Source organism: Heterodontus francisci, unplaced genomic scaffold (genome assembly GCF_036365525.1).
Source record: "Heterodontus francisci isolate sHetFra1 unplaced genomic scaffold, sHetFra1.hap1 HAP1_SCAFFOLD_632, whole genome shotgun sequence".
Taxonomy (NCBI): domain Eukaryota; kingdom Metazoa; phylum Chordata; class Chondrichthyes; order Heterodontiformes; family Heterodontidae; genus Heterodontus; species Heterodontus francisci.
In genome coordinates this window covers 54,282-126,370 of record NW_027141616.1, presented here as the reverse complement: position 1 = coordinate 126,370, position 72,089 = coordinate 54,282, and the positions used below count along the sequence as shown (strand labels likewise).

The window sequence follows — 72,089 nt, the reverse complement described above, 5'->3', positions numbered from 1 at the left end:
TCTCTGGTACGGTTTTTGTGTGTTGGATTCAGTCTGTATCTCTCAGTCTCTGCGATGGTTTATGCCTGTTGGATTCAGTCTTTATCTGTGAGTCTCTGGTACGGTTTATGCATGTTGGATTCAGACTGTATCTCTCAGTCTCTGGTTAGGTTTATGCATGTTGGATTCAGTCTGTATCTCTCAGTCTCTGGTACGGATTATGCGTGTTGGATTCAGTCTGTATCTCTCAGTCTCTGGTACGGTTTATGCGTGTTGGATTCAGTCTTTATCTCTCAGTCTCTGGTACGGTTTATGCATGTCGTATTCAGTCTGTATCTCTCAGTCTCTGGTATGGTTTATGTGTGTTGGATTCAGTCTTTATGTCTCAGTCTCTGGTATGGTTTATGTGTGTTGGATTCACTCTTTATCTCTCAGTCTCTGGTACAGTTTATGTGTGTTGGATTCAGTCTTTATGTCTCAGTCTCTGGTATGGTTTATGTGTGTTGGATTCACTCTTTATCTCTCAGTCTCTGGTACAGTTTATGTGTGTTGGATTCAGTCTGTATCTCTCAGTCTCTGGTACGGTTTATGTGTGTTAGATTCAGTCTTTATCTCTCAGTCTCTGGTACGGTTTATGTGTGTTGGATTCAGTCTTTATGTCTCAGTCTCTGGTATGGTTTATGTGTGTTGGATTCAGTCTGTATCTCTCAGTCTCTGGTACAGTTTATGCGTGTTGGATTCAGTCTTTATCTCTCAGTCTCTGGTACGGTTTATGCATGTTGTATTCAGACTGTATCTCTCAGTCTCTGGTACAGTTTATGCGTGTTGGATTCAGTCTGTATCTCTCAGTCACTGGTACGATTTATGCATGTTGGATTCAGTCTGTATCTGTCAGTCTCTGGTACAGTTTATGCGTGTTGGATTCAGTCTGTATCTGTCAGTATCTGGTACAGTTTATGCATGTTGGATTCAGTCTGTATCTCTCAGTCTCTGGTACAGTTTATGCCTGTTGGATTCAGTCTGTATCTCTCAGTCTCTGGTACAGTTTATGCATGTTGGATTCAGTCTGTATCTCTCAGTCTCTGGTACGGTTTATGTGTGTTGGATTCAGTCTGTATCTCTCAGTCTCTGGTACAGTTTATGCGTGTTGGATTCAGTCTTTATCTCTCAGTCTCTGGTACGGTTTATGCATGTCGTATTCAGTCTGTATCTCTCAGTCTCTGGTACAGTTTATGCATGTTGTATTCAGACTGTATCTCTCAGTCTCTGGTACAGTTTATGCATGTTGTATTCAGACTGTATCTCTCAGTCTCTGGTACAGTTTATGCGTGTTGGATTCAGTCTGTATCTCTCAGTCACTGGTACGATTTATGCATGTTGGATTCAGTCTGTATCTCTCAGTCTCTGGTACGGTTTATGTGTGTTGGATTCAGTCTGTATCTCTCAGTCTCTGGTACGGTTTATGTGTGTTGGATTCAGTCTTTATCACTCAGTCTCTGGTACAGTTTATGTGTGTTGGTTTCAGTCTGTATCTCTCAGTCTCTGGTACGGTTTTTGTGTGTTGTATTCAGTCTGTATCTCTCAGTCTCTGCGATGGTTTATGTGTGTTGGATTCAGTCTGTATCTCTCAGTCTCTGGTACAGTTTATACGTGTTGGATTCAGTCTGTATCTGTCAGTATCTGGTACAGTTTATGCATGTTGGATTCAGTCTGTATCTCTCAGTCTCTGGTACAGTTTATGCCTGTTGGATTCAGTCTGTATCTCTCAGTCTCTGGTACAGTTTATGCATGTTGGATTCAGTCTGTATCTCTCAGTCTCTGGTACGGTTTATGTGTGTTGGATTCAGTCTGTATCTCTCAGTCTCTGGTACAGTTTATGCGTGTTGGATTCAGTCTTTATCTCTCAGTCTCTGGTACGGTTTATGCATGTGGTATTCAGACTGTATCTCTCAGTCTCTGGTACAGTTTATGCATGTTGTATTCAGACTGTATCTCTCAGTCTCTGGTACAGTTTATGCGTGTTGGATTCAGTCTGTATCTCTCAGTCACTGGTACGATTTATGCATGTTGGATTCAGTCTGTATCTCTCAGTCTCTGGTACAGTTTATGCGTGTTGGATTCAGTCTGTATCTGTCAGTATCTGGTACAGTTTATGCATGTTGGATTCAGTCTGTATCTCTCAGTCTCTGGTACAGTTTATGCCTGTTGGATTCAGTCTGTATCTCTCAGTCTCTGGTACAGTTTATGCATGTTGGATTCAGTCTGTATCTCTCAGTCTCTGGTTCGGTTTATGTGTGTTGGATTCAGTCTGTGTCTCTCAGTCTCTGGTACAGTTTATGCGTGTTGGATTCAGTCTTTATCTCTCAGTCTCTGGTACGGTTTATGCATGTCGTATTCAGTCTGTATCTCTCAGTCTCTGGTACAGTTTATGCATGTTGTATTCAGACTGTATCTCTCAGTCTCTGGTACAGTTTATGCATGTTGTATTCAGACTGTATCTCTCAGTCTCTGGTACAGTTTATGCGTGTTGGATTCAGTCTGTATCTCTCAGTCACTGGTACGATTTATGCATGTTGGATTCAGTCTGTATCTCTCAGTCTCTGGTACGGTTTATGCATGTCGTATTCAGTCTGTATCTCTCAGTCTCTGGTATGGTTTATGTGTGTTGGATTCAGTCTTTATGTCTCAGTCTCTGGTATGGTTTATGTGTGTTGGATTCACTCTTTATCTCTCAGTCTCTGGTACAGTTTATGTGTGTTGGATTCAGTCTTTATGTCTCAGTCTCTGGTATGGTTTATGTGTGTTGGATTCACTCTTTATCTCTCAGTCTCTGGTACAGTTTATGTGTGTTGGATTCAGTCTGTATCTCTCAGTCTCTGGTACGGTTTATGTGTGTTAGATTCAGTCTTTATCTCTCAGTCTCTGGTACGGTTTATGTGTGTTGGATTCAGTCTTTATGTCTCAGTCTCTGGTATGGTTTATGTGTGTTGGATTCAGTCTGTATCTCTCAGTCTCTGGTACAGTTTATGCGTGTTGGATTCAGTCTTTATCTCTCAGTCTCTGGTACGGTTTATGCATGTTGTATTCAGACTGTATCTCTCAGTCTCTGGTACAGTTTATGCATGTTGTATTCAGACTGTATCTCTCAGTCTCTGGTACAGTTTATGCGTGTTGGATTCAGTCTGTATCTCTCAGTCACTGGTACGATTTATGCATGTTGGATTCAGTCTGTATCTCTCAGTCTCTGGTACAGTTTATGCGTGTTGGATTCAGTCTGTATCTGTCAGTATCTGGTACAGTTTATGCATGTTGGATTCAGTCTGTATCTCTCAGTCTCTGGTACAGTTTATGCCTGTTGGATTCAGTCTGTATCTCTCAGTCTCTGGTACAGTTTATGCATGTTGGATTCAGTCTGTATCTCTCAGTCTCTGGTACGGTTTATGTGTGTTGGATTCAGTCTGTATCTCTCAGTCTCTGGTACAGTTTATGCGTGTTGGATTCAGTCTTTATCTCTCAGTCTCTGGTACGGTTTATGCATGTCGTATTCAGTCTGTATCTCTCAGTCTCTGGTACAGTTTATGCATGTTGTATTCAGACTGTATCTCTCAGTCTCTGGTACAGTTTATGCATGTTGTATTCAGACTGTATCTCTCAGTCTCTGGTACAGTTTATGCGTGTTGGATTCAGTCTGTATCTCTCAGTCACTGGTACGATTTATGCATGTTGGATTCAGTCTGTATCTCTCAGTCTCTGGTACGGTTTATGTGTGTTGGATTCAGTCTGTATCTCTCAGTCTCTGGTACGGTTTATGTGTGTTGGATTCAGTCTTTATCACTCAGTCTCTGGTACAGTTTATGTGTGTTGGTTTCAGTCTGTATCTCTCAGTCTCTGGTACGGTTTTTGTGTGTTGTATTCAGTCTGTATCTCTCAGTCTCTGCGATGGTTTATGTGTGTTGGATTCAGTCTGTATCTCTCAGTCTCTGGTACAGTTTATACGTGTTGGATTCAGTCTGTATCTGTCAGTATCTGGTACAGTTTATGCATGTTGGATTCAGTCTGTATCTCTCAGTCTCTGGTACAGTTTATGCCTGTTGGATTCAGTCTGTATCTCTCAGTCTCTGGTACAGTTTATGCATGTTGGATTCAGTCTGTATCTCTCAGTCTCTGGTACGGTTTATGTGTGTTGGATTCAGTCTGTATCTCTCAGTCTCTGGTACAGTTTATGCGTGTTGGATTCAGTCTTTATCTCTCAGTCTCTGGTACGGTTTATGCATGTGGTATTCAGACTGTATCTCTCAGTCTCTGGTACAGTTTATGCATGTTGTATTCAGACTGTATCTCTCAGTCTCTGGTACAGTTTATGCGTGTTGGATTCAGTCTGTATCTCTCAGTCACTGGTACGATTTATGCATGTTGGATTCAGTCTGTATCTCTCAGTCTCTGGTACAGTTTATGCGTGTTGGATTCAGTCTGTATCTGTCAGTATCTGGTACAGTTTATGCATGTTGGATTCAGTCTGTATCTCTCAGTCTCTGGTACAGTTTATGCCTGTTGGATTCAGTCTGTATCTCTCAGTCTCTGGTACAGTTTATGCATGTTGGATTCAGTCTGTATCTCTCAGTCTCTGGTACGGTTTATGTGTGTTGGATTCAGTCTGTATCTCTCAGTCTCTGGTACAGTTTATGCGTGTTGGATTCAGTCTTTATCTCTCAGTCTCTGGTACGGTTTATGCATGTCGTATTCAGTCTGTATCTCTCAGTCTCTGGTACAGTTTATGCATGTTGTATTCAGACTGTATCTCTCAGTCTCTGGTACAGTTTATGCATGTTGTATTCAGACTGTATCTCTCAGTCTCTGGTACAGTTTATGCGTGTTGGATTCAGTCTGTATCTCTCAGTCACTGGTACGATTTATGCATGTTGGATTCAGTCTGTATCTCTCAGTCTCTGGTACAGTTTATGCGTGTTGGATTCAGTCTGTATCTGTCAGTATCTGGTACAGTTTATGCATGTTGGATTCAGTCTGTATCTCTCAGTCTCTGGTACAAATTATGCATGTTGGATTCAGTCTGTATCTCTCAGTCTCTGGTACGGTTTATGCCTGTTGGATTCAGTCTGTATCTCTCAGTCTCTGGTACAGTTTATGCATGTTGGATTCAGTCTGTATCTCTCAGTCTCTGGTACAGTTTATGCGTGTTGGATTCAGTCTTTATGTCTCAGTCTCTGGTACAGTTTATGTGTGTTGGATTCAGTCTGTATCTCTCAGTCTCTGGTACGGTTTCTGTGTGTTGGATTCAGTCTGTATCTCTCAGTCTCTGGTACGGTTTATGTGTGTTGGATTCAGTCTGTATCTCTCAGTCTCTGGTACGGTTTTTGTGTGTTGGATTCAGTCTGTATCTCTCAGTCTCTGGTACGGTTTTTGTGCGTTGGTTTCAGTCTGTATCTCTCAGTCTCTGGTACGGTTTTTGTGTGTTGGATTCAGTCTGTATCTCTCAGTCTCTGCGATGGTTTATGCCTGTTGGATTCAGTCTTTATCTGTGAGTCTCTGGTACAGTTTATGCGTGTTGGATTCAGTCTGTATCTCTCAGTCTCTGGTACGGTTTATGCATGTTGGATTCAGTCTGTATCTCTCAGTCTCTGGTACGGTTTATGCATGTTGGATTCAGTCTGTATCTCTCAGTCTCTGGTACAGTTTATGCATGTTGGATTCAGTCTGTATCTCTCAGTCTCTGGTACAAATTATGTATGTTGGATTCAGTCTGTATCTCTCAGTCTCTGGTACAGTTTATGCATGTTGGATTCAGTCTGTATCTCTCAGTCTCTGGTACAAATTATGCATGTTGGATTCAGTCTGTATCTCTCAGTCTCTGGTACAGTTTATGCATGTTGGATTCAGTCTGTATCTCTCAGTCTCTGGTACAAATTATGCATGTTGGATTCAGTCTGTATCTCTCAGTCTCTGGTACAGTTTATGCATGTTGGATTCAGTCTGTATCTCTCAGTCTCTGGTACGGTTTATGCATGTTGGATTCAGTCTGTATCTCTCAGTCTCTGGTACAAATTATGCATGTTGGATTCAGTCTGTATCTCTCAGTCTCTGGTACAGTTTATGCATGTTGGATTCAGTCTGTATCTCTCAGTCTCTGGTACAAATTATGCATGTTGGATTCAGTCTGTATCTCTCAGTCTCTGGTACGGTTTATGCCTGTTGGATTCAGTCTGTATCTCTCAGTCTCTGGTACAGTTTATGCATGTTGGATTCAGTCTGTATCTCTCAGTCTCTGGTACGGTTTATGTGTGTTGGATTCAGTCTGTATCTCTCAGTCTCTGGTACAGTTTATGCTTGTTGGATTCAGTCTGTATCTCTCAGTCTCTGGTACAGTTTATGCGTGTTGGATTCAGTCTTTATGTCTCAGTCTCTGGTACAGTTTATGTGTGTTGGATTCAGTCTGTATCTCTCAGTCTCTGGTACGGTTTCTGTGTGTTGGATTCAGTCTGTATCTCTCAGTCTCTGGTACGGTTTATGTGTGTTGGATTCAGTCTGTATCTCTCAGTCTCTGGTACAGTTTATGTGTGTTGGTTTCAGTCTGTATCTCTCAGTCTCTGGTACGGTTTTTGTGTGTTGGATTCAGTCTGTATCTCTCAGTCTCTGCGATGGTTTATGCCTGTTGGATTCAGTCGTTATCTGTGAGTCTCTGGTACGGTTTATGCATGTTGGATTCAGACTGTATCTCTCAGTCTCTGGTTAGGTTTATGCATGTTGGATTCAGTCTGTATCTCTCAGTCTCTGGTACGGATTATGCGTGTTGGATTCAGTCTGTATCTCTCAGTCTCTGGTACGGTTTATGCGTGTTGGATTCAGTCTTTATCTCTCAGTCTCTGGTACGGTTTATGCATGTCGTATTCAGTCTGTATCTCTCAGTCTCTGGTATGGTTTATGTGTGTTGGATTCAGTCTTTATGTCTCAGTCTCTGGTATGGTTTATGTGTGTTGGATTCACTCTTTATCTCTCAGTCTCTGGTACAGTTTATGCATGTTGGATTCAGTCTGTATCTCTCAGTCTCTGGTACAAATTATGCATGTTGGATTCAGTCTGTATCTCTCAGTCTCTGGTACAGTTTATGCATGTTGGATTCAGTCTGTATCTCTCAGTCTCTGGTACAAATTATGCATGTTGGATTCAGTCTGTATCTCTCAGTCTCTGGTACAGTTTATGCCTGTTGGATTCAGTCTGTATCTCTCAGTCTCTGGTACAGTTTATGCATGTTGGATTCAGTCTGTATCTCTCAGTCTCTGGTACAGTTTATGCTTGTTGGATTCAGTCTGTATCTCTCAGTCTCTGGTACAGTTTATGCATGTTGGATTCAGTCTTTATGTCTCAGTCTCTGGTACAGTTTATGTGTGTTGGATTCAGTCTGTATCTCTCAGTCTCTGGTACGGTTTCTGTGTGTTGGATTCAGTCTGTATCTCTCAGTCTCTGGTACGGTTTATGTGTGTTGGATTCAGTCTGTATCTCTCAGTCTCTGGTACAGTTTATGTGTGTTGGTTTCAGTCTGTATCTCTCAGTCTCTGGTACGGTTTTTGTGTGTTGGATTCAGTCTGTATCTCTCAGTCTCTGCGATGGTTTATGCCTGTTGGATTCAGTCTTTATCTGTGAGTCTCTGGTACGGTTTATGCATGTTGGATTCAGACTGTATCTCTCAGTCTCTGGTTAGGTTTATGCATGTTGGATTCAGTCTGTATCTCTCAGTCTCTGGTACGGATTATGCGTGTTGGATTCAGTCTGTATCTCTCAGTCTCTGGTACGGTTTATGCGTGTTGGATTCAGTCTTTATCTCTCAGTCTCTGGTACGGTTTATGCATGTCGTATTCAGTCTGTATCTCTCAGTCTCTGGTATGGTTTATGTGTGTTGGATTCAGTCTTTATGTCTCAGTCTCTGGTATGGTTTATGTGTGTTGGATTCACTCTTTATCTCTCAGTCTCTGGTACAGTTTATGTGTGTTGGATTCAGTCTTTATGTCTCAGTCTCTGGTATGGTTTATGTGTGTTGGATTCACTCTTTATCTCTCAGTCTCTGGTACAGTTTATGTGTGTTGGATTCAGTCTGTATCTCTCAGTCTCTGGTACGGTTTATGTGTGTTAGATTCAGTCTTTATCTCTCAGTCTCTGGTACGGTTTATGTGTGTTGGATTCAGTCTGTATCTCTCAGTCTCTGGTACGGTTTATGTGTGTTGGATTCAGTCTTTATCACTCAGTCTCTGTTACAGTTTATGTGTGTTGGATTCAGTCTGTATCTCTCAGTCTCTGGTACAAATTATGCATGTTGGATTCAGTCTGTATCTCTCAGTCTCTGGTACAGTTTATGCATGTTGGATTCAGTCTGTATCTCTCAGTCTCTGGTACAAATTATGCATGTTGGATTCAGTCTGTATCTCTCAGTCTCTGGTACGGTTTATGCCTGTTGGATTCAGTCTGTATCTCTCAGTCTCTGGTACAGTTTATGCATGTTGGATTCAGTCTGTATCTCTCAGTCTCTGGTACGGTTTATGTGTGTTGGATTCAGTCTGTATCTCTCAGTCTCTGGTACAGTTTATGCTTGTTGGATTCAGTCTGTATCTCTCAGTCTCTGGTACAGTTTATGCGTGTTGGATTCAGTCTTTATGTCTCAGTCTCTGGTACAGTTTATGTGTGTTGGATTCAGTCTGTATCTCTCAGTCTCTGGTACGGTTTCTGTGTGTTGGATTCAGTCTGTATCTCTCAGTCTCTGGTACGGTTTATGTGTGTTGGATTCAGTCTGTATCTCTCAGTCTCTGGTACAGTTTATGTGTGTTGGTTTCAGTCTGTATCTCTCAGTCTCTGGTACGGTTTTTGTGTGTTGGATTCAGTCTGTATCTCTCAGTCTCTGCGATGGTTTATGCCTGTTGGATTCAGTCGTTATCTGTGAGTCTCTGGTACGGTTTATGCATGTTGGATTCAGACTGTATCTCTCAGTCTCTGGTTAGGTTTATGCATGTTGGATTCAGTCTGTATCTCTCAGTCTCTGGTACGGATTATGCGTGTTGGATTCAGTCTGTATCTCTCAGTCTCTGGTACGGTTTATGCGTGTTGGATTCAGTCTTTATCTCTCAGTCTCTGGTACGGTTTATGCATGTCGTATTCAGTCTGTATCTCTCAGTCTCTGGTATGGTTTATGTGTGTTGGATTCAGTCTTTATGTCTCAGTCTCTGGTATGGTTTATGTGTGTTGGATTCACTCTTTATCTCTCAGTCTCTGGTACAGTTTATGCATGTTGGATTCAGTCTGTATCTCTCAGTCTCTGGTACAAATTATGCATGTTGGATTCAGTCTGTATCTCTCAGTCTCTGGTACAGTTTATGCATGTTGGATTCAGTCTGTATCTCTCAGTCTCTGGTACAAATTATGCATGTTGGATTCAGTCTGTATCTCTCAGTCTCTGGTACAGTTTATGCCTGTTGGATTCAGTCTGTATCTCTCAGTCTCTGGTACAGTTTATGCATGTTGGATTCAGTCTGTATCTCTCAGTCTCTGGTACAGTTTATGCTTGTTGGATTCAGTCTGTATCTCTCAGTCTCTGGTACAGTTTATGCATGTTGGATTCAGTCTTTATGTCTCAGTCTCTGGTACAGTTTATGTGTGTTGGATTCAGTCTGTATCTCTCAGTCTCTGGTACGGTTTCTGTGTGTTGGATTCAGTCTGTATCTCTCAGTCTCTGGTACGGTTTATGTGTGTTGGATTCAGTCTGTATCTCTCAGTCTCTGGTACAGTTTATGTGTGTTGGTTTCAGTCTGTATCTCTCAGTCTCTGGTACGGTTTTTGTGTGTTGGATTCAGTCTGTATCTCTCAGTCTCTGCGATGGTTTATGCCTGTTGGATTCAGTCTTTATCTGTGAGTCTCTGGTACGGTTTATGCATGTTGGATTCAGACTGTATCTCTCAGTCTCTGGTTAGGTTTATGCATGTTGGATTCAGTCTGTATCTCTCAGTCTCTGGTACGGATTATGCGTGTTGGATTCAGTCTGTATCTCTCAGTCTCTGGTACGGTTTATGCGTGTTGGATTCAGTCTTTATCTCTCAGTCTCTGGTACGGTTTATGCATGTCGTATTCAGTCTGTATCTCTCAGTCTCTGGTATGGTTTATGTGTGTTGGATTCAGTCTTTATGTCTCAGTCTCTGGTATGGTTTATGTGTGTTGGATTCACTCTTTATCTCTCAGTCTCTGGTACAGTTTATGTGTGTTGGATTCAGTCTTTATGTCTCAGTCTCTGGTATGGTTTATGTGTGTTGGATTCACTCTTTATCTCTCAGTCTCTGGTACAGTTTATGTGTGTTGGATTCAGTCTGTATCTCTCAGTCTCTGGTACGGTTTATGTGTGTTAGATTCAGTCTTTATCTCTCAGTCTCTGGTACGGTTTATGTGTGTTGGATTCAGTCTGTATCTCTCAGTCTCTGGTACGGTTTATGTGTGTTGGATTCAGTCTTTATCACTCAGTCTCTGTTACAGTTTATGTGTGTTGGTTTCAGTCTGTATCTCTCAGTCTCTGGTACGGTTTTTGTGTGTTGTATTCAGTCTGTTTCTCTCAGTCTCTGCGATGGTTTATGTGTGTTGGATTCAGTCTGTATCTCTCAGTCTCTGGTACAGTTTATGCATGTTGTATTCAGACTGTATCTCTCAGTCTCTGCGATGGTTTATGTGTATTGGATTCAGTCTGTATCTCTCAGTCTCTGGTACAGTTTATGCATGTTGTATTCAGACTGTATCTCTCAGTCTCTGGTACAGTTTATGCGTGTTGGATTCAGTCTGTATCTCTCAGTCTCTGGGACAGTTTATGCGTGTTGGATTCAGTCTGTATCTCTCAGTCTCTGGTACGGTTTATGCATGTCGTATTCAGTCTGTATCTCTCAGTCTCTGGTACAGTTTATGCATGTTGTATTCAGACTGTATCTCTCAGTCTCTGGTACGGTTTATGCGTGTTGGATTCAGTCTTTATCTCTCAGTCTCTGGTACGGTTTATGCATGTCATATTCAGTCTGTATCTCTCAGTCTCTGGTACAGTTTATGCATGTTGTATTCAGACTGTATCTCTCAGTCACTGGTACGATTTATGCATGTTGGATTCAGTCTGTATCTCTCAGTCTCTGGTACAGTTTATGCGTGTTGGATTCAGTCTGTATCTGTCAGTATCTGGTACAGTTTATGCATGTTGGATTCAGTCTGTATCTCTCAGTCTCTGGTACAGTTTATGCCTGTTGGATTCAGTCTGTATCTCTCAGTCTCTGGTACAGTTTATGCATGTTGGATTCAGTCTGTATCTCTCAGTCTCTGGTACGGTTTATGTGTGTTGGATTCAGTCTGTATCTCTCAGTCTCTGGTACAGTTTATGCGTGTTGGATTCAGTCTTTATCTCTCAGTCTCTGGTACGGTTTATGCATGTTGTATTCAGACTGTATCTCTCAGTCTCTGGTACAGTTTATGCATGTTGTATTCAGACTGTATCTCTCAGTCTCTGGTACAGTTTATGCGTGTTGGATTCAGTCTGTATCTCTCAGTCACTGGTACGATTTATGCATGTTGGATTCAGTCTGTATCTCTCAGTCTCTGGTACAGTTTATGCGTGTTGGATTCAGTCTGTATCTGTCAGTATCTGGTACAGTTTATGCATGTTGGATTCAGTCTGTATCTCTCAGTCTCTGGTACAGTTTATGCCTGTTGGATTCAGTCTGTATCTCTCAGTCTCTGGTACGGTTTATGTGTGTTGGATTCAGTCTGTATCTCTCAGTCTCTGGTACAGTTTATGCGTGTTGGATTCAGTCTTTATCTCTCAGTCTCTGGTACGGTTTATGCATGTCGTATTCAGTCTGTATCTCTCAGTCTCTGGTACAGTTTATGCATGTTGTATTCAGACTGTATCTCTTAGTCTCTGGTACAGTTTATGCATGTTGTATTCAGACTGTATCTCTCAGTCTTTGGTACAGTTTATGCGTGTTGGATTCAGTCTGTATCTCTCAGTCACTGGTACGATTTATGCATGTTGGATTCAGTCTGTATCTCTCAGTCTCTGGTACAGTTTATGCGTGTTGGATTCAGTCTGTATCTGTCAGTATCTGGTACAGTTTATGCATGTTGGATTCAGTCTGTATCTCTCCGTCTCTGGTACGGTTTATGTGTGTTGGATTCAGTCTGTATCTCTCAGTCTCTGGTACAGTTTATGCGTGTTGGATTCAGTCTGTATCTCTCAGTCTCTGGTACAGTTTATGCATGTTGGATTCAGTCTTTATGTCTCAGTCTCTGGTGCAGTTTATGTGTGTTGGATTCAGTCTGTATCTCTCAGTCTCTGGTACGGATTCTGTGTGTTGGATTCAGTCTGTAGCTCTCAGTCTCTGGTACGGTTTATGTGTGTTGGATTCAGTCTGTATCTCTCAGTCTCTGGTACAGTTTATGTGTGTTGGTTTCAGTCTGTATCTCTCAGTGTCTGGTACAGTTTATGCGTGTTCGATTCAGTCTGTATATGTCAGTCTCTGGTACAGTTTATGCGTGTTGGATTCAGTCTGTATATGTCAGTCTCTGGTACAATTTATGCATGTTGGATTCAGTCTGTATATCTCAGTCTCTTGTACAGTTTTTGTGTGTTGGATTCAGTCTGTATCTGTCAGTCTCTGGTACTGTTTATGCATGTTGGATTCAGTCTGTATCTCTCAGTCTCTGGTACAGTTTATGTGTGTTGGATTCAGTCTGTATCTCTCAGTCTCTGGTACAGTTTATGTGTGTGGTATTAAGTCTGTATCTGTCACTATCAGATACTGTATGAGAGTTTGGGTCACATTCTGATTTTGTCAGTAGTACTTTACATTGCCTGTTGCCAGTGTTGTAGTTATACTGGAACAATTTGCTAGGGGTTCGGCTAGTTCTGGAACACAAGTCTTCACTACTACAGCCAGAATGTTGTCAGGGCCTATAACCTTTTCGGTATCCAGTGCTTTCAGTTGTTTCTTCATGTCACAATTGGCTGAAGACTGGCATTTGTGACTCCTGGGGATCTCAGGAGGAGGATCATCCACTCAGCACCTCTGGCTAAAGATGGTGTAAATGAGCAGCCTTGCCTTTTGCACTGATGTGCTTGACTCCCACATCATTGTGGATGGGAATGGTTGTGGAGCCTCCTCCTACGGTTGCTTGTTTCATTGTCCACCACCATTCACAACTGTCTGTTGCAGGACTGAAGAGCTTCGATCTGATCCATTGGCTGTGGGATGGCTTAGCTCTGTCTAACACATTTTGCTTCTGCTACTTAGCATGTCTGTAGCCCTGTGTTGTAGCTTCATCAGGCTGGCACCTCATTTTTATGTAGGCCTGATGCTGCTCCCGGCATGCTCTCCTGCACTCTTCATTGAACCAGGGTTGATTCCATGTCTTGATGGTAATGGTAGAGAGAGGAATATTCCTGGCCAGAGGTTACAGATTGTGTTTGAATACCAATTTGCTGCTGCTGATGGTCCACAGTTCCTCATGGATGTCCAGTTTTGAGCTGCTAGATCTGTTCTGAATCTATCACATGGAGCATGGGTGGCACAGTGGCGCAGTGGTTAGCACCGCAGCCTCACAGCTCCAGGGGCACGGGTTCGATTCTGGGTACTGCCTGTGCGGAGATTGCAAGTTCTCCCTGTGTCTGTGTGGGTTTTCACCGGGTGCTCTGGTTTCCTCCCACATCCAAAAGACTTGCAGGTGATAGGGAAATTGGCCATTGTAAATTGCCCTTAGTGTAGGGAGTTGATCGGGAATATGGGATTACTGTAGGGTTAGTATAAAAAAATGGGCGGTTGTTGGTTGGCACAGACTCGGTGGGCCGAAGGGCCTGTTTCAGTGCTGTATCTCTAAATAAAAAAAAATAAAGTACCACACTACATGATGGAGGGAGTCCGCAGTGTGAAGATGGGACTTTATCTCCACAAGCACTGTGTGGTGGTCATGCTTATCAGTACTGTCATGGACAAATGCATCTGCAACAGGTAGATTGGTGAGGACAAGGTCAAGTAGGACTTTCCCCTCTTGTTGGTTCTCCACCTGCATTGGCCCAGTCTGGAAGATATGTCCTTCAAGTTGCCCACCCAGAGTACATTCTGTGCCCTTGCTACCCTCAGTGCTTCTTCCAATTGGTGTTCAACATGGAGGAGTACTGATTCTCCAGCTGAGGGAGGGTAATTAGCAGGAAATTCTGTTGCCCATGTTTGACCTGACACCATGAGACTTCATTGAGGACTCCCAGGGCGACTCTCTCCTGACTGTATACAATTGTACCGCCAGCTCTGGTGGATCTGTCCTGCTGGAAGCACAAGACATGGTAATGGTTGAGGGCTGCTTTTGCGATTGGAAGCCTGTGACCAGTGGTGTCCCACAGGGATCGGTGCTGGGACCCTTGATCTTTGCAGTGTACATTAATGATTTAGATGTGAATACAGGAGGTACGATCAGTAACTTTGCAGATGACATGAAAATTGGTGGTGTTGTAAATAGTGAGGAGGGAATCCTTAGATTACAGGGAGATATATATGGGCTGGTAAGAAGGGCAGAGCAGTGGCAAATGGAATTTAATCCTGAAAAGTGTGAGGTAATGCATTCTGGGAGGACTAACAAGGCTAAGGAAATGCACAATGGATGGTCGGACCCTAGGAAGTCCAGAAAGTCAGAGGGACCTTGGTGTACTTGTCCATAGATCACTGAAGGCAGCAGCACAGGTAGATAAGGTGGTTAGGAAGGCATATGGGACACTTGCCTTTATTAGCCGAGGCATAGAATATAAGAGCAGGGAAGTTATGATGGAGCTGTATAAAACGCTAGTTGGGCCTCAGCTGGAGTACTGTGTACAGTTCTGGTCACCACACTATTGGAAGGATGTGATTGCACTGGAGAGGATGCAGAGGAGATTCACCAGGATGTTGCCTGGGCTGGAGCATTTCAGCTATGAAGAGAGACTGAAAAGGCTAGGGTTGTTTTCCTCAGAGCAGAGAAGGCTGAGGGGGGACATCATTGAGGTGTACAAGATTATGAGGGGCATTGATAGGTTAGATCGGAGGAAACTTTTTCCCTTAGCGGAGGGGGTCAATAACCAGGGGGCATAGATTTAGGGTAAGGGGCAGGAGGTTTAGGGGGGATTGAGGAAACATTTTTTCACCCAGAGGGTGGTTGGAATCTGGAACGCAATGCCTGAAGAGGTGGTGGAGGCAGGAACCCTCACAATATTTAAGAGGTATTTAGATGACCACTTGAAACGCCATAGCATACAGGGCTGTGGGCCAAGTGCAGGAATATGGGATTAGAATAGTTGGGTGCTGTATGGCCGGCACGGACGCAATGGGCCGAAGGGCCTGTTTCTAGATAACTCTATGACTCTATGACATACCCATGGATGGTGGTGGAAGAGTCTGGAACATTGGCTGCAAGGTATGATTCAATATTCTCTATGAGTGTGGGAATCATAATACATCTCTTAGTCTCTAATAGTGTGTGTGAGTTTGGAATCCATTCTATCTCAGTCAGTCAGTGGTACTGTATGGAGTGTAGAATTCAGTCTGTCTTGTTCTGTCTCCATTGCTTTATGTGAGTGTGGGATTATTTCAATATCTGTCAATCTCTGGCACGATGTGTGAGTATTGGATTCATTCTGTATCTCTCAGTTCTGGTACTGTATATGTATGCAGTATTTCATCTGTATCTGACAGGCTCTGGTACTGTGTGTGTAGGATACAGGCAATACCTGTCAATCTCTGTTAGTGTATTTGAGCATAGTATTCAGTCCGTATCTGTCTGTCTCTGGACCTGTGGATAGGATTGGAGTTAATTTTGAATGTGTCAGTGGTACTGTGTGTAGGTATAGGATTCATTTTGTATCTGGTACTGCATGTGAGTGTGGAATTGATTTTGTTTCTCTCAGTCTCTGGTACAGTTTGTGAGTTTGGAACTCATTCTGAATTGGTCATTGACACTGTATGTGTGCTTACGATTGGTTTTGTATCTGTCTATCTCTAATACTGTATCTGAGTGTGGAAATCATTCTGTATCTCTTATGCTTGGATAATGAATGTGTGTAGGATTCAGGCTGTACCTGTCAATCTCTGATGATATGTGTGCATGCAAGATTCATTCTGTATCGTTGTGTCTCTGGTACATTGTATGGGTGTGGGATTCATTATGTCTCTGGGACATTTTGTGAGTCTGGATTCATTCTAAACAGAACATAAACCACTGACAGGGGCCATTTGTCCCAATTGCTTGAGGGTCCTCCCTCCACCCATTCTACATCAATTCTCACAATCTGCATCTCCCTGAAATCCTTTCTACCTCAGACACTTATCGAGCTTTTCCTTAAACCCCTCTCTGCACTTCACCATAACTGCTCCAGGTGATAGCAGCTTCCAAATGTTAAACGTTCTTAGGGAAAATACGTTCTCCTGTTTATTTTTGATTTATTAATGACTGTTTTATATTTTTGGCCCCTCACTTTGGAAACCTCCACAAGTGTAAACATCTCCATGTCTACCCTATCAATCCACTTCCTAATTCCTCATATTGCCCTGTTTCTGCAACACTGACAGATCCTATGAATTTCTGCCACTCTGTTGCAGGTCTCACTCCCGGCCACTAGATATCACCACACTGCGGTACAACGAAGTTTGCAGATCAAAGAAAAACACAACAGAGAAGAATTGTTCATATTCTGGTGGACGGGTAGGTTTACAAACACTAGGGGCTGGTTTTTGTTCTCATCCTGATGGCGCATTTTGTGGTGGGAGGTGGGGAGGCGAAGAATCAGGGCAGAATCACCCACCACCATGGAACCCGACGTCGGGAATCCTGGTTCAGATTCTCCTGGAGGCGGGATCGTCTGACGACAACCTTCCTACTCAATGGCCTCCCTGCGGGATGGCGGGGGTGGTCCCTCCTTCGTGGATAATGTGTGGCCGACAGAGCAGCCCCACTGGGAACAACTGTATCCCCAGGGACAACACACCCCCAAACCAAACGCCCACCCACCCCCACCCCACCCCTCGCTGGGGCCTTCCGGACTGGGCCCAGCAAACCCGCCTCACTACCACTTTGCCAAGATCCAGTGCTGGGCCTGGGTCTGAGGCCTCTGCAGTACTGGCAATGGCCACTACTCCCAGTGGAGCTGCCGATACTGCTGAACTGCCAGCCCTGTAAACGACCGGCAGCTTTTGGGGATGGGATCCCGGTTCCTATTAAAGTTTTTAAAAGGACACGGATCCCGGCTCCTTAAACTTTGACAACAAAAGATTCAGAATCGCTCTAGGGGCAGGGGTGCTGAAAAAATGCAGAGGCGGGATTCCCCCCACCTTTTAGGCCTGGCGCCAGGAGCCCCGCCTCCTGCAAAAAATCCAGCCCATGAATGAAAATATCTGTGATTACCTTTTGTTATACAAACAATAGCTGTAATGTTGTGCTAAATCTATCAGCCTGTTGTCCTGTAAGTGAGAGTGGGATTCATTATTACCTGCCAGTCTCCAGTACAGTTTGTGAATGTAGGAGTCATTTTGTCTCTGTTACTCATTGTTACTGTGTGAGATACATTCTGAACCTGTCAGTCTCTGGTATTGAATATGAGTGGAGGATACATTCTGTCAGTGGTCTGTATGTAATTGTTGGATTCATTTGGTATTTTTCAGTCACTGGTATTGTATATAAATGTGGGATTCATTCTATATCTGTCAGTCTCTGGTAGTGTGTGTATCTCAATGTCAGCTGCTCTATGTGAGTGTCTGGTACTCTGTGTGAGTGTCTGTTATTCTACGTGAGTGTGTCTGGTGCTCTATGTGAGTGTCTGCTGCTGTATGTGAGTGCCTGGTGCTCTATGCATGTGTCTTGTACTCTATGTGAGTGTCTGCTGCTCTATGTGAGTGTCTGCTGCTCTATGTGAGTGTCTGCTGCTCTATGTGAGTGTCTGCTGCCCTGTGTTGACATTCTGAGTTCTTTTTGCCTTCAGTCTGGTTCAGTAAATATACCGAGTCGGATGTGTAGGTAAAATCAATTACTTTATTTGCGCATTAGCCGGTGGACTTACTATGATACAGCGGCACTGACTCCAACAGAGTCTGTCGGGTCCACCAAAGTAAGTGCCCCACCGTGTTACAGATATCGTTTATACATTTAGGATTCATGCTATACCTCCTTGTTTAACCAATCAGTGCGATACAACTCAGCTTCGTGATATACCCCTTTGTTAAACCAATTATTGAGGTTAACAGCACATTTAGCAGCACATTCTGTTTGTTTTACATACTAATTACTGAGGTTAACAGCCCATCGTGTTCTTAATATCATTGCACAATCTACCTATGTCTAGTCTATTCTAAAGTCTATTTCCAATAAGGGGTGCGATTAACTCGGGCGTGACTACACAATTACAGAAGCTAAATTCTGCTGATCTATTTCCTTATCCTACAAAAGCAAGCTTTTATTCCTAACTTGGCTAAATTTCCCATCAAGCATAGTGCCATGCCTTTCTGCTCACTTCCACAGTGTGAGTGCTGCTCTCTGTGAACGTCTGCTGCTCTCTGTGAGTGTCTGGTACTCTGTGTGAGTGTCTGGAACTCTACGTGAATGTCTGGTACTGTTAAGTTTGGACTCTTTCTGAATCGGTCAGTGGTACTATTAGCATGAGAGATTGAGTATCACTAAGCCTTCGGTACTGTGAGGGAGCATAATAGTCAGTCTGTATCTTTCAGCATCTAGTACTGGACATGTGTTTCAGAATCACGATCTGTCAGTCTTTGCTACTTCATGTTAATGTGGGATTCATTATGTAACCTTCAGTCTCTGGGACTGTCTACAAGTCTGGATTCATTCTACATACAAATTTCAGCACAACAACAGGCCATTGATGGAGTAGGTTTTAAGCAGACAAAGTGTGTAAGATTTTGCCTACTATTAAATATCTGTCACTGTGAACACAATAGTGAAAGATAATGTATCCTTCAATCTGATACAGGATTGGTGTGCAAGGGTTACTCAGGCTGTACTAATCAATTTGATCGGTGCCATTCAGTCTGACTCTGAGTGAGAATCTTGGACTTGCCTGTAATGTAGAGCTGAGTCTGCACGAATGGAACTGCTACAGTATCTTCCAGTCTCATACTGTATGAAGGCTGGAATGTGATCCAAAGCACAGTCAATACAAATTGAATTGCTATTGTATCTTTTAGTTTCACAGTCTGGGGGAGTTTTAAAGTGGAAACTGAGTTTGTATCTTAGGTTTTCGAGTCATAGAGTTATGCAGCACAGAAACAGGCCCTTCAGCCCATCGTGTTTGTGCTGGCCATCAAGCACCTATCTATTCTAATCCCATTTTCCAGCACTTGGCCCATAGCCTTGTATGCTATGACATTTCAAGTGCTCATCTAAAGACTTCTTAAACGTTGTGAGGGTTCCTGCTTCTGCCACCCCTTCAGGCAGTGTGTTCCAGATTCCAAACACCCTCTGGGTGAAAATTTTTTTCCTCAAATTCCCTCTAAACCTCCTTCCCCTTTCCTTAAACCTATGACCCCTGGTTATTGACCCCTCTGCTAAGGAAAAATGTTTCTTCCTATCTATCCTATCAATGCCCCTCATAATTTTGTATACCTCAATCAGGTCCTCCCTCAGCCTTCATGCTCTAAGGAAAACAACCCTAGCCTATCCAGTTTCTCTTCATAGCTGAAATGCTCCAGCCCAGGCAACATCCTGGTGAATCTCCTCTGCACCCTCTCCAGTGCAATCACATCCTACCTACAATGTGGTGCCCAGAACTGTGCACAGTATTCCAGCTGTGGCCTAACTAGCATTTTATACAGCTCCATCATAACCTCCCTGCTCTTACATTTTATGCCTTGGCTAATAAGGCAAGTGTCCCATATGCCTTCCTAACCACCTTATCTAATTGTGCTGCTGCCTACAGTGATCTATGGACAAGTACACCAAGGTCCCTCTGGCCCTCTGTTCTTCCTAGGGTCCTACCATCCATTGTATATTCCCTTGCTTTGTTAGTCCTCCCAAAATGCATCACCTTGCACTTCTCAGGATTAACTTCCATTTGCCACTGCTCTGCCCATCTTACCAACCCATCTATATCACCCTGTAATTGAAGTCTTTCCTTCTCACTATTTACGACACCCACCAATTTTCGTGTCATCTGCGAACTTACTGATCATACCTCTTATATTCACATCGAAATCATTAATGTACACTAAAAACACCAAAGGTACCAGCACCAATCCCTGTGGTACACCACTTGTCACAGGCTTCCACTTGCAAAAACAACCCTTGACCATCACCCTCTGCCTCCTGCCAATTTTGGATCCAATTTGCCAAATTGCCCTGGATCAGATGGGCTCTTACCTTCTTAACCAATCTCCCATGCAGGACCTGATCAAAGCCATACTGAAGTCCATGTGGACTACATCAACTGCTTTACCCTCATCTACACATCTAGTCACCTCCTCGAAAAATTCAATCAAGTTAGTTAGACACGATCTCCCCCTCACAAAGCCATGCTGACTATCCCTGATTAATCCCTGCCTCTCCAAGTGGAGATTAATCCTGTCCCTCAGAACTTTTCCCAATAGTTTCACTACTACTGATGTTAGACTCACCGGCCTGTAATTACCTGGTTTATCCCTGCTACACTTCTTGAATAAAGGTACCACAGTAGCTTTCCTCCAGTCCTCTGGTACCTCTCCTGTGGCCAGAGAGGATTTGAAAATTTGTGTCAGAGCCCCTGCTATCTCCTCCCTTGCCTCACATAACATCTCATCTGGCCCTGGGGATTTATCCACTTTTAAGCCCGCTAAAACAGCTAATACTTCCTCCCTTTCAATGCTAATTTGTTGAAGTATATCACAATCCCCCTCCCTGATCTCTACACCTACATCGCCCTTCTCCATAGTGAACACAGATGAAAAGTAATCATTTAAAACCTCACCTATGTCCTCCAGCTCCACATACAGATTGCCACTTTGGTCCCTCATGGGCCCTACTCTTTCCCTGGTTATCCTCTTGCCCTTAATATACTTATAAATTGCCTTGGGATTTTCCTTTATCTTGCCCGCAGTGTTTTTTCATATCCCCTCTTCGCTCCCTTAATTACTTTTTTAAAGTACCACCCTACACTTTCTATACTCCTCCAGTGCCTCCACTGTTTTCAGCCCTCCGAATCTGCCATAAGCCTCCTTTTTTTCCCTTATCCAATCCTCTATATCCCTTGACATCTGGGAAAGACATTCTATCTTACGGAATCTCTCAATCTGATGCTGCACCTGAAATTTGGACGAGTATCTAATGTATATGTCAGCATACACTATGGGAATTAATACTGCAACTTATAAACCCATAATGTGTTAATATTGGGCGGGTATTAACTTGAATCTCGGAGCACATTATTGAGGCTAATTTTGTAACTTTGAAACGGGAACCATGTGTCAGTTCTCTGTGTGTTTAATTTGTAGCTGAGGTTGCACTATTGTGGGATTGACACACTGATAATTTGATAGTGGGTGAGAATTTGGACTGGGATTTATGAATCTACCTGTCAGTGGTCCTGAGTTGGGGTGACATGGAAACAGCGTCTGTCTCTCCTGCTCTGTTTGATTGATGGATTGAAATGTGTCTCTGGAACTATTTCTGCTGTCTGAGACTGTGGAACTGATGACCTGTCTGTGTCTCTGCGCTCTGTGAGTGATAATGTACGGACTGTGTGTGAGAAGGAGCTGGTGACACTCTTCCTTGTAACTTGGGTGGAGGAAAAATGACATTTACTCTGGTTTCTTCAATTATTTGCTTGTTGGAACAAAAGTATGTTTACAACTCAAATACAGGTGAGGTCGAAGAGACAGAGTTTTAATTAATTTAATCCCTCAAATAATAAACATTATGGATACCTGCAAAAGAACCTCAGCCACACAAATATTGTCATTGTTTCACTCCACTACAATAACAGTTTCTTCCCATTCTGTCTCCCTCCCCTTGTCCACACACAACCCGAGAATAGTCTCTCCCTTCCCCCACTCACTCCATGTTCCGGGACCGGTTTCCGCTCCACTCCGCCTCTTACAAACAGCCCCGCCTCCCCCTGAACTTGCCCCGGACTCGATGCTGATCTCTGAGTCCATCTGCGGACACGCTCCCAAAGCGATGTGCCGCTGGAAGGAGGCTGCTGTTTGCTCCCTTCCCCCAGGACCGGGATCTCTCCGTTTGCGGCTGTTTTAAACCATCTTCTTCCGCTCACAGGTAGTGCTGGGGGAGGGGAGCGCAGGCGCAGATTTCTGCAACAATTCCGCAAACAGATACATGGAAAATTTCCGGGACAGAATGAGGCCATTCGGCCCATCGTGTCCGCGCCAGCGCAAAGAGAGCGATCCAGCCTCATCCCACAGTTTATTGTTATTGGACAGTGAAGTGTGAAAACAGAAACGGACAGTCAGGATGTGGGGAGTTACACAAAGAGAATCTATTATAGGCACCAGGTGAGAAGTGTGAAGGACACATTTTAAACAGCGGCTGTTTGGTTTCGCTTGAACGGTTAGACCATGGGAGCGGGAACTGGAAATCTGACCTGTGTAAAAGTCCCTGCTCCGTCGGTCAGTCCCATTCATGGCCCAGTGGATTGTTTCTGGATGTCATTAAATTGTTGTAAAATGGCCAAAGCCTCTGGTATGCAGTAGCTGGGGGCTGCAGGACTGCAGTGGAATCAGACACTGACTCTGTTTCTGTTGCTGGGTTTCCTTTGTGATTGTTCATAATGATTATTCATTGAAACATTGTTTTGGTCACATTTGTATCTTCTACCACACCTCTTCCTGATTTTTTTTATTCGTTCATGTGATGTGGGAATCGCTGGCTAGGCCAACATTTATTGCCCATCCCTAATTGTCCTTGAGAAGGTGGTGGTGAGCTGCCTTCTTGAACAGCTGCAGTCCATGTGGGTTAGATACTCTTAGAAAGGGAGTTCCAGGATTTTGATTGGGGAGGCAGTGATGCAGTGGTATTGTCACTGGATGAATACCCCAGAAACCCAGGGCCTTGTTCTGGGGACATGGGTTCAAATCCCACCGTGGCAAAATGTTGAATTTATTTACTAAGTCTGGAATTAAATGAAGCTCGTTTTATGATGGCCATGAAACCATTGTTGGTTGTTGTAAAAACCCATCTGGTTCACTATTTTCCTTCTGGGAAGGAAATCTGCTCTCCTTACTTGGTCCGGCCTACATGTGACTCCAGACCCACAGCAATGAATTTGACTCTTAAATGCCCTGTGAAATGGCCTAGCAAGCCTCTCAGTTGTATCTAACTGCAACAAAGTCAATTATAAATACCTTTTCTTCCTACAGGCAAATACCTGAAGGAAGTGGAATAAATCCACACATAGTAAGTACAGTATCACTCACAGAGAGCAGACATCAGTTCCACCAACAACAGAAGTAGTCAGACTGGCACTGATCTCAAGTTCCAGAGACATTCATTCAATCCAACAGTCACACAGAGCAGGAAAGACTGAAGTTGTTTCCATTTCACCCCAACTCAGTCCCACTGACAGGTAGATACATCAATCCCAGTCCAAAATCACACCCACTATCAGATTGCAAGGCACTGTGTCACTCTCATAAGAGAGCAGCCTTAACTGCAAATTCAATGTCCGATAGAACAGACAAACAGTACCTGATTGCAAGGTACAGAATTAATCTCAATAATGTACCCAGACTGCAGACTGAGCTACATGTTACACACCACTCCACAAAACTGACAAAGGGTCAGACTGGAAGACGCAATATTAATTCCATTGCTACGAGTTGAATGAAGCTGACCTCACATACCAGGCCATCAATCAGATTGTAAAATATATTGCCATTCTCAAATTGTGTTCACAGTGATACTGATTGAATACTAGACCAAAACTCTCACACAATATCTGATTAAAACCAACAGCTATTAACTTCAGTTGATCCACCTTTCAATTAGATGCAAGTCAGAATACATTGATGGAACATTAAGGTGTGAAACACATCCTTTCCAACACCATACCTGACCGATACAGAATGCATCCCAAACTCACATGGAACACCAGATACTGAGAGCAACTGAATGAATCCCACATTCATACATGGCTACAGACGGAGTGTAACAAAGGAGTCACTATCACATGATCAGAAACAAAGACTGATGGAGACAGAATGAATTGCACACTTATGCACAGAATCAGGGACTAAGATTTACAGAATGCAATCATACAGAATACCAGAGTCTCACACAGACAAAATGAATCCTACACTCACATATCAACCCTCAGACTGACAGATACAGAATTAATCACACTCTCACACACAGCACCAATGTTATACAAGTATAGAATGAGTCTAAATGAATACAAGAGATGGAGTGATTGTGAGTGTGGGATTTATTCTCATTCAGCCCTCGGCACTGAGAGATGCAGAATAATTTCAGTTGCTTACCATACCTGAGAATGGCAGACAGAGGATGTATCCCAAAGGGTGGCACAGTGTTGCAGCAGTTAGTACCACAGCCTCACAGCTCCAGCAACCTGGGTTCGGTTCTGGGTACTGCCTGTGCGGAATTTGCAAGTTCTCCCTGTGACTGTGGTTTTCCGCCGGGTGCTCCAGTTTCCTCCCACAGCCAACGACTTACAGGTTGATAGGTAAATTGGCCATTGTAAATTGCCCCTCATGTAGGTAGGTAGGTGGTAGGAGAATTGAGGGAAGATGGGGATGTGGGAGGGAATATGGGATTAATGTAGGATTAGTATAAATGGGTGGCTGATGGTTAGCACAGACTCAGTGGGCTGAAGGGCCTGTTTCAGTGCTGTATCTCTCTATGACTCACGCACAGTACCAGAGATTGACAGATACAAACTGAATTTTACACTTTCATTCAACTCCAGGTGTTAACAGGTATGGAATTAATATCATATTCACACACAGTACCAGGCACTGGCACGAATGAGTGAGACCTGCATTCAGATGCAATACCAGAGACTAACTGACATTCAGTAATTACCAGTGACATTTAGTTTCAGTTACTGACTAAAACAGAATTAATCCTATTTAGTTTCAGTGAGTGATGGATAAGGAAGGATATCAACATCTTTATAGAGTGCCCAAGGCAGATGTATGAAACTTATACTCACATAGAGTATCAGAGACTCATATTTTTATTAATCCATCATGGACACACAGGAACAGAGCCTGGCATACAGATGCGCACACTCAGACATAATACCAAAGATTCAAAGATATAGAAGAAATACCACATTCACTGACAGTGTTAGAGACTGACAAACACACTCACATACTGTTCCAGAAATTGACAGCTGCAGAATGAATCCCATACTCACATACAGTGCCAGAGATTGACAGGTAGAGAATGAATTCCACATTCAGACACTACCACAACCTCACAAACACTGAATTAATCCCATACTCAGGCACAATGTCAGAGGAAAACAGAGACTGAATAGATTCCACACTCACACACAGAATGAGAGACCACAGTTACAGAAAGAAAACTCCTCCCCCCACCAAACAAACCAAGTATCAGACACAGAATGAATCCCAGACTCATGTATAGCAGCTCTGACAGATACAAAGTGCTTTCCACACTCAACAAAGAACAAAGAACAGTATAGCACAGGAACAGGCCATTCGGCCCTCCAAGCCTGCGCCGATCTTGATGCCTGCCTAAATTAACACCTTCTGCACTTCCGGGGCCCATAACCCTCTATTCCCTTCCTATTCATATATTTGTCAAGATGTCTCTGAAATGTCGCTATCGTATCTGCTTCCACCACCTCCCCTGGCAGCAAGTTCCAGGCACTCACCACCCTCTGTGTAAAAAACTTGCCTCGCACATCCCCTCTAAACTTTGCCCCTCGCACCTTAAACCTATGTCCCCTAGTAACTGACTCTTCCAGCCTGGGAAAAAGCTTCTGACTATCCACTCTGTCCATGCCGATCATAACTTTGTAAACCTCTATCATGTCGCCCCTCCACCTCCGTCGTTCCAGTGAAAACAATCCGAGTTTTTCCAACCTCTCCTCATAGCTAATGCCCTCCAGACCAGGCAACATCGTGGTAAACCTCCTCTGTACCCTCTCCAAAGCCTCCACGTCCTTCTGGTTGTGTGGCGACCAGAATTGCATGCAATATTCTTTGTGTGGCCTAACTAAGGTTCTGTACAGCTGCAACATGACTTGCCAATTTTTATACTCTATGCCCCGACCGATGAAGGCAAGCATGCCGTATGCCTTCTTGACTACCTTATCCACTTGCGTTGCCACTTTCAGTGACCTGTGGACCTGTACGCCCAGATCTCTCTGCCTGTCAATACTCCTAAGAGTTCTGCCATTTACTGTATACCTCCCACCTGCATTAGACCTTCCAAAATGCATTACCTCACATTTGTCCGGATTAAACTCCATCTGCCATTTCTCCGCCCAAGTCTCCAACCGATCTATATCCTGCTGTATCCTCTGACAATCCTCATCATTATCCGCATCTCCATCAACCTTTGTGTCGTCCGCAAACTTACTAATCAGACCAGCTACATTTTCCTCCAAATCATTTATATATGCTACAAATAGCAAACGTCCCAGCACTGATCCCTGCGGAACACCACTAGTCACATCCCTCCATTCAGAAAAACACCCATCCACTGTTACCCTCTGTCTTCTGTGACTGAGCCAGTTCTGTATCCATCTTGCCAGCTCCCCTCTGATCCTGTGTGACTTCACCTTTTTCACCAGTCTGCCATGCGGGACCTTGTCAAAGGCTTCACTAAAGTCCATATAGACAACATTCACCGCCCTTCCCTCATCAATCATCTTCGTCACTTCCTCAAAAAACTCAATCAAATTAGTAAGACACGACCTCCCCTTCACAAAACCATGCTGTCTCTCGCTAATAAGTTCGTTTGTTTCCAAATGGGAGTAAATCCTGTCCCGAAGAATCCTCTGTAATAATTTCCCTACCACTGACGTACGGCTCATCGGCCTATAATTTCTTGGATTATCCTTACCACCCTTCTTAAACAAAGGAACAACATTGGCTATTCTCCAGTCCTCTGTGACCTCACCTGTAGCCAATGAGGATGCAAAGATTTCGGTCAAGGCCCCAGCAATTTCTTCCCTTGCCTCTCTCAGTATTCTAGGGTAGATCCCATCAGGCCCTGGGGACCTATCTACCTTAATGCTTTGCAAGACACCCAACACCTCCTCCTTTTTGATAATGAGATGACTGAGACTATCTACACTCCCTTCCCTAGGCTCATCATCCACCAAGTCCTTCTCCTTGGTGAATACTGATGCAAAGTACTCATTTAGCTCCCGAAATGCTCCCCCACTGAAACTTCGACCACCTGGCCGGGCTCATTCCCCAATACCAGATCCAGAATGGCCCCATCCCTAGTTGGACTATCTACATACTGTTTCAAGAAGCCCTCCTGGATGCTCCTGACAAATTCCGACCCATCCAAGCCCCTAGCACTAAGTGAGTCCCAGTCAATATTGGGGAAGTTAAAATCACCTACCACTACAACCCTGTTACCTTTACATCTTTCCAAAATCTGTCTACATATCTGCTCCTCTACCTCCCAATGGCCGTTGGGAGGCCTGTAGTAAACCTCCAACATCGTGACTGCACCCTTCCTATTCCTGAGCTCCACCCATATTGCCTCGCTGCATGACCCCTCTGAGGTGTCCTCCCGCAGTACAGCTGTGATATTCTCCTTAACCAGTAATGCAACTCCCCCACCCCTTTTACATCCCCCTCTATGCCGCCTGAAGCTTCTAAAGTCTGGAACATTTAGCTGCCAATCCTGCCATTCCCTCAACCAAGTCTCTGTTATAGCAACAACATCATATTTCCAAGTACTAATCCAAGCTCTAAGTTCATCTGCCTTACCTGTTATACTTCTCGCATTGAAACAAATGCACTTTAGTCCATCAGTCCCGCTGTGCTCAGCAACATCTCCCTGCCTGCTCTTCCATGCATTACACATGTATTGCCAGAAACTGCTCACACATGCATTACCAGAAACTGACAAATACAGTGTTAATCTCACACCCACACACTGTACCAGTGAATGACAGATAGGTAATGAATTTCACTGAGGGTCAGTACCAGAGACTGACAGATAAAAAAATGATTTTCAGTCTCACAGGCAAGACAACAGATTTATGACAACATTAAAACCAATGATTGGTTAAATAAAATGCATTAATAGCTCTTCTCCACTCCTAGTATTTCTAAATCTCACACATTCACGATAATGTGAACAATTATTTCCTGTTGCATCCCTCGCAGATTTGTAAACTTCACTGTATTGGAGTGAGGTGACATCTACTGGCTGGAAGCAAGAATTTCAGTAGAGTGGCAGAAACTCCCAAAGTCTGTCAGGTTTAAAGAAACATTGCAATATGAGGAAATAATGAAGGGGGTTTGATAGGGTAGACAGAGACATGTTTCCACTTGTGGGAAAAAAGGGCCAGAAATTTAAAATTGTCATTAATAAAAGAAATGAGGAATTAATGAAAAATGTGTTTATGTAGTGAGTGCTTAGAATCTGGAACATGCTACCACAGGGAGAGGTTGAGGCGAATAGTATCGGTGCACTTAAGGGGAAGCTTAACAAATGTATGGGGTGAAAGGAATAGAGGAATATACATATAGGGCTTTATTTTTCTGTTATTCATTTATATGAAGCAGGATGGCTGGAAATATGTGTAGAGCACAGAGCAGTTGGGATAATCCCAATGCAGTGTTTTGTCTGGATGGATCTGCCCAGAACACTTGTGATGCAGGAGCTGAGAGCTTCAGTACTTCAGTGGAGGCAGTCACTGATGCTGGTTTTCATTTGCAGGTGTTCTTAATGAATATTAATTGAGAAATTAAATTGATCACTTTGATATTTTGCACCTCACCTGTTCTTGAGTTATAAGATATATTTTTTCTTCATACAGGCAAATACTTGAAGCAATTGTGATGAATGTGATGGTTGCTGCACTCGAGGCACAAGGAACAGTGCAGCCAGCTCCTCTCACACACAGTAGGTACATTATCACTCAGAGTACAGAGGTACAGATAGTTCATCAGTTCCCTTGTCTCAGAATGCAGAAGTAGTCAGACCCGCATTGATCCCGAGTTCCAGAGTCATATTTTCAATCCAACAATCAAACAAAGCGGGAGAGAAATAAATTGTTTGTGTTTCACCCCAACTCAGTACCACTGACAGGCAGATACATCAATCCCAGGTCAAAATCGCACCCACTAGCAGATTGAAATGCAATGTGTCAATCTAAATATAATGCAGACTTAGCTATCAATTAAATATCAGATAGAATTGGCACACAGTATTGACTGAATGGCACAGAATCTGACCTAATGATGTACCCTGAGTTTTTAATTAAATACCATACCCAAAGCTCACGCCTATTGATTATAAAAGATGATTAACCATCCCAATAGTGTACCCTGAGATACAAGTTACATACAAGTTCAACATTCATTACAGTAAAATATTTAAAAGGGCTGAAAAATCGCATAACCTGAGACACAAATTAGATACCAGTTCAAAACTCACCCACACCATGAAAAATTTCTCAATATTACATACCATTCTAAAAACAGATACAATATCAAACTGAAATACAGTATCAGTTCCATTAGTACAGATTGAGCTAAACATTGCCAGTCCAAAAATCACACACAGGGCTGAATTTTATAAGCCCGCTGCCGAAATCGATGGCCGGTGAAAACAATGGTGGTCTGCTCGTGCGGGCCACACGTCGTGGATCCACTGCGATCCTAAGTGTGGCGGCTCATTTAAATAGCCGGGGTGGGCCACCTCCCGCCGATCACGTGTAAGGGGCGAGCTGACCATCCCTGGCAATGGTGTCAGCTGCCTGTGCGCAGGTGCTGATACCATTTTTAAAGGGCTTTGAGCCCTACCTTTAAATTTAAATATTTAAACCACAAGGACATAAAAATAAACAAAGACATTTCTTCTGCCTCTCTCCCACCCCCAATAACAATTAAATTAATGACTTGCCCTCTCTCCCCAAAAACACTTATCTTGTCCACCTGACCTTCCGCCCCTCCCCCCCCCAAAGTGCATAAACTTTAACCTCAAACCCTTCCCACCATCCCCTACACCAATATATTACTTTGACCACGTTCCCCCTCCCTCCTGCACTAAGAAACTTACCTCCTTCCCCCTGCCCATGAGTGTGTGCCTCATTTCCCGGGACAGGGATCCGAAGGCGCAGGAGTGCCAGCCACCAGGCCGAAGATGGGAGCAGGAACTCAGGTGGGTACGTAAATATAATTAGTGCATTAATTTACATATATTTGAATATGCAAATGGAGATCTGGTCGCCGAGCGGCGGGAAGCGGGGTGCCGCCATGAGGACTCGCCACCACCAGCAATATCAGCGGGTCGGATCCTCCCAGCCTCTCCCGGAGGCATTTTCTGCAGCCCCCTCCCCACATGAAAGGCAATGTCGGGTGGGGGTCTGTAAAATCCAGCCCACAGTATCCGATTGTGCAATGATTGTAAACTGTGGTGGAAATTAGATGTCAGTACAGAACTCACCCAAACTGAAGAATTGAAAAATACAGGAGACTGAATTACACATTATTTACCAGCCATAAAAACATATACAGTCTCAGAATGAAATACAGTATCAATTTCATTTGTGTAGACTGAGCTCCACATTACAAACCAGTAAAAAATCTAATCTAACAGAGGTATGGAGGTTTTAGTGGTTGTGGTACAGGATTAATCCAGAAGTCTCGACTAATGATTCAGAGACATGAGTTTAAATTCCACTACAGCAGCTGGGTAATTTAAATTCAGTTAATTAAATAAATCTGGAATAAAAAAAATCTAGTCTCAGCACTGGTGACCCTGGAGCTACTGGATTGCTGTCAAAAAATCCATCAGATTCATGAATGTCCTTGAGAGAAGGAAATCTGCCATTCTGACCCAGTCTGAAGTATAAGTGATTCCAGGCCCACAGCAATGTGATTGAATCTTAACTGTCCTCTGAAATGGCCCAGCAAACCACTCAGCTGTATTGAAAGTGCAATTAGGGATGGTCAATAAATGCTGACCTTGCCAGTGACACTAACGTCCTGTGAATTAATAAACAAGCATTATCAGACTTAGAGATAACATTATCTATTCCATTGGAACCGGCTGAAGTACAGATAACATAGCACTCCAAAAATCTATAGTGTTCGAGTGAAAGATACTGTCTCAATTATTGATTGCAGCCTGAGCTCCACATTACATACCAATCTAAAATCGCATACAGTTTCAGACTGAGATACAATATTTATTCCATTACTGCAACAGAACTACATGTTCCACATTATTGAATAGGCCTGGGCTCCTTTCTCTGGAAAGAAGGAGGCTCAGTGTTCAGGCTAATAGAAGCATTGGCTATGAAAGGATTTGATAGGGTAGAGGTAGAGATTTTTCACACTTGTGGGAAAAGTTGTGAATAGGAAATAGTCAGTAATAAATCAAATAAATAATTCAGTAGAAACTTCTTCATCCTGCTTTGACCGTGGTTAGAATCTGTAACATGCCACCACATGCAGCAGTTGAGTTAATGAACATTGCTACATTTAACAGCAAGTTAAATGATTATATGAGGCAGAAAAGATTTGAGGAATTTGCTGATCAGATTAGATGAAGTAGAGTTGGAGGAGGCTCATGTGGAAATGCAAAATCTTGGACAGAATAGCCTGTCTCTTTGCTGTAAATTCTATGTAATTCTGTGTAGAATGAATTCAGAACAGCAAAACATCCCAGAGATTAATGGTTACGGAATATATCCCATAAGCAGAATCCCAGAGACTTACAGATACTGAACAAAAGCCACACTCACAGGCTGTCGCAGAGACTGACAGATACTGAAAAAACCCACACTCACAGGCAGTACCAGAGATTGACAGATACTGAACAAGACCCACACTCACAGATAGTACCAGAGACTGACAGATACTGAATGAAACCCACATTCACAGGCAGTACCAGAGACTGACAGATACTGAACAAAACCCACACTCACAGGCAGTACCAGAGATTGACAGATACTGAATGAAACCCACACTCATAGACAGTACCAGAGACTGATACTGAATGAGTCCCAGATTCAAAAAGTTACAGTGGCTGAGAATTACAACAATATTCCTACACTCACATACTGTACCAGTAGCTTAAAGATACAGAATGAATCACACACTCAAATACCATACATGAGACTGAGATACAGAATGAGTCCACTCTATCACACAGTACTGACAGATACAGAATGGATCATAAAGTCACATGCACCAACAGAGACCTATTAGCACAGTATGAATCCTACTGTCACATACACGACTAGAATATGACTGACTGCAGCATGAATCCCATACTCCCACTCAGTAACCAAGACTGACCGTTAGCCGCATATAAAGAATAATTTGCATTCTCATGTCTGGGACAACAGGCTGGCTGATGTGGCACAATGGTACAATTAATGTTTGGACAAACTCAATGCAATTCTGGCTCGTCTCCATTCCCAATATTTCTAAGTTCCACCTGTCCAACATAAGCTGAACAATTATTGCATGTTGTGACTGACGGTCTGATCTGTAAACTGCACTGTATCACAGATTGCTGACATTTGCTAACTGGAAATGAGAACTGTAACATAGGAGAAGAAATTTACACAGTCTGTCAAGGTTAAAGAAGCAGGTAATGTGAGGTAATAGATTTTGTCTGTAAGTGCTACACTCATATTGTTTTATATTTTTCTATTGAAAATAAAGGTAATTGATTCTTACTTTAAAAAGTTGCCTTCAATTAGATATTTGTAAATGTGCCCGTTATATTTTACACTGCATTGAGCAGTATTTCTGTCTGATTTTTTAGGATACGATTTACATCACTTCAAATAAAGAAAACATAACTACACAAAGAACTGAGCACAACGCTGAAAGTTTCACAGCAAATAGTCAAAAGGGAAAGGGATGAAATACAAATAAAAATCTGAAATACTGAAAACACTCAGCCAGTCCAGAAACAACTGTGGAGAAGAGAAGCTCAGGTTAATGGTCCAGTTCTGTGACCCTTCTATAGACCTGAAACGTTGCTCCTGCCTTCCTCTTTCCACAGATACTGCTGGAACTGCTGAGTGTTTCCAGAATCTTCTGTTATTCAGATTTCCAGCAAGTTTCTCTTTTTGAAGAATGAAATATTCCCTGGGAAGGAATTGTAAGATTTTGGTTCGGTCTTCACAGATACACAAAGAAGGGGGCCGAGCTCATAATGTGATTTTAAAATAGTTTATTAAGAAGCAACAGTTTAATGTAATATTAAGAAGTATCAGCTTAAATATGAACAGTTTAAATATGATGATGCGTAAGCTAAATAGATGAATTAGACGTACGACCCATAACAGATTGAATGGATTACCGATCCGGATCATACAGTGGGGAAGAACAGTGTTGACAGCCTCCCTGTCGATGAAGCAGGCGAGGTGTTGGTGTTGGTGTCCTCAGTCTTCTTCAGCCAACCAAAGCGTTAGGCCAAAGTCTAACACTCAGCTGAAGCCGAGCTTTGGGAAGCTCTCCTGTCTGAATAAGACTGACTATTTCCCTGTCGAGCACCTGTTTATATACTTTATTTCTAGGGACTGGTACCCTCTGTCAATCACTTGTGCCAACACTTCTAACCAATGAATACAGGACAGGTAACTGAAGTATCAGAGTGGCCACCCCCGCCCCCCCCCCGCCCACAACAACTTTGTCCATCACTTTTGCTCAAGGTCATTTTATACTGGAGGCCATTTGTTAGCTTTCACTAGACACTTGTACTGATAACAGGGTACACAAAGTGCTGGAAGACTCCCTGTATCAGTTCAGGAATGTCTATGGTGCCCAGTGGCTTCTATATGACCACCTCAGGAACAGCATACTCCTCAGCCCCTATCTTTATTTATACCAGTGCTGACCCTGGCTACGAAGAACTGCTCCTCTCTCCCTTTGGAGAGAGAGAGAGAAACAGCTTTTCTGTGGGTGGCCTCATGCTATGCCTGCTATTTTAATTTTATTTATTTCAACATACAGCACTGAAACAGGCCCTTCGGACCACTGAGTCTGTGCTGACCATCGATCACCCATTTATACTAATCCAACATTAATCCCATATTCCTACCACATCTCCCCACACCTATACAAGGGGCAATTTATCATGGTCAATTTACCTATCAACCTGCAAGTCTTTGGCTGTGGGAGGAAACCGGAGCACCCAGCGAAAACCCACATGGTCGCAGGGAGAACTTGCAAACTCCACACAGGCAGTACCCAGAATCGAACCCGGGTCGCTGCAGCTGTGAGGCTGCGGTGCTAACCACTGCACCACTGTGCCGCTATGATATATTTCTCTAAGCATTCTACATTATTATGAGAAGAACCAGTTATTAAAGGTCCCATTTCTTACAGAATGGAACTTTGCATAAGAAATAGGATTAGGCCACTCGGCCCTTCGAAATAGCTCTGCCATTCAATAAGATCACGGCTGATTTCCTACCTCAACTCCATCTCACTACACTAGCACAGATCCCTTGATCACCTAAGTGTCCAAAAACCTATTGATCTCTCTCTTGAATATACGCAATGATTGAGCATCCACAGCTCTCTGGGGAAGAGAATTCCAAAGATTAACAACCATTAGAGTGAAAAGAAATCTCTTCTCAGTCCTGAATGACTGAGCCCTTCACACTGAGACTATGAGCCTTTTTTCTCGGTTTGCCAGCCAGAGGAAACAGATTCCCTGTATCGATTTTGTCAAACCGCTTAAGATTTTTATTTGTCAGCAGGATTACTTGTCATTCTTCTAAATTCTGGGGAATTCTGGCATAGTCTACTCGAGCTTTTCTCACACATGGATGACGTCGCCGTCTTCTGCTCGGACCCGCTGTCTGTGCGCAGACTGATGAGCATCTGCGACCAGTTCAAACTGGCCTCGGGAGCCAAAGTTAACAACGGCAAGAGCAAGGCCATGTTCTTTGGGAACTGGGCTGACCGATCCTTTGTCCCCTTCACCAGAAGGTCAGACTACCTGAAGGTGTTGGGGATATGATTCGGAAGGGCTGGGACGTGCACCAAAACCTGGAAGGAGCGAGTAGCCAAGATATATCATTAACTGAGCATGTGGGAGCAGCGATCTCTCTCCATTGTGGGTAAGAACCTGGTTATCAGATGTGAGGCGCTCACATTGTTTCTGTACGTGGTGCAGGTCTGGCCCATACCCCACTCCTGCGCTGTGGCGGTCACCCGAGCCATTTTCCGCTTCATCTGGGGACCCAAAATAGACTGGGTCGGAGGGACACGATGTTCAAACCTCCGGATAAGGGTGGGAAAAATGTACCCAACGTCGCCCTCATCCTGATGACCAGCTTCATGTGCGGCTGCATCAAGCTGTGCGTAGACCTCCAGTACGCAAACTCCAAGTGTCACTACATGCTGAGGTTCTATCTGTCCCAGTGTTGTGAAGGATGGGCCTGGTCACATTGCCGCGGAATGCTCCATCCAGTTGGACCGTGCTGTACCACCTATCCTTCGTGGGAAAGTTTCTGCGGAAAAACACCTTTGACCACCAATCCATCAGGCAGTGGTCTGTACGGAATGTCCTCAAGGCCCTGCAGGAAAAGTAGATGGTGGATCCAGTCGGATGGTTCCCTGAGCAGACTGCCAAAGTCATTTGGCAGAATGCCTCATCACCAGACCTTTCAAACAAGCACCAAGATGTAGCTTAGCTGGTGGTGAGAAGAACCCTCCCCATCAGATCCTTCCTGCACACCCAAAGTCTCAACCCTCCGCACAATGCCCTCGAGGTGGCTGTGGTGGGGAAGAGACGGTTGCCCACCTCCTTCTGGAATGTGTCTTTGCAAAGCAGGTGTGGAAAGAGGTGCAGTGGTTTTTGGTTCATCCCAATCAGCTCTGTAACACAGGAGTCTGTGCTCTACGGGCTGTTCCCAGGGACGCACACCGAGATAAACATCAACTGCTGCTGGAGGACTATCAGTTTGGTGAAAGACGCCCTTTGGTCCGCCTGAAACTTGCTGTTCTTCCAGAGCAAAGAGTTGTCCATGACCGAATGTTGCAGACTGGCACATTCCAAGGTCCAGGACTACGTGCTGAGGGACGCACTAAAGCTTGGGGCAGCCGCAGCAAAGGCTCAATGGGGAAAGACCACTGTGTAAGGTCCCCCCATCAAGCTGAATGGAGGGGCTGGATCCATGAAAAACCCCTTGAACTTTATCGGGAAAATTTCGTGTGCTGTAAAATTTAAAAATGTATCTGGCATGACAAATGAAATGGAAGGGTTGTGAGGCAACTCACTCCTGTATTGAAGCAAACTGACCTCCTTTACACTGTTTGTATTTTTTGACTTGATGCTGTTTGAAACTGTTTGGTAATGTATTTTTTTTACAGATTTTGATGAATAAAGTATATTCTGGAAATTAAAAAAAAGTCTGGAAGAGGTAAAAGCAGCGGGAAAGCTCGGTTCAAGGCCAAGTCTCGCTCCTCCCAGGCTGCAGTTCCCGGTGGGCCGTGTTCACAGGCTCCTGAGAAAGGGTAACTATGCTGAGCGTGTGGGTGCCGGAGCCCCGGTCTATCTGGCTGCTGTGCTCGAGTATCTGACAGCTGAAATCCTCGAGCTGGCTGGTAATGCGGCCCGGGACAACAAGAAGAGCCGCATCATCCCCAGACACCTGCAGCTGGCCGTCCGCAACGACGAGGAGCTCAACAAGCTGCTGGGAGGAGTGACCATCGCTCAGGGCAGGGTGCTGCCTAATATCCAGGCCGTGCTGCTGCCCAAGAAAACCAGCACTCAGAGCTCTCAGAAACAGTAAATTGGCCAAAATGTCATCCAATAACCCAAAGGTTCTTTTCGGAGCCACCCACAGTCTCTGTGAAAGGGCTGGTTACTGTCAGGATGGAGTCAGTGATGGAGTTATTGTCACAGTGGATTGACCTATTTCACATCTGTCCTGGTGTGTTTTCCGTTCCCTCTCTGGATTGCGCTCTGTTTCTCTGCTCACACATCCCCCTGTACCCACCCACCCCCAGTTAAATGAAGAACTGAACTACAGGGTTTCAATCAACAATTTAATAAATGCCGCCACCTTCAATTTCATAAATTCGGAGACCCTCCTGATGCATTCATGATAAGTGTTTCGGTGCTGATGAATTAATTTAATAATGACAGTATCTGGGTCAATTCTGGTCTGTTTTTCATTGAGACAGTTTGAATTCAGTTTTTTTTTCCTCCGGTGATCTGAGCGCCACTTCTCAATGAGAATCTGCTCACGGAACAGAGTAAGTGCAGGAAGGAAGAGGCCTTTCTCCGGCTGTTTGTGGACACGGTAAGGGAAACGGAACGGGAAGATTCTGCTATTGAAAATCATTGTTGCTTTCTGTCCTCAAACCTGTAATGCAGTCCGAAGAAGGGTCACTGACCCGAAACGTTAACTCTGCTTCTCTTTCCACAGATGCTGCCAGACCTGCTGAGTGATTCCAGCATTTCTTGTTTTTGTTTCTGGAATGCATGTTCCTGGTTTGGCTGCAGTTTCACACTGTTTGTTGTTCTTGAACAGTGAATAGAGGAAATAGAGCCGGGCAGTAGGGATGTGGGCAGTTATGCGAACAACAACTATTGCTGTCACTCGGTGAGAAGTATCGAGGAAATATTTTAAACAGCGGCTCTCGGTGTCGGTTGAATGGTTGGTCCAATGAGAAACAAGGAAATGGCAGAGACTTTGAACAAGTATTTTGACTCAGTCTTCCTGGTAGAAAACACTAAAAGATTCCCAAGAATAGTAGAAAATCAAGGGGGAAAAGGAGGGAAGGAACTTGAAACAATCACTATCGCCAGAAAAAATGTATGAGGAAAACTAATGGGACTAAAGGCTGACAGATCCCCTGGACCTGATGGCCTGCATCCTAGAGTTTAAAAGAAGTGTCTACAGTGGATGCATTGGCTGTAATCTTAAATTCCCGAGATTCTGGAACAGTCCCAGTGGATATTAAAACCGCAAATGTGAAACCCCTATTCAAAAAGCAGGTAATGATAGGCCTGCTAGCCTAATGTCTGTCATTGGAAAATGCTGAAATCCATGATTAAGTAAGTGGTAGCAGAACATTCAGAAAATTAAAGTACAATCATGCAGAGTCAACATGGATTTATGAAAAAGAAATCATATTTGACAAAATTATGAGTTCTTTGAGGATGTAACAAGCAGGGTATATGAAGGGGAACCAGTAGATGTAGTGATCTGCTCTGATGGTGCTACCTTCCATGACAGCACTTCTGATATGTCTTCCTTTTTCCTCAACAGAGGATTCCCCCCCACCCCCCCCCCCGCCCCCCCACTGTGGTTGACAGGGCCCTCAACCGTGTCAGGCCCATTTCCCGCACCTCTACCCTCACCCCTTCCCCTCCCTCCCAGAACCGTGACAGGGTTCCCCTTGTCCTCACTTCCACCCCATCAGCCTCCATATCCAAAGGATCATCCTCCGTCATTTTCGCCACCTCCAGCATGATGCCACTACCAAACACATCTTCCCCTCCCTTCCCCTGTCAGCATTCTGAAGGGATCTTTCCCTCCGCCACACCCTGGTCCACTCCTCCATTACCCCCACCACCTCGTCCCCTTCCCATGGCACCTTCCCCTGCAATCGCAGGAGGTGTAATACCTGCCCATTTACCTCCTCTCTCCTCACTATCCCAGGCCCCAAACACTCCTTTCAGGTTAAGCAGCAATTTATTTGTACTTCTTTCAATGTAGTATACTGTATTCGCTGCTCACAATGTGGTCTCCTCTACATTGGGGAGACCAAACACAGACTGGTTGACCGCTTTGCGGAACACCTCTGCTCAGTCCACAAGCAGGACCCTGAGCTTCCGGTTGCTTGCCAATTCAACACTCCCCCCTGCTCTCATGCTCACATCTCTATCATGGGCTTGCTGCAGTGTTCCAGTGAACATCAACGCAAGCTCGAGGAACAGCATCTCATTTTCCAATTAGGCACACTACAGCCTGCCGGACTGAACATTGAGTTCAATAATTTCAGAGCATGATGGGCCCCCCATTTTACTTTCATTTTTAGTTATTTTTTCTTTTTCTTTTTTACATTTTTTTGTATGTTTATTTTATTTCATCTTAGTCTGTTCAGTTGGCTTACCCACTGTTTTTATTTTCATGTCTGTACTTGCTGCTATTCAATTTTCAGTCCATTAATACCCTATCTGTACTAATGCTCTTTCAACACACCATTAACATATTGTTAGCCTTTGATCCATGACCTTCTGATCAGCTATTCTGTGGCGTTGTCCAATCTACACCTTCTCCTTTGTTATCTGTTGCCCCACCCCCGCTTTACTTGCTTGTAACCTTTGACATTTCTAATATTTGCCAGTTCCGAAGAAGCGTCACTGACCCGAAACGTTAACACTGCTTCTCTCTCCACAGATGCTGCCAGACCTGATGAGTATTTCCAGCATTTCCTGTTTTTATATCAGTAGATGTAGTGTATTTGAAAGGTGTTCGATAAAGTGCCATGTAAAAGGTTACAACACAAGATAAGAGTTCATGGTGTTCAGGTGTAATATATTAGCATGGATAGAGGATTGGCTAACTAACAAGAAACAGGGAATTGGGTTCAATGGGTCATTTTTCAGTTTGGCAAACTAACTAATGGTGTGCCACAGGGATCGGTGTTGGGGCCTCAACTACTTACAATCTATAATTACTGGCTTAGATGAAGGGACCGAGTGTATTGTAACCAAATTTGCTGGTGATACAAAGATGGGTGGGAAAGCAAGTTGTGAGGAGGACACAAAGAGTTTGCAAAGGGATAAAGACAGGTTAAGTCTGCGGACAAAAGTTTGGCAATGAAGTATAATGTGGGAAAATGTGAGGTGATCCACTTTGGTATGACGTAAAGAAAAGCAGAATATTATTTAAATAGAGAGAGACTGCAGAATGCTGTGGTACAGAGGGATCTGGGTGTCCTTGTATATGAATCACAAAATATTAGCATGAAAGTACAGCAAGTAATTAGGAAGGCAAATGGAATGTTGGCCTTTGTTCCAATGGGGATGGAGTATAAATGTGCAAGTTGTTGGTTCGACCACACCTTGAGTGTTGCATGCAGTTTTAGTCTCCTTATTTATGGAGAGATATATTTGCATTGGAGGTAGTTCAGGCAAGTGCCACTAGGTTGATTTCTGGGATGAAGGTGTTGTGTTATGTGGAAAGGTTGACCTGGTTGTGGTGCACTCATCGGAGTTTAGAAGAATGAGAGTCGATCTTATTGAAATATATAAGATTCTGAGGGGGCTTGACAGGGTATCTACTGAGATGATGTTTCCCCTCATGAGGGAATCAAGAACTCGGGGGAACAGTTTCAAAATAAGGGGTCTCATTTTCGATGGAGTTGAGGAGGAATATCTTCTCTCAAAGGGCTGCTATTCTTTGGAATTCTCTACCCAAGCGGATGGTGGAGGCTGGTCATTGAATATATTCAAGGCTGAGTTAGACTGACTTTTGATATACAAGGGAGTGAAGGGTTATAGGGGCAGGCAGGATAGTGAAGTTGAGGCCATGATTAGATCTGCCATGATCTTATTGAATGGTGGAGCATTCAATTGGTGGAATGGCCTAATCCTGCTCCTAGCTATTATGTTCTTATGTTATAATGCCAGATGGAAATAAAACCTGACTTATGCATACATCCCTGCTCCAGCAGGTATTCCCATTCATGGAGCAGTGCAGATGTTGGGTTGTTCCTTGATGTCACTAACTTGTAAAACTACCAAAGCAAACCTGATCAGCAGAAGCTGAGTGCTGCAGTGGAATCAGACACTGACACTCTTTGTATTTCTGGTTGGTCATAATGATTATTAATTGAAATATTAAATTCATGTTATGCCAAAAACCACACCTGCCAAAAATGAGACATATTAATTTCGTCATATGGAACATTATTTTTTGAACTGTTATGGACTTGAAATACCTTGTTTAAAAAGACCACAACAATGGCTGAAAATATGGCTGCACATTTGCATTCTAAAAGACTGAAGAAGACAGTAGGAGTGCTCCCTGATTCAATTAGCCAGATGGGGTTGTCAATAGAGATGATCAAGAGACATTGAATGTGTAAGATACTGCATTCCACTCCCCCCTCCCCACGCAACCACCCCCCCCCCCTCCCACGCGCAACCACACTCCCCTCTCCCTCCACCCCCACCCTCCCACCACCACGAGAGTGTCTGTTAAGCTTGAAGGAATCCACAAAATCTGTCAGGAAAGACTGTACCAAATATGGAGCTAGTCACATGACTAACCCCCTGGGCAACTTGGGGTTTGAATTGTGCCACACAGAAAGACAGAGACTGCAATTTGAAGACAATGGAGAAGGCAGATCTCTCCCTCTCTCTCTCTCTCACACACACACACACACACACACGCAGAGTTCCAGGGACCCATGGGAGTAACTCAAGCATCAAGAGAAAAGACCAGCAAAACAAGTTTGAAAGTGTGCACCTGGCCCCAACAAGTACTGCAAGACATAACTGTGTAATCAAAGACTTTAAATCAAACCCAAATCTAGTAACAGAACTACAGCTATTGCTTCAAATCTGTTCTCCTTTTCCATTTCTATTTGTGTGTCTGTTTATCACATATGCATGCTAGCGTGGTTGCGCTGCATATCTTTAATCATTTTAACTGAATTAGATTTTTAACGTTAATAAATTTACACTGTTCCTTTTTAAATCTGAGAAAACCTGTCTGATTGATTTCTTTGCCATTGCAATCCGAGAGCAGTGGAGCTAAAACATGGTGTTTTAAAAAGTTAAACCCTGTTACAGGCAAGGAAGAGGCTGAGAGGGGGAACCTTCGACCCCTTTCTCACCTCATCGTAACAATGTCTTTTCTAGCTTACACCTCAATTGATCTTGAGTTACAAGAGATATTTTTCTCTCCTTCTGTAGGTAAAAACTTGAAGGAACCTGAAGGAATGTGATGATTCCCCGGCACAAGGAAAAGTGTAGTCCACTCCTTCTAACACAGAGTAGGTACATTATCACTCCCAGAGCACAGAGACAGACAGGCCATGAGTTCAACAGTCACAGAGAGCAGAAATAGTCAGACTTGCACTGATCTCAAGTTCCAGAGACAAATTTTCAATCCAGCAGACAGTCAAACAATGCAGGCGAGGCAGAAGTTGTTTCCAATTCACCCCAACTCAGTACTGCAGAAAGATAGGTCCATTGATCTCAGTTCAAAATCACATGCACTATCAGATTGAAAGGCACCGGATCAATCTCACAAAAGTGCAGCCGAAGCTACAAATTAAATATAAGGTAGAGCAGCTGATGGAAAGGTACGGAATGAATCCTAAGAATGTAGACCAGAGTGCAGACTGAGAGACAGATTACAATGTAGTACAAACATCTCATACAGTATCAAAAGGAAAGTTACAGTATTATGCCAATTAGTGCAGACTGCACTACACATTACATACCAATCCAATAATCTCTGTCAGAGCTGTAATGAAAGATAGAGTATCAATTCAATGATTCTAATTATACTGAGCACAGCATTTGTGAGTTTGTAATATATGTCATCATTCACAAATGTGTTCAGCGTTACAGACTAAATACTAGTCCAAAACAAACAGAGATGAGGAGAAATTTCTTTACTCAGAGTGTTGTTAAACATTAGGAATTCTCTACCCCAGAGAACTGTGGAAGCTCAGTCATTGAGTATGTTTAAAGCAGAGATTGACAGAGTTCTAAATACAAATGACATAAGGGGATATGAGGATAATGTGGGAAAAAGGCATTGAAGTGGATGATCAGTCCTGATCCTATTGAATGGCAGAGCATGCTGGGTGTCCTGCTCCTATGTTCCATAAACTCTCACACCACAACTCAATAAAACACAGTTAAAATGAGGCAAATTGTGATACATTATGGCGTTAAACAAATAGTTCTCAATACTATCCCTGAGATACATATTAAGTACCGGTACAGAGGAATCCTGCACCAGAGTCTCATAGATACAGAATGTCTCAGACTTGTAGACAATACCAGTAGCTGAGAGATACAAAATTAATTCCACTTTAACTGACTGTCCCAGAAACAGACACATAAAAAGTGAATTGCAACACACATTAAGTACCAGAGACTGCCAAATGCAGAATGAGCTCTGGATGTGCACATGCAGACTGTACCAGAAATTGACTAATACTGAATGGGACCCACACTTATACGTTGTACCAGAGACTAACAGCGAAAGAATAAATCCAACATTCATTTCCAGTACCAGAAAATAATATATGCATAACAGATATCACTCACATACACTAGCAGAGATTGACAGACAACAGAATGAATCCCACAATCTCATTCAGTACCAGATACTAACAGGTACAGAATTACTCCCATACACACTGTACTAGGCACTGAAAGACATAGGAGGAATTGTACATTTACATACAATAGCAAACACTGACAGATACTGTAGGAGTCACATGCTCACAGTGAGTACCAGATACTGTTGAAAAGAGAATTAATCCCGCACTTGCATTCATTGCAAGAGACTGACAGATACATAAATGATATCCATACTCCCATCGGAGATTGACATGCAGAACTTGAACCACACCCATACATAGTACCAAAACCTGAAAGGTATTGAGTCAATAACACAATCAGATACAGTACCAAAGACTGACAGGCATATTACAGAGGTCACTTGCATAGAATAGTAGAGATTTTCATGGACAGAATGCATCTTATTTCACATTCAGTCTGGATATTGACCAATAGACAATGAATCCTACGATCACACTCAATACCAAGTTCAGACAGACACCATATATATCCCCCACTTATTCACAGTATCATAGACTGACGGACACAGAGTGAGTCACAAAATCAATTAATTTCAGAGACCAGCAGATAGAGAGTTAATCTCACTCTCACAGAAAGAACCAGAGACTGACAAATGTACAATGAGACCCAAGCTCACATAAAGTGACAGACACATAATCAAAACCCCGCACATACATAATACCTTCGACTGACACATAGAAAATGAATCAAACAATCACATTCTGCCTGTAAGACTGGTGCATACAGAATGAATCTCACACTCACATTTAGTTCCAGACACTGACAGATACAGAATGATATCCACATTCACCCACAGTACCAGATAGATACAGAAGCTGCCACACATTCACATACAATACTCATGATTGACATACAGAATGAATCACACAATCACATTTAGTTCCATAGACTGACACTGAAATAATCTCACACTCAGATACAGTACAACAGAGATAGATTTAGAATTACATTTGCTTTCATATAATGTACCAGAAAGTGTGACAAAATTAATCTCACACAGTACAAAAGATTGATGGAATTTGTCCCACACTCAAGGTAATAGGTTTTAGGAAAGTGAAGTGGGGATGGCGGAGGGGTGGCGGGAGCGGGGGGGGGAGGGGCGGTGGTGGGGTGGGGGGATGGTCGGTGGAGGTGGGGAAGAGAACAAAAGGGAAGGTGTGTGTTCGGGCAGGACATGGTTGCCCACCTCCTTCTGGAATGTGTCTTTGCAAAGCAGGTGTGGAAAGAGATGCAGTGGATTTTGTTTAGATTCATCCCAAGCAGCTCTGTCACACCAGAGTCTGTGCTCTGCGGGCTGTTCCCAGGGCCGCGCACCGAGATAAACATCAACTGCTGCTGGAAGACTATCAATTTGGTGAAAGACGCCCTTTGGTCTGCACGAAACTTGCTGGTCTTCCAGCGCAAAGAGTTGTCCACGACCGAATGTTGCAGACTGGCACATTCCAAGGTCCAGGACTACGTGCTGAGGGACGCACTAAAGCTTGGGGCAGCCACAGCAAAGGCTCAATGGGGAAAGACCATTGTGTAAGGTCCCCCCAACAAGCTGAATGGAGGGGCTGGATCCATGGAAAACCCCTCGAACTGTATCGGGAAAATTTTCGTTTGCTGTAAAATGTATATGGCATGGAAAATGAAATGGAAGGATTGTGAGGCAGCTCACTCCTGCAATGAAGGAAACTGACCTCCTTTGCACTGTTTGTAATTTTCGACTTGGTGCTGTTTAGAACTGTTTCGTTATGTACCTTTTACAGATTTTTATGAATAATGTATATTTTGGAAATAATTAATAAAAGTCCAGTAACGATTTAAAAACCTGTTTCCATATTCCACTTTTACCATCACAAATTCCTGGCGCTATTTCACAAGCAGCTTTAATTTGTCAATTGTTGTCAACTGTTGGAACTGGCGGTAAACAACTCTATTTAGCAATCTATAACGGGACAAATAACTTCAACTCCGTGTGGAAGTAATAAATTATGGACAATTGGTAATTCCCCTTCACACAGGCTTCAGGGAGACAGTGAGAAGTCACTGAAATAATTGCTTAAACATTTTAAATAGTTTCCATTCCTGTTACCAGCGTGTTGGAATTAGACAGTAATCAGCCCTTTCACAGAGACTGTGGGTGGCTCTGAAAAGAGCCTTTGGTTTATTAGATGACATTTTGGCCGCTTTACTTTTTCTGGGAGCTCTGAGCGCTGGTTTTTTTGGGCAGCAGCACGGCCTGGATATTAGGCAGCACCCCGCCCTGAGCGATGGTCACTCCTCCCAGCTTGTTGAGCTCCTCGTCGTTGCGGACGGCCAGCTGTAGGTGTCTGGGGATGATGCGGGTCTTCTTGTTGTCCCGGGCTGCATTACCAGCCATCTCGAGGATTTCAGCAGTCAGATACTCGAGCACAGCAGCCCGATAGACCGGGTCTCCGGCACCCACACGCTCAGCATAGTTGCCTTTTCTCAGGAGCCTGTGAACACGGCCCACCGGGAACTGCAGTCCAGCCACGGAGGATTGAGGCTTGGCCTTGGCCCGAGCTTTCCCGCCGGTCTTTCCTTTTCCAGACTTTTTTTTATTTCCAAAATATACTTAATTCATAAAAATCTGTAAAAAAAAACATTACAAAACAGTTCCAAACATCATCGAGTCAGACAATACAAAGATTGCGAAGGAGATCAGTTTCCCTCAATACAGGAGTGAGTTGCCTCACAACACTTCCATTTCATTTTACGTACCATGTACATTTTACAGCAAACAAATATTTTCCAGATACAGTTCGAGGGGTTTTCCTTGGAACCAGCTGCTCAGTTCAGCTTGGTGGGGGGACCTTACACAGTGGTCTTTCTCCATTGAGCCTTTGCTGTGGCTGCCCCAAGCTTTAGTGCGTCCCTCACCACGCAGTCCTGGACCTTGGAATGTGCCAGTCTGCAACATTTGATCGTGGACAACTCATTGTGCTGGAAGACCAGCAAGTTTCGTGGGGCAGACCGAATTGATAGTCCTCCAGCAGCAGTTGATGTTTATCTCTGTGTGCATCCCTGGGAACAGCCAATAGAGCACAGACTCCTGTGTTACAGAGCTGCTTGGGATGAACCTCGACAAAAACCACTGCATCTCTTTCCACACCTGCTTTGCAAAGACACATTCCAGAAGGAGGTGGGCAATCGTCTCTTCCCCACCACAGCCACCTCAAGGGCATTGTGTGGAGGGTGTGAGACTTCGGGCGTGCATGAAGGATCTGACGAGGAGGGCTCTTCTCACCACCAGCCGAGCTACATCTTGGTGCTTGTTTGAAAGTTCTGGTGATGAGGCATTCTGTTAACTGACTTTGGCAGTCTGCTTGGGGAACCATCCAACAGGATCCACCATCTCCTTTTCCCGTAGGGCCTTGAGGACATTCCGTACAGACCACTGCCTGATGGGTTGGTGGTCAAAGGTGTTTTTCTGCAGAAACTTTCCCACGAAGGATAGGTGGTTTGGCACGGTCTAACTGGACGGAGCCTTCCGCGGCAATGTGACCTGGCCCATCCTTCTCAACACTTGGTGTTTGCGTACTGGGGATCTACACACAGCTCGATGCAGCCACACACGAAGGTAGTCATCAGGATGAGGGCGACGTTGGGTACATTTTTCCCGCCCTTATCCAGAGGTTTGAACATCGTGTCCCTCCGGACCCGGTCCATTTTGCGTCCCCAGATGAAGCGGAAAATGGCTTGGGTGACCGCCACAGTGCAGGAATGGGGTATGTGCCAGACCTGCACCATGTACAGCAACAACGTGAGCGCCTCGCATCTGATGACCAGGTTCTTACCCATAATGGAGAGAGGTTGCTGCTCCCACATGCTCAGCTTATGTTGTACACTGGCTACTCACTCCTTCCAGGTTTTGGTGCACGCCCCGGCCCTTCCGAACCATATTCCCAGCATCTTCAGGTACTGTGACCTAATGGTGAAGGGGACAAAGAATTGGTCAGCCCAGTTCCCAAAGAACATGGCCTCGCTCTTGCCATGGTTAACTCTGGCTCCCGAGGCCAGTTCGAACTGGTCGCAGATGCTCATCAGTCTGCGCACACACAGCGAGTCCAAGCAGAAGATGACGACGTCATCCATGTACAGGGAAGTTTTAACCTGAGTGTCTCCTCTGCCTGGGATTGTCACCCCTCTTATGTTCACATCCTTTCTAATATACTCGGCAAAGGGTTCAAACAGCAAACAAACAAGACAGGGGAGAGAGGCCAGCCCTGTCTGACTCCAGATTGGATCGGAAAACTTTCTGATTTCCACCCATTGATTGAGACAGCGCTACTGATGTTTGTGAAGAGCAGTTTGATCCAATTGCAGATTCTCTCCCCAAAGCCCATTTTGGAAAGCACATCCATCATGAAGGTGTGCGATATCCTGTCACAAGCCTTCTCCTGGTCCAGGCTGATGAGGCAGGTGTCCACCCTCCTGTCCCGTACATAGGCGATCGTATCCCTGAGTAGCGCGAGACTATCAGAGATCTTCGTGCCGGGTACAGTACAGGTCTGATCAGGGTGAATCACCAACTCCAGAGCAGACTTGACTCGACTGGCTTTGACTTTGGACAGAATCTTGTAGTCAACATTAAGCAGTGAGATGGGCTGCCAATTTCTGCCCTCTCCCCCTTCCGCTTGTAGATGAGGGTGATGATGCCTTTCCTCATGGATTCTGACATGCTGCCGGCCAGGAGCATATTCTCGTATACTTCCAGCAGGTCTGGGCCGATCCATTCCCACAGGGCTGGATACAACTCAACCGGTAAGCCATCGCCTCTGGGAGTTTTACTCGTCTCAAAGGACTTGACGGCATTTGTCAGCTTGTCCAGAGTTAGCGGCTTGTCCAGTCGCTCCCTTATGCTATCATCTAAGACCGCTGTTATAGATCACAGGAAGCTCCACTGTCTGTGGGCTTCATGTCAGACAGCCAAGCATAAAAGGATTTGCTGATCCTTAGTATGTCGGACTGCGAAGACGTTACCGAGCCATCCTCTTCCTTCAGGCTTCTGATCACAGAGTTCTCTCTGTGAAGCTTTTGGAAGAAGTAATGTGAGCACATCTCATCCTGCTCGATGGAGCGGACTCTGGACTGGAAGGTGGTCTTGGAGGCCTCTGTGGCAAAGAGCGAGGCCTGCTGGCTCTTCACCTCATGGAGGTCCTCCTTGACCTCGACCTCCATCGTCTGAAACACATGCTAGGTGCCAGATGCTGAAAGGTATAGGTTGATTACTCCACTCACTCACAGTACCTCAGCCTGAGTCATCTAAAGCAACCTAACACACAAATAGTTGCACTGAGAGATTGAGAAAGAGTCCAAAACTCAGTGTACCAGACACTGACAGACACAATCTGAAGACTGCACACACATGGATATAGGATTGGCTAACTCACAGGAAACAGAGAATGGGGATAAATGGGGCATTTTCAGATTGGCAAACTGTAACTAATGGTATGCCACAGGGACCGGTGCTGGTGCCTCAACTATTTATGATCTATATTAATAATTGCATGAAGGGACTGAGTGTACTGTTGCCAAATTTATGGATGGTACAAAGATAGGTAGGAAAGCAAGTTGTGAGGAGGCCACAAAGTGTCTGCAAAGAGATATAGATAGGTTAAGTCAGTGGGCAAAAGTTTGGCAGATGGGGTATAATACGGGAAAATGTGAGATTGTCTACTTTGGCAGGAAGAATAGAAAAGCAGAATATTACTTACATAGAGACAGACTGCAGAATGCTGCTGTACCAATGGATCTGGGTGTCCAGGTACATGAATTACAAAAACGTTAGCATGCAGCGAAGGCAAGTAATTAGGAAGGCAAATGGAATGTTGGCATTTTTAGCGTGGGGAATGGAGTATAAAAGTAGGGAAGTTTTGCTATAACTGTACAGGGCATTAGTGACATCCCAACTAAAGTACTCCACACAGTTTTGGTCTCCTTACTTAAGGAGGGGTACACTTGCATTGGAATTAGTTAAGAGAAAGTTCACTGGACTGATTCCTGGGATGTTGGATTGTCTTATGTGAAAAGGTTGAGCAGGAAAGTGGAATTAAGGCCACAATCAGAACAGCTGTGATCTTATTGAATGGCGGAGCAGGCTCGATGGGCCAAATGGCCTTCTCCTGCTCCTATTTTGTCTCTTATTATCTTCTTACACACACACACTCGACCAGTGTGTGGCGAATCTAGAATTAATCCCACTTTCGTACAAAATACCAGAGACTGAAAGGTACAGAATTAATCCCACAGATATATACAGTGCCACCGACAGGGACAGAATGAATCCCATGCTCACACACAGCATCAGGAATTGAGATACATGTGATTCCCACCCTCACAGAACAATATCAGACTGAGTTACAGAATGATTTCCACATTCACATTGAGCACCACTGACTGCTAATTAATTCATCCCATAGTGGCGCAGTGGTTAGCACCGCAGCCTCACAGCTCCAGCGACCCGGGTTCAATTCTGGGTCGTGCCTGTGTGGAGTTTGCAAGTTCTCCCTGTGTCTGCGTGGGTTTCCTCCGGGTGCTCTGGTTTCCTCCCACAGCCAAAAGACTTGCAGGTTGATAGGTGAATTGACCATTATAAATTGCCACTAATATAGGTAGGTGGTAGGGGAATATAGGGACAGGTGAGGATGTGGTAGGAATATGGGATTAGTGTAGGATTAGTATAAATGGGTGATTAATGGTCGGCACAGACTCGGTGGGCCGAAGGGCCTGTTTCAGTGCTGTATCTCTAAATCTAAAATCTAAATCAATCACACACACTACCAGAGGCTGGCAGATACAGAATGTATCGCACACTTTCGCAAAGTACCAGTGAGTGACAGGTACAGAATGAATCCCAAATTCACACACTGTACTAGAGAATGGCAGATCCAGTGCCAATGACCAATTCAGAAAGAATTCCAAATTTACACATGACACTGGAGATGGAGAGATACAAAATTAATTCCACATTCACACTCTGCGTGAGACTGATAGTTACAAAATGGATCCAGAACGTGCAGACAGTGCCAGAGACTGATAGTTGCAGAATGAAATAAACACTCACATACAGTACCAGAAATAACAGAAATGGAATTGATACCACACATATATGTGATACCAGTGATGGAGAATACAGAATGAATCACACACACATAACAGGAACAGAGATAGAGTTATACAGAATGAGTCTCACACTCATGTACAGTACAACAGATTAACAGGTAAACCGTCAATCTCAAACACACATACATTACCAAGGGTCAGTTCAGAATAACTACGAAACTCAGATAATGTGTTAGAGGCTAAAAGATACAGATGAATACAAAACTCACACACAAGATACTAATAGATACAGCCTGAAAACTGCACTCAAACACAGTACCAGATACCGACAGATACTGAATGAATCCCACACTCATACTCAATACCAGAGACTGACAGATGCAGAATGTATGTCACACTAAACGTCTTCTTAGGCAGTCCCTCGGGAAGGAGGGACTTTCTTCCACTCCAGGGTTGTGTGTCCTTAGGTAACTGAATAGTCCAATTCTGGATCCAGACACTCGGCCACAGGTGGGGCAGATGGTGTCTGATGAGGTGGGTGAAGGGGATTCTCCAATTTCCAAGTACTCCTTCCAATGTTTGCATTTGGTTGCTTACTGGGCATGTCGATGAATTTTGAACTGGTTGGCACCTTCGCGGATGCTTCTTCTCCATTTTGGGTGGTCTCAGGCAAGAGATGCCCATGAATCAGTGCAGATGTCATGTTTTTTCAGGGAGTGTTGAAAGGAAATTCTTGTAACGTTTGCTCTGCCCTCCTAGTAGCCTCTTGACCTGACGGAGCTCAGAGTAGAAAGCTTGTTTTGGGACTCTGGTGTCGGGCATGTGGATAATGTGGCCCGCCCAACATAACTGACTCACCATGACCAGTGTCTGGATACTGGGGATGTTGGCCTGAGAGAGGACACTGATATTGGTGCGCCTGTCTTGCAACTGAATTTGCAGGATCTTGCGGAGGCACCACTGGTGATATCTCTCCAGGGCTTTGAGATGTCTGCTGTACAGTATCCATGTTTCTGACACATACAGGAGGGCAGGTAACACTGCAGCCATGTCAACCAAGAGCTTGGTGTCGGATTTGAGGTTTTTCTCATCAAACATTCTTTTCCTCAGACAACTGAAATCTGCGCTGACACACTGGAGGCGATGCTGAGTGTCATCGTCGATATCTGTCCTTGGTGACAGGAGGTTCCCAAGGTATGAACAGTGATCCACATTGTCTAGTGGTTCGCCGTGGATCTTGATAGTCGGGGGACAGTGTCAGGGAGCAGGTTGGTAGAGGACCTTTGTCTTCTGGAGGTTTAGCTTAAGGCCAATTATTTCATATGCCTCTGTGAATGCATCGATAAGGGTTTGAAGCTTGGCCTCTGAGGGTGTGCATATGCCAGCGTCATCAGCATACTGCAGCTCGATGACAGAGGTTGGAATAACCTTGCATCTGGACTGGAGGCAACATAGGTTAAATAGTTTCCCAGCAGGTCTGGCAGCATCTGTGGAAAGAGAAGCAGAGTTAACGTTTGAGGTCAGTGACCCTTCTTCGGAACTAGCAAATATTAGAAATGTCAAAGGTTATAAGCAAGTAAGCCGGGGGTGGGGCAAGAGATAACAAAGGAGAAGGAGTAGAATGGACAAGGCCACATAGCTGACCAAGAGGTCATGGAGCAAAGGCAAACAATATGTTAATGGTGTGTTGAAAGACAAAGCATTAGTACAGATAGGGTGTTAACGGACTGACGATTGAACAGCAGCAAGTACAAACATGAAGAAAAAACAAAGTGATTCCTGACAACGCTGGCCAGCGCCAACGTCATCAGACTGCGCCGCGGTGTGCACATGCGCAGATGGTCTCCTGCTCTCTGCACATGCGCTGCGTTCCAGCTTGCCAGGACCAGTTTGCGCATGCGCTGGTGACGTCATCGCGTTACGTCGTCGTCCTCGGGCAACGCGCCAGGTTGGCCTCTGCGCATGCGCTTCATGCAACGCCACCGGTTATTCACGCATGCGTCAATCTTCCGATATTGACGCATGCGTCAAAGCTTCGGCGCGAGTTTTTGAAAGTGGAAGGAGGAGAGGTTTCGTCGGGCATTTTCTCTCAATTATTTATTCGTTATGGAGATTTGCTTCATTTTTATTAGACAGAGGAGATTGTTCCAAGGTAAGTTGTTCTGAAAACATTTCCATTGTCTGGGGCACTGCATGTGCTCCAGTCCCTGTTGTAAGTTGCTGTGTGCAGGCAGTACATGTGCTGCAGTCCAGCGAACAACCTTCCATCTAAACGGTCACTTTCGTTTTTGTAACGTTTCAATGGAGTGCATTCTGTATTTCTTATCTCATCTCATGTGGTCCCTTAATAGCCTTCCTGAACATATGCCTGCCTGTTCAAAGCTCCACTTCCCCCACCTGCGGTACCCTCTCCTTGCTGTTCAGTTACACAGTCATCTGTTCCTGCACCCATCCGAGCAGTGCACATGGACACACAGCCACCTGTTCCTGCACCCATCCGAGCAGTGCACATGGACACACAGCCACCTGTTCCTGCACCCATCCGAGCAGTGCACATGGACACACAGCCACCTGTTCCTGCACCCATCCGAGCTGTGCACATGGACACACAGCCACCTGTTCCTGCACCCATCCGAGCAGTGCACATGGACACACAGCCACTTGTTCCTGCACCCATCCGAGCAGTGCACATGGACACACAGCCATCTCATGCCGTGTCCAGTGGGAGCACAAATGTGAATGCTCTTGCTGAGTACACAACTGGTGAGGTGGGAGTGCAGCCACACCATTCTCCATCCTCAGTGTTGCTTTAAGGCAAAGGTAGGTAAGAGTGAAAGAAATGGAAGGTGATGCTGATAGTAGTAGGCAGGATTAAATGGGAGCGTATGGGAAGGCGCAGGAGTAACATAACTACTAGCAGGGAACAGCTGGGCTAAATGACCTGCTTTATGTTCATAGTCCAAAAGAAATGTGCTTCTTTTTCCAGCACCCTCACATCGTTCATGTTTTCCCTGAGAGCAGCATTGAACAATCACGAGATAGGGGCAGTTACATCATCCTGACTCCTACAGCTGAGGTGGGTACTAAGTGATTCATTGGCGGTGTTATCAGTACATGCCTATCCTGCAGAGCATAAAGCATGCGCAACAGTAATTTCATTGGAGGGAGGGAAGCTCTGACACTCCTGTTCTTTCCTTATTTCTTTTCATGTAAAACGCGCCCTTGAGAAAACAATCCTTGAGACTTAAGGACGGCATTCAAGCAAAGGAGGCAGTGCAGGAGAGGACGCAAGGATGTGCTGATTCCTGCATCTGAGGTGGGTAATAAGTGCTTCATTGGCGACATTATCAATTGGTGGCTTCACTGCAGAACTTAAAAAGGTGTGCACAACAGTAATTTCAGTGGATGGAGGGAGGCAAGCTCTGACTCTGATTTGCTTTATTTCTTTTCATGTAAAACATGCCGTCGAGAAAACAATCCTTGAGACTTAAGGTCAGCATTCAAGCAACGAAGGCAACTGGATCATGCTGCGGAGCTTGTCCCGATGTGGAAAAGAACATTGCGTTTATGGATGAATTGGGAGTGCACATTGGGATGCGCTTGGGGAACATTCACCAAGAATAGACTGAGCTCAGACTCTTGTGACTTTGCCTTCTTCACATGAACAATACAGTAGTGGAATAGAGAGCCAAGCGTTCATTCACCACAAGGCTCTCCAGGAACAATCTCTTTAGCTGTGCATAGCAGAGTCTGTCTGTCTGTCTGTCTCACGGGAATGCTGGACACAACACTCATGTATCCATGCACAGCAGTTCCTCGGATGCTTAATGAACTTAATAAAACTTCTCAATAATTAAAACCAGAATTGTTGAGGTTTTGTTTTGGATGCTATTTCCCCGACTTTGCAATTGCACTTCAGATATTCAACAGTGGTGGAGGGGTGGAGGTAGGGGGGTAGAGGGAGGGGTGGGTGAAGAGGGGGATAGAGGGGTGGGTGAAGAGGGGGAGGTGGGGGGGAGAGCGGGGAGGGGTGGGGAGAGGGAGCATGCAAAAGGCAGGGACTAGACAGTTGCAATGCCTGAAGTACCGTTGAGAAGTAGGGGAGAAAGCAACTGGGTAGGGGAGAAAGCAACTGGATTGGGCATCCGCAGCTGGAGGGAATGGCTGAATGGAGAAGGCCGGAAGCGAGAGGCCGTAGAGAGCCGCGGGGAGCGAGCGGCCAAAGACCTTGGTGTCACCAGGTGCAGGGACTGGCTGGTAAGTCTTTTGCTGTTGTGTTTATGGTGCATACGCAGAAAAAGGCACTCCTCTTCCACTCCGCTGCTCCCCCCACACTCTCCCCCACGGCCGCCCACACCCCCCCGCTCTCCCCCACCCTCTTCCCCCCCCCTCTCTTTCCCCCCTCCCTCTTTCCCCTAGCTCTCCCCCTCCCCAACCCCCACACCCCCCCCACCCCGGCCGCCGGCGCTCCCCCCCCCGCGCTGCTCTCCCCAGCCCCCCGCGCTGCACTCCCCGGCCCCCCGCCACTCTTTCACTCCGGCCATTGTATGCTGCCACGTGTTTGTTAGGTTGCCTCTGTGTGATTCTTTGACCAGCGCCATCTTTAGTCCTGGCAGCTGCTACAGTCGCAAGTCGTGACGTTTTAGTGGCACATGCTGTATTTGCGCATGTGCCAAAACAGCGCCACCTACCGATAGCGTTGTCAACAAATGCAGTCAAAAAAAACAGTGGGTAAGCAAACTGAACAAACTACAATGAAATTAAATGAACAAAAGAAAAAAAATTGTAAAAAATGTAAAAAAGAAAAAAGAAATAACTAAAAATAAAAGTAAAATGACGGGCCCCCGTCCTTGACTACATTCCACAGCATGCTACCAACGTGCTGTCAGCACAATTCCAGACTGACAGAGACTGAAAAGGCAAACTGACAGCTAAAAATCCATAAGGCCGCTGGCATGTATGGAATTCCCACCGAAGTTCTAAAATACAGCAGAGAATCACTCTTGACACAAATACATGGTCTCATTTCCCTCATCTGGAAGGAAGGGAGCATGCCAGGGGATCTGAGATGCCGTAATTGTGATCATCTTCAAAAAAAGGTGACAAGACAGACTGTGGTAACTACAGAGGGGTATCCCTGCTGTCCACCACAGGGAAGGTCATCCTAAGAGTCCTCCTCAACTGCCTCCTCCCCGTGGCTGAAGACCTCCTACTGGAATCACAATGTGGATTCTGTCCATCAAGAGGCACAGTGGACATGATCTTCACAGCAAGACAACTTCAAGAAAATGTAGGGAGCAGCAACAACCTTTACACATGGCCATCTCTGTCCTGACAAAGGCCTTCAACTCGACCAACCGAGAGGGATTATGGAACGTCCTCCTCAAATTTGGCTGCCTGGAGAAATTCGTCACCATCCTCCGATGACTGCATGACGACATGCAAGCTGTAATCCTTCCCAACAGCCCTACCACTGAACCAATGCTAATATAAGCTGGGCTCAAGCAAGGCTGTCTCATCACACCAATGCTCTGTTCCATCATCCGCGCCACAACACTCCACCTCATCTCCTCACACTCAAGCACAGTACCAGAGTCTGACAGATACAGAATGGATGTCAAACTCAAACACAGTACCAGAGTCTGAGAGATACAGAATGGTTGTCAAACTCAAACACAGTACTAGAGTCTGACAGATACAGAATGGATGTCAAACTCCAACACAGTACTAGAGTCTGACAGATACAGAATGAATCCATACAGCATCAGACACTGAGAGCTACCGAATGACAGAACACACTCAAACACAAAAGAGAGTGAAAGAATTGAATTAATTGCACACTCACCTACAATAGCAGAGACACAAGGACACATAAGAGTCCTCCCAAAAACAGCCAGGACATTTCCAGGGAGGTTTACACAGGGAGCGGATCTTTAAAAATAAACTGGGTTTGTAGAGAGTCTTTATGAAATATACTTCCTGATTGCAGGAAGGGTGTTTGTGATTGGTTGTAAATCTTTAATCTGATTGGATGGCGAAAGACACCAATTAGAGAATTACAATATAAAACCATTGTGACATCTCTGCCAATTCCCCAATCACAATCTTTACTTTCCCCCATCCCTCATTAGCATAGAGCTGTGGGATTGTCTATTTAATCCGCACTCGGAAGGGGTTTGGTTTATTTCTGTGTCTGAAATTGAATCTGAAGATGGTTGAGGAGAAGAAGAAAGCAGCTGCTAAGAAGGGCGCCAAGAAAACTGTGAGTAAACCGTCAGCAAAGGGCGGCAAGAAGCGGAGAAAGTCGAGGAAGGAGAGTTACTCCATCTACATCTACAAAGTGATGAAGCAGGTTCACCCCGACACCGGCATCTCCTCCAAGGCCATGAGCATCATGAACTCGTTTGTGAACGATATTTTCGAGCGCATCGCGGGTGAGGCTTCCCGCCTGGCCCATTATAACAAGCGCAGCACCATCAGCTCCCGGGAGATCCAGACCGCCGTGCGCCTGCTGCTGCCCGGGGAGCTGGCCAAGCACGCCGTGTCGGAAGGGACAAAGGCAGTGACCAAGTACACCAGCTCCAAGTAAAACTGCACAATGGACTGAAAAACATCCCAAACACAACGGCTCTTTTAAGAGCCACCCACAATCTCTCTGAGAAAGCTACATCATCTCTGGTATCGATTTGTTTTTTTTATATGCAGAGTCTGGTACTTTCTATTTGCCTTTGTGATCTCTGTTTTAACCCCATGGATTCTGGGTCATTCAGTTTCACTGTCTGTGAGATCTTTGTGTCTCTACTTAATAATGCCGCGTAAATTAATTACTGACCACTGACCCAAGTGCGCTTTGATTTCGGACGCGCATTCATATTCGGCCCCTTTCCTGTTTTTCGTTCATAAAAGCTGATACATCAGTTCTCAGTCAATTGTTTCCCTTGTTCAAGCTCGGCCTCAATAATTAATAAGTACATTATCTGGAAACCCCGCTGTTGTCGGAACCCTCAGTCTCACATTTCAACACGTGACAGTAAAATTCTTCTCTCCGCTTTTGTCTCCCACAAATAGGTTCAATCTAGAATCAGTGATGCGGTATCTTGACAAAGATTGATCTGAAATGTATCCGCTTGCAGAATGCTGTGAAAGAGACTTTCTGCAGCCGCTTCCAGACTGTTTCAAAAAGGACGGAGAATAAACCCGAATAGATACCGGATTGGAAAAGTGTATCTGGAACTTGTGACAAAGTGTAGAATAATACAAGAGAAAGAGTTCAAAATCTTTGCTGTAAAAGATCTTTGCTGACAAATATCATTGAAATGTTCTGATCATGTTCATAAGATGAATTAAAGCAAATTTTTCCTTTGTCAAAACCGTTGTTTCCGGCACTGATATTGGCGGTTTTTTTAAAATTGATGTATCAGTAATAATCGGCCAATCGGAGGTAATAGCTTCCTGTGTTTCTGTTTATTATCGGAGTTTGGTTTAAACTGACTGGGTGTCGGGTTCCAGCCAATTACTGCTCAGGGCGGTTCCTCACAGAGTTTAAAAAGGCGGATGTGCAGCAGATTCAGTATTAACAGGCTGTGTGTCTCAGATTGTGCAGAATCCGTTGAGAAAATGGCCCGGACAAAGCAGACAGCGCGTAAATCGACCGGAGGGAAAGCTCCTCGCAAACAGCTGGCTACCAAAGCGGCCCGGAAGAGCGCTCCAGCCACGGGTGGAGTAAAGAAGCCTCATCGCTACAGACCCGGCACTGTAGCTCTGAGGGAGATCCGCCGCTACCAGAAATCCACTGAGCTGCTCATCCGCAAACTGCCCTTCCAGCGCCTGGTCAGAGAGATCGCTCAGGACTTCAAGACAGACCTGCGCTTCCAGAGCTCGGCCGTCATGGCCCTGCAGGAGGCCAGCGAGGCTTACCTGGTGGGGCTCTTTGAGGACACCAACCTGTGCGCCATCCACGCCAAGCGAGTCACCATCATGCCCAAAGACATCCAGCTGGCCCGCCGCATCCGCGGGGAACGCGCCTAAAACCCGGCTTCAGTAACAAGTGTAACAAGGGCTCTTTTCAGAGCCACCAAATCAGCAAAGGAAAGAGCTGCCATCTCTGTTCATCATCAAACCCATTAGATTGGAGGGGCGGCCACATGGTTTCTGGTAAAGGCCTGTAGGACTGAGAGCTGATCTGGAATTTAGAAAGCAGCGTTACCGGAGACTCATTGCTGTTCAGCACAATTTCACCCCGTCTCCTGGGATTCGTTCGCTGGCATTTGGGGAAAAGAAATAGATCCCAGTTTTATTTGGAAGGAATTAATGGAGCCAGCTCCGTTCACATGAGGGTCATTTACAAACATTACCCAATGAGTTCGCTAATAGTTGAATCCCTTGGAGATCGGTACACAGGACATGTAAGGCAGCTCGGTCAGTCTGACTCGAACCGCCAGATGGTTGCAGACCCTGACACTGCGGGGACAGAAACCCCGACTCTCTCCCGCACCCGGGGGAGTAGACAGCTTTGTGTCCGGAGAATCGGGAGGGCCGGGGAGAAGGTACATATTAAAGCGCTGCAATGGACTCCGCTCCTGTGTGTGCACAACTCTCACTGATTCCGTCCTCTGGGAACAGTGCGGTCCAAACAGATCAGGTTAGGAGAGAAACACACAGCCCGAGAATGGCCTCTTCCTTCCTGCATTTACTCTGTTCTGGGAGCAGATTCTCATTGAGAAGCCGGAGAGAGAAAAAAAACAGAATTCAAACTGTCGAAATGAAAAACAGACCAGAATTAACGCAGACACTTCCATTATTAAATTAATTCATCAGTTCCGAACCAGTTCTCATTAATGCACTGGGATACTCTCGGGATTTATGAAATTCCAGGTGGCGGGATTTATTAAATTGTTGATTCTGACACCCTGCAGTTCAGTTCTTCACTTAACTAGAAGGGGAAATGTGTGAGCAGAGAAACAGCGCAATCCAGAGAGAGAACTGAAAACACACCTGGACAGATGTGAAACAGGTCAATACTCTTGTTACAATAACTCCATCTCTGATTCCCTCCTAACAGTAACCAGCCCTTCACAGAGACTGTGGGTGGCTCTGAAAAGAGCCTTTGGTTTATTAGATGACATTTTGGCCGCTTTACTTTTTCTGGGAGCTCTGAGCGCTGGTTTTCTTAGGCAGCAGCACGGCCTGGATGCCGGTGTCGGGGTGAACCTGCTTCATCACTTTGTAGATGGAGTAACTCTCTTTCCTCGACTTTCTCCGCCTCTTGCCGCCCTTTGCTGACTGTTTACTCACAGTTTTCTTGGCGCCCTTCTTAGCAGCTGCTTTCTTCTTCTTCTCCTCAACCATCTTCAGTTTCAATTTCAGACACAGAAATAAACCAAACCCCTTCCGAGTGCGGATTAAATAGACAATCCCACAGCTCTATGCTAATAAGGGATGGGGGAAAGTCAAGATTGTGATTGGGTGATTCGCAGTGATGTCAAAGTATTTTTACTGTAATTCTCTAATTGGTGATTTTCCCCATCCAATCAGAATAAATATTTGCAACCAATCACAAACACCCTTCCTGCAATCAGGAAGGATATTTCACAAAGATTCTCCGGCCCCAGTTGATATTGAAAGAGCCGCTCCCTGTGTACAGCTCCCTGGAAATGTCCTGGCTGTTGGTGGGAGGACACTTATTGATGATTCTCTGTCGTTGTGTCTCTGCTATTGCATGTGAATGTGTAATTAATTCCACTGCTTTTAGTCTGTGGTACTGTGTTTGCACATGTTATGTAATTCGGTAGTTCTCGGTCTCTGGTGCTGTATGGATTCCTTCTCTATCTGTCAGACTCTGGTACTGTGTTTGAGTATGACATCCATTCTGTATCTGTCAGTCTCTGGGATGGTACGTGAATTTGGGACTTACTCTGAATCTGTCAGTGGTTCTGTATGTGTGGAATTCAAGCTCTATGTGTCAGCATCTCACAATATGTTCACGATTTATTTGTCAGTCTCTGGTAAATTTGGCAGTCACTGAATCTGCAAGTGGTACTGTAGGAGTGTTTGTGATTGATTTTGTATGTGTCAGTCTTTGGCACTACATCGGAGTGTGGGATTAATTCTGTATCTCTCAGCCTCTGGTAGTGTGTGTGATTGTGGGATGAATTAATCAGCAGTCAGTGGTGCTGTATGTGAATGTGGAAATCATTCTGTAACTCCATCTCATATTGTCATGTGCGAGTGGGAATCACATGTATCTTTCGATACCTAGTGGTGTGTGTGAGCATGGGATTCATCCTGTACTTGTCGGTGGTACTGTTTGCATCTGTGGGATTGATTCTGTACCTTGCAGTCACTGGTATTGTGTATGAAAGTGAGATGAATTCTAGATCTGCCACACACTGGGTGTGTGTGTAAGAATATAATAACATCCGAAATAGGAGCAGAAATTGGCCATTTGACCCATCAAGCCTGCTCTGCCATTCGATAAGATCATGGCTCTTCTGATTGTGACCTTAATTTCACCTTCCTGCCTACGCCCATAACCAATGATTCCCATGTTGATCAAAAATTTGTCCAACACAGCTTTGATTCAATGACTCGGCCTCCAGAGTCCTCTGGGGAACAGAATTCCAAAGATGAACAACCCTCTGAGAGAAGAAATTCCTCTTCATCTCCTTCTTGAATGGAAGACCACTTAGCTTGAAACTCTCGCCCCTACATTCCCCCACAAGGAGAAACATCCTCTCAGCATCTACCTGTCCAGCCCACTGAGAATCTTATAGGTTTCAATAAGGTCACCTCTCAATCTTCTAACTACAGTGGGTATAGGCCCAACCTGCTCAACATTGTCTCATAAGGCAATCCTTCATCACAGAAATCAGCCTAGTGAACCTTCTCTGAATTGATTCCAATGCAAGTATATCCCTCCTTAAGTAAGGAGACCAAAACTGTATGGAGTCCTTTAGTTGGGATGTCACTAATGCCCTATACAGTTATAGTAAAACTTCCCGACCTTTATACTCCATTCCCATTGCTAAAAATGCCAACATTCCATTTTCCTTCCTAATTACTTGCTATACCTTCATGCTAACTTTTTGTAATTCATGTACCTGGACACCCAGATCCCTCGGTACAGCAGCATTCTGCAGTCTCTCTCTCTATGCAAGTAATATTCTGTTTTTTCTATTCTTCCTGCCAAATTAGACAACCTCACATTTTCCCACATTATACTCCAACTGCCAAACTTTTGCCCATTGACTTAACCTATCTATATCTCTTTGCAGACACTTTGTCCTCCTCATAACTTGCTTTCCTATCAATCTTTGTCACATCCATAAATTTGGCAACAATACACTTGATCGCTTCATGTAAGTTATTAATATAGACCATACATAGTTGAGGCACCAGCACTGATCACTGTGGCACTCCATTAGTTACAGATTGCAAAAATGAAAATGCCCAATTTATCCCCACTCTCTGTTTTTCCTGTGAGTTAGCTAATCCTAGATCCATGAGTGTATAGTCTTCAGTTTGTATCTGTCAGCATCTAGTGCTCCATGTGAGTTTTGGACTCTTTCTCAATCTCTCAGTGCTACTATTTGTGTGTTAGATTGCTTTAGATGACTCAGGCTGAGGAATTGTGAGTGAGTGCAGTCATCAACTGATGCCTTTCAGCACCTGGCACTGAGCATGTGTTTCAGAATCACTCTCTATCTGTCAGTATCTGGTACTCTGTGTGAGTGTGGGATTCATTATATAATCTTCCGTCCCTGGGACTGTTTGCAAGTCTGGATTCATTCTGCATAAAATGTCAGCACAGCAACAGGCCACTGATGTGGTAGGTTTTAAGCAGACAATATGTTTGAGGTTTTGCCTAGTATTAAATATCTGTCACTGTGAACACAATAGTGGAAGATAATGTATCCTCCAATCTAATACCGGATTGGTGGGCAAGTGTAACTCAGACTGTACTAAGCAATTTGATCAGTGCCATTCAGTCGGACAGTGAGAATTTTGGACTTGCATGTAAAATGAGCTCAGTCTGGAACTGTACAGTATCTTCCATCTGACACTGTATGTGGTTTTAGGACTGGTATGTAACTTATGGCTCACTATACAAATCAAATTTATATTGTATCTTTTAGTATCACAATCCAGATGAGTTGTAAACTGGAATATGAGTTTGTATCTCAGGTTATACTGTATTTCATAATCTCTCAATCTGATTATGCAGTTGAGATATGGACTAGTGTCCAAATGTAGGTGATGCAGTGGTTATCACCGCAGCCTCACAGCTCCAGCGACCCGGGTTCAGTTCTGGGTACTGCATGTGTGGAGTTTGCAAGTTCTCCCTGTGACCATGTGGGTTTCCGCCGCGTGCTCCGGTTTCCTCCCAGCCAAAGACTGTCAGGTTGATTGGTAAATTGGCCATTGTAAATTGCCCCTAGTGTAGGTAGGTGGTAGGAGAATGGTGGGGATGTGGTCGGGAGCATGGGATTAATGTAGGATTAATATAAATGGGTGGTTGTTGGTCGGCACAGACTCGGTGCGCCGAAGGGCCTGTTTCAATGCTGCATCACTAAATAAAAATAAATACATTATGGGAATTAATACTGCAACTTCTAAACTCATAACATGTAAATATTTAGCTGGTATTTAACCTGAATCTCAGAGTACATTATTGAGGTTAATTCTGTAACTTTGAAACGGGAACCATGTGCCAGTTCTATATGTATTTAATTTGTAGCTGAGGTTAGTCATAGAGTCAGAGTTATACAGCATAGAAACAGGCCCTTCAGCCCATCGTGTCCATGTTGGCCATCAAGCACCTATCTATTCTAATCCTATTTTCGAGCACTTGGCCTGTAGCCTTGTATGCTATGGCATTTCAAGTGCTTATCTAAATTATTCTTAAATGTTATGAGGGTACCCTGCCTCTACCACCCCTTCAAGCAGTGCGTTCCAGATTCCAACCACTCTCTGGGAGAAAAGGTTTTTCCTCAATTCCCCGCTCAACCTCTTGCCCCTTACCTTAAATCCATGCCCCCTGGTTATTGACACCTCTGCTAAGGGAAAAAAAAAGTTTCTTCTTATCTACCGTATCTATGCCACTCATAATTTTTTATACCTCAATCAGGTCCCCCCTCGGCCTTCTCTGCTCTAAGGAAAACAACCATGGCCGATCCAGTCTCTCTTCACAGCTAAAATGTTCCAGCTCAGGCAACATCCTGGTGAATGTCCTCTGCACCCTCTCCAGTGCAATCACATCCTTCCTATAGTGTGGTGCCCAGAACTGTACACAGTACTCCAGCTGTGGCCGAACAAGCATTTTATACATCTCCATCATAACCTCCCTGCTCTTATATTCTATGCCTCAGCTAATAAAGGCAACTATCCCATATGTCTTCCTAACCACCTTTTCTACCTGTGCTGCTGCCTTCGGTGTTCAATGGACAAGTATACCAAGGTTCCTCTGACCCTCTGTACTTCCTGGGGTCCTTTCATCCATTGTATATTCTCTTGCCTTGTTAGTCCTCCCAAAATGCATCACCTCACACTTCTCAGGATTAAATTTTATCTGCCACTGCTCTGCCCATCTTACCAACCCATCTATATCATCCGTTATCTAAGGCTTTCCTCCTCACTATTTACGACACCAATTTTCATGTCATCTGCGAACTTACTGATCACATCACCTATATTCACATCTAAATCGTTAATGCACACTGCAAACAGCAAGGGTCCCTGCACCAATCCCTGCGGTACACCACTGGTCACAGGCTTTCAATCGCAAAAACAACCCTCGACCATCACCCTCTGCCTCATGCCACTCAGCCAATTTTGGATTCAATTTGCCAAATTGCCTTGGATCCCATGGACTCTCACCTACTTGACCAATCTCCCATGTGGGACCTTATCAAAAGCCTTACTGAAGTCCATGTAGACTACATCAATTGCTTTAACCTCATCTACACACCTAATCACCACCTCATAAAATTCAATCAAGTTTGTTAGACACGATCTCCCCTTGACAAAGCTATGCTGACTATCCCTGATTGATCCCTGCCTCTCCAAGTGGAGATTAATCCAGTCCCGCAGAATTTTTTCCAATAGTTTTCCTACCACTGATGTTAGACTCACTGACTGGTAATTACCTGGTTTATCCCTCCTCCCCTTCTTGAATAATGGTTCCACATTCACTGTCCTCCAGTCCTCTGGCACCTCTCCTGTGGCCAGAGAGGATTTGAATATTTGTGTCAGAGACCATGCAATCTCCTCCCTTGCCACACATAGCAGCCTGGAATACATCTCATCTGGGCCTGATGATTTATCCACTTTTGAGCCCGCTAAAACTGCTAACACCTCCTCCCTTTCAATGCTAATTTGTTCACGTATATCACAATCCCCCTCCCTGATCTCTACACCAAAATCATCCTTCTCCATAGTGAACATAGATGAAAAGTAACCATTCAAAACCTCATTTACATCCTCTGGCTCCACATACAGATTGCCACGTTGGTCCCTAATGGGGCCTACTCTTTCCCTGATTATCCTCTTGTCCTTAATATACTTATAAATGCCTTGGGAATTTCCTTTATCTTGCCCACCAGTGTTTTTTCATGCCCCCTCTTCGCTCTCAATTACTTTTTTTTAATGTATCCTCCCTGCACTTTCTATACTCCTCTAGGGCCTTTGCTGTTTTCAGCTCTCTGAATCTGCCATAAGCCTTTTTTTTCCCTTATTCAATCCTCGATATCCCTTGACATTCAGGGTTCCCTGAACTTGTTGGTCCTACCCTTCATCTTTACGGGAACATGTGGGCCCTGAACTCTCACTATCTCCTTTATAAATGACGCCTGCTGGTCTGATGTAGACTTTCCTAGAAGTAGCTGCTCCCAGTCCACTTTGGCCAGATCCTGTTTTATCATATTGAAATTGACCTTCCCCCAAAACAGTACCTTTATTTCCAGTTCATTTTTGTCCTTTTCCATAACTGCCTTAAATCTTAGAGTTATGGTCACTATCCATGAAATGCTCCCCCACTGACACTTCTACCACTTGTTCGGCTTCATTCCCCGAGATTAGGTCCAGTACCACTTTCTCTTGTACGACTCTCTACGTGCTTGGTCAAAAAGCTCTCCCGAATGCACTTTCAGAATTCCACCCCCTTTGACCTTTTGCATATGACTATCCCAGTTAATATTGGAGAAGTTGAAATCCCCTATTATTACCCTATTATTTTTACACACCTCTTAGATTTCCCTACATATCTGCTCCTCTATCTCTCCCTGACTGTTTGGAGGCCTGTAGTACACTCCCAGCCAAGTGATTGCCCCCTTTTTGTTTTTAAGTTCTACCAATATGGCCTCATTTAAAGAACCTTTTAATATATCATCCTTCCTTACTGCAGTAAATGATTCCTTGGTCAATAGTGCAATGCCACCTCCTCTTTGACATTCCCCCCACCCCCTCGCCCTCGCCCCCACTCCAGTCCTTGTCATGCCTGAAGATTCTATACCCTGGAATATTAAGCTGCCAGTCCTGCCCTTCCCTCAACCATGTTTCTGTGATAGCAATAATATCATATTGCCATGTGTTAATCAACGCCCTCAATTCATCTTCGGAGTTCCGAAGAAGGGTCACGGACCTGAAACGTTAACTCTGCTTCTCTCTCCACAGATGCTGCCAGACCTGCTGAGTATTTTGAGCATTTCTTGTTTTTATCCCTCAATTCATCTGCCTTACTTGGAAGACACCTTGCGTTAAAATAGATGAAATCCAGCCTTGCATTATTTGCTTGCAATATTGTGGGATTGACACAGTGATAATTTGATAGTGAGAGAGAATTTGGACTGGGATTTATGTATCTACCTGTCAGTGGTACTGAGTTGGAGTGACATGGAAACAACGTCTGTCTCTCCTGCTCTGTTTGATTGATGGATTGAAAATGTGTCTCTGGAACGATTTCTGCTGTCTGAGACTGTGGAACTGATGACCTGTCTGTGTCTCTGTGCTGTGTGTGTGATAATGTACGGACTGTGTGTGAGAAGGAGCTGGTGGTTGGGCATTGTCTGTGAATGGCTCTGTGGTGTAGTAGACAGCACGTCGCTGTTATATTAAATATACGTCACCATCCACTTTGGTGAAACCCTCCATTCTTTAACCATTGCACTGCCCCATGACATGTAGATGGGGGAGGGGTGCGCAGGCGCAGATTTCTGCAACAATTCACCAAACAGAATCAAAAAGTTCCAGCACAGAATTAGGCCATTTGGCCCATCGTGTCCGCACCAATGCAAAGGCAGCAATCCAGTCTAATCCCATAGTTTGTTATTGGACAGTGGGATGTGGGGAGTTACACAAAGAGAATCTATTATAGGCACCAGGTGAGAAGTGTGAAGGACACATTTTAAACACCGGCTGTTTGGTTTCGCTTGAACGGTTAGACCATGGGAGCGGGAACTGGAAATCTGACCTGTGTAAAAGTCCCTGTTCCGTCGGTCAGTCCCATTCATGGCCCAGTGGATTGTTTCTGGATGTCATTAAATTGTTGGAAAATGGCCAAAGCCCCTGGTATGCAGTAGCTGGGTGCTACAGGACTGCAGTGGAATCAGACACTGACTCTGTTTGTGTTGCTGGGTTTCCTTTGTGATTGTTCACAATGATTATTAATTGAAAAATTGTTTTGGTCACTTTTGTATCTTCTACCACACATCTTCCTGAATTATAATAAATATTTTCCTTTCTACAGCCAAATACTTGAAGGAAGTAGAATAAATGTAGTGATTCCTCGACACAAGGGGAAGTGCAGCCAGCTCCTCACACACAGTAAGTAGATTATCACTCACAGAGAGCAGAGACATCAGTTCCACAATCACCGACAGCAAAAGTAGTCAGACCGGCACTGATCCCAAGTTCCAGAAACATTTATTCAATCCAACAGTCACACAGAGCAGGAAAGACTGAAGTTGTTTCCATTTCACCCCAACTCTGTCCCAGGTAGATACATCAATCTCCGTACAAAATCACACCCACTATCAGATTGCAAGGCACTGTGTCATTCTCACAAGAGTGTAGCCTGAACTACAAATTCTATGTCAGATGGGAAAGACAAACTTGACCTGATTGTAAAGTACAGAATTAATCTCAATAATGTAAGACTGCAGACTGAGCTACATGTTACACACCACTCCACAAATCTCATAAATGGTAAAAATGGAAGACATAGTCTTCCATTACTGCAAACTGAACACAAGTAGTTGGAGGAGTAGGCCATTCAGCCCCTCAAGCCTGGCTCGCCATTCAATAAGATCATGGCTGATCTCTCCCAGGCCTCAACTCCTCTTTCGGGCCTGCTCTGCTTTACCCTCGACTCCCCGAGATTTCAAAAATCTATCTGCCACCTCCTTAAATACATTTAGTGACCTAGCCTCCACAAGTCTCTGACGTAGAGAATTCCAGAGATTCACCACCCTCAGAGAAGAAATTCATTCACATCTCAGTTTTAAATGTGTGCCCCCTTATTCTGTAACAATGTCCCCTTGTTCGAGATTCCCCCACCAGTGGAAATATATTCTCAACATCTACCCTGTCAAGCCCCCTTAGAATCTTAGATGTTTCAATAAGATCACCTCTCATTCTTCTAAACTCCAGTGAATAAAGGCCTAACCTGTTTCGCCATTCTTGATAAGACAACCCCTGCATTCTAGGAATCAGCCCAGTGAACCTTTTCTGAACTGCCTCCAATGCTAGTATATCCTTCCTTAAATATGGGGACTAAAACTGCATGCAGTACTCCAGGTGTGGCCTCACCAACACCCTGTACAGTTGTAATAAGACTTTCCTATTTTTAAACTCTCACCCGCTAGCAATAAAGGCCAAAATTCCATTTGCCTTCCTAATTATTTGCTGCACCTGCATGCTAACGTTTTGTGTTTCCTGCACAAGAACACCCAGATCCCACTGTACTGCAGTATTTTGTAGTCTTTCTCCATCTAAATAATAATCTGCCTTTTTATTCTTCCTACCAAAGTGGATGACCTCACACTTTCCCACATTGAACTCCATCTGCCAAGTTTTTGCCCACTCACTTAACCTATCGATATCCCTTTGCAGATTCTTTGTGTCATCATCACAACGTGCCTTCCCACGTATTTTTGTATCGTCAGCAAATTTGGATACTCTACACTCTGTCCCTTCCTCCAAGTCATTAATATAGATAGTAAATAGTTGAGGCCCAAGGACCGATCCTTGTGGCACCCCACTAGATACGGCTTTCCAACCTGAAAAAGACCCATTAATCCCGACACTCTGCCTTCTGTGTGTTAGCCAATCCTCAATCCATGCTAACACATTACCCCCAATACCCTGAGCTCTTATTTTGTGCAATAACCTTTTATGTGGCACCTTAGTGAACGCCTTCTGAAAATCCAAATACACTACATCTACTGGTTCCCCTTTATCCACTCTGCTTGTTATATCCTCAAAGAACTCTAACAAGTTTGTCAAACATGATTTCCCTTTCATAAAACCATGTTGACTCTGTTTGATTGCATTATGTTTTTCCAAATGTCCTGCTTTTTCTTCCTCAATAATGGACTCCAGCATTTTTCCAATAACTGATGTTAAGCTAACTGGTCTATAGTTTCCTGCTTTCTGTCTCCCTCCTTTCTTGAATAAGGGCGTCACATTAGCGGTTTTCCAATCCGCTGACACCCTACGGAATCCAGTGAATTTTGGTATATTATGACCAATGCCCCTACTATCTCTGCAGCCATTTCTTTTAAAACCCTTGGATGGAGGCCATCAGGTCCTGGCGACTTGTCTGTCTTTAGTCCCATCAGTTTGTCCAGCACCTTTTCCCTTGTGATAGAGATTGTTACAAGTTCCTCCCTCCCATTTACACCTTGCTCATCTATTATTGTTGGGATGTTTATAGTGTCTTCCACCATGAAGACCGATGCAAAATATTGGCTTAAATAATCTGCCATTCCCCTGTTCCATGTTATTAATTCCCCAGTCTCATCCTCGAAGTGTCCCACATGTACTTTAGCTACTCTCTTCCTTTTTATGTTCAAGGATATTCGATGTTCCGGACGAATAGGCAGAAAGGAAAAGGAGGTGGGGTAGCTTTGTTATTAAAGGAAGGGATCAGTGCAGTTGTGAGGAATGATATAGGTGTAATAGATGGTGATGTAAAATCAGTTTGGGTGGAAATAAGGAATAGCAAGGGAAAGAAATCACGGGTGGGAGTGGTCTATAGGCCCCCGAGGAGTTGCTCTTGCTGTTTGTTTGTTGCCAATTTACTCTCAATCAATTTTCTCTCTCTATTTGTTTTTTAGTCATCTGCTGCTGGTTTCTAAAAAATTCCCATTCTTCTGGCCTGGCACTAGCTTTTGCTGCTTTGTATGCCTTTGTTTTTGATTTGATACTCTCCTTAACTTCCTTTGTTATCCACGGATGGTTCATCGTTCTCTTCGAGTCCTTCCTTCTGACTGGAATAAATGTTTGCTGAGTGTTATGAAATATCTGCTTAAAAGTCTGCCACTGTTCATCTACTGACTTCCCCTGTAGTCTATTTTCCCAGCCTGATGATCAATGGCATTACCATGACTGAATCCACCACCATCAACATCCTGGAGGTTACCATTGACCAGAAACTGAACTGGACCAGCCACATAAATGCTGTGGCTACAACAGCAGGTCAGAGGCTAGGAATTCTGTGGCGAATAACTCACCTCCTGTCTCCCCACACCTTTCCACCATTTACAAGGCACAAGTCAGGAGTGTGCTGCAATACTCTCCACTTGTCTGGATGAGTGCAGCTCCAACAACACTAAAGTAGCCTGCTTGATTGCCCCCATCCACCACCTTCAACATTCACCACCGATGCACAGTGGCAGCAGTGTGTACCACCTACAAGATGCATTGCAGCAACTCACCAACGCTTCTTCGACAGCACCTTCCAAACCCGCAACCTCTACTATCTAAAAGGACAAGGGCAGCAGATGCATGGGAACACCAAGTTTCCCTCCGAGCCTCGCCATTCCTTCATTGTCGCTGGGTAAAAATCCTGGAACTCCCTTCCAAACAGCACTGTTGGTGTTCCTACATCTCAAGGATTGCAGCGGCTCAAGAAGGCAGCTCACGACCACTTTGTTTAGGGCAATTTGGAATGGGCAATGAATGCTGGCATAGCCAGTGATGCCTACATCCCATGAACAAATGAAAAAAGTGAGGAAATAATGAACGGCTTTTATAAAGTACAAGGAGACATGTTTACTTTTGTGGTGGTGTCTGAAACAAGAGCCAAAAATATAAAATCGCCATTCATAGAACCAATGAGGAATTCATGAAATATGTATTTATGTAGTGAATGGTTAGAAGCTAGGATTTGCTATCACAGGGAGAGGTTGAGGCATTTATTTTAATGCAAGAAGCCTTACAGGTAAGGCAGATGAACTCAGAGCATGGATTAGTACACGGGATTGTGATATTGTAGCTATTACAGAATCGTAGTTGAGGGATGGGCAGGACTGGCAGCTCAATGTTCCGGGGTACCGATCCTTCCGGCGTGACAGAGGTGGAGGTAAGAGAGGAGGGGGAGTTGCACTATTGATTAGGGAGGACATCATGGCAGTACTTAGAGAGGATATCCCGGGGTGAATGTCCAGTGAGGCCATATGGGTAGAACTTAGAAATAAGAAAGGGGTGATTCCTTTGATGGGATTATACTATAGACCCCCCAATAGTCATAGGGAAGTGGAGGAGCATATAGGTTGGGAAATCACAGATAGGTGTAGGAATTATAGGGTTGTAATAGTAGGTGATTTTAACTTCCCTAATATTGACTGGGACTGCCTTCGTACTAAGGGATCAGATGGGAAGAATTTTTTAAAATGTGTCTAGGATAGTTTTCTGAAGCTGTATGTGGATGGCCCTACTAGAGAAGGGGCTACACTCGACCTCCTCTTAGGAAATGAGGATGGGCAGGTGGTTGATATGTCAGTGTGGGAGCACTTTGGGACCAGTGACCATAACTCTATTAGCTTCAAGACAGTTATGGAAAAGGATAGGACTGGTCCTCAGGTTGAAGCCCTAAATTGGGGGAAGGCTAATTTTGATGGCATCAGACAGGAACTCTCAAAAGTTGAATGGGAGAGGCTGTTTACAGGTAAAGGGACGTCTGGCAAGTGGGAGGCTTTTAAAAGTGAGATAGGAAGAGTTCAGGGCCAGCATGTTCCTGTTAGATGGAAGGGCAAGGCTGGCAAGTTTAGGGAACCTTGGTTGACGAGGGATATTGAGGGTCTGGTCAGGACAAAGAAGGAGGCATATGTCAGGTATAGGCAGCTGGGATCGAGTGAGTCCCTCGAGGAGTATAGGGGATGTAGGACTACACTTAAGTAGGAAATTAGGAGGGTGAAAAGGGGCCATGAGATTTCCCTGGCAGATAAGATAAAGGAGAATCCTAAAAGATTCTATCAGTATATTAAAAG

General features: G+C 44.4%; 1 protein-coding gene across 1 annotated transcript; it reads left to right on the top strand.

The window, feature by feature from the left end:
- Positions 1-56,799: 56,799 nt before the first annotated feature.
- On the top strand, positions 56,800-59,840 carry LOC137364155 (histone H3-like). Its single transcript, XM_068027543.1, has 2 exons — positions 56,800-56,866; positions 57,673-59,840. Exon 2 carries the CDS (start codon positions 58,159-58,161, stop codon positions 58,630-58,632), a length of 474 nt encoding a protein of 157 aa, XP_067883644.1. The 5' UTR covers positions 56,800-56,866; positions 57,673-58,158; the 3' UTR covers positions 58,633-59,840.
- The last annotated feature ends 12,249 nt before the right edge of the window (positions 59,841-72,089 follow it).

Bases quoted from the DNA above. Each gene is read 5' to 3' on its own strand.
- LOC137364155 (XM_068027543.1), top strand. From the start codon at position 58,159: ATGTGCAGCAGATTCAGTATTAACAGGCTGTGTGTCTCAGATTGTGCA.